The sequence below is a fragment of the Coregonus clupeaformis genome, unplaced genomic scaffold (genome assembly GCF_020615455.1).
Source record: "Coregonus clupeaformis isolate EN_2021a unplaced genomic scaffold, ASM2061545v1 scaf1958, whole genome shotgun sequence".
In the NCBI taxonomy this organism is placed as follows: domain Eukaryota; kingdom Metazoa; phylum Chordata; class Actinopteri; order Salmoniformes; family Salmonidae; genus Coregonus; species Coregonus clupeaformis.
The window spans coordinates 25,960-98,048 of NW_025535412.1; the positions used below are offsets into that span (position 1 = coordinate 25,960).

Below are 72,089 nucleotides of genomic sequence, written 5' to 3' on the forward strand. Positions count from 1 at the left end.
CAGGCTATAGGAATGAACCATCTCTAACCAATAACATCTACTGGTAAAGTGTGTATACAGGCTATAGGAATGAACCATCTCTAACCAATAACATCTACTGGTAAAGTGTGTATACAGGCTATAGGAATGAACCATCTCTCACCAATAACATCTACTGGTAAAGTGTGTATACAGGCTATAGGAATGAACCATCTCTAACCAATAACATCTACTGGTAAAGTGTGTATACAGGCTATAGGAATGAACCATCTCTAACCAATAACATCTACTGGTAAAGTGTGTATACAGGCTATAGGAATGAACCATCTCTAAACAATAACATCTACTGGTAAAGTGTGTATACAGGCTATAGGAATGAACCATCTCTAACCAATAACATCTACTGGTAAAGTGTGTATACAGGCTATAGGAATGAACCATCTCTAACCAATAACATCTACTGGTAAAGTGTGTATACAGGCTATAGGAATGAACCATCTCTAACCAATAACATCTACTGGTAAAGTGTGTATACAGGCTATAGGAATGAACCATCTCTAACCAATAACATCTACTGGTAAAGTGTGTATACAGGCTATAGGAATGAACCATCTCTAACCAATAACATCTACTGGTAAAGTGTGTATACAGGCTATAGGAATGAACCATCTCTAACCAAAAACATCTACTGGTAAAGTGTGTATACAGGCTATAGGAATGAACCATCTCTAACCAATAACATCTACTGGTAAATGTGTGTATACAGGCTATAGGAATGAACCATCTCTAACCAATAACATCTACTGGTAAAGTGTGTACTACAGGCTATAGGAATGAACCATCTCTAACCAATAACATCTACTGGTAAAGTGTGTATACAGGCTATAGGAATGAACCATCTCTAACCAATAACATCTACTGGTAAAGTGTGTATACAGGCTATAGGAATGAACCATCTCTAACCAATAACATCTCCTGGTAAAGTGTGTATACAGGCTATAGGAATGAACCATCTCTAACCAATAACATCTACTGGTAAAGTGTGTATACAGGCTATAGGAATGAACCATCTCTAACCAATAACATATACTGGTAAAGTGTGTATACAGGCTATAGGAATGAACCATCTCTAACCAATAACATCTACTGGTAAAGTGTGTATACAGGCTATAGGAATGAACCATCTCTAAACAATAACATCTACTGGTAAAGTGTGTATACAGGCTATAGGAATGAACCATCTCTAACCAATAACATCTACTGGTAAAGTGTGTATACAGGCTATAGGAATGAACCATCTCTAACCAATAACATCTACTGGTAAAGTGTGTATACAGGCTATAGGAATGAACCATCTCTCACCAAAAACATCTACTGGTAAAGTGTGTATACAGGCTATAGGAATGAACCATCTCTAACCAATAACATCTACTGGTAAAGTGTGTATACAGGCTATAGGAATGAACCATCTCTAACCAATAACATATACTGGTAAAGTGTGTATACAGGCTATAGGAATGAACCATCTCTAACCAATAACATCTACTGGTAAAGTGTGTATACAGGGCTATAGGGAATGAACCATCTCTAACCAATAACATCTACTGGTAAAGTGTGTATACAGGCTATAGGAATGAACCATCTCAACCAATAACATCTACTGGTAAAGTGTGTATACAGGCTATAGGAATGAACCATCTCTAACCAATAACATCTACTGGTAAAGTGTGTATACAGGCTATAGGAATGAACCATCTCTAACCAATAACATCTACTGGTAAAGTGTGTATACAGGCTATAGGAATGAACCATCTCTAACCAATAACATCTACTTGGTAAAGTGTGTATACAGGCTAGGAATGAACCATCTCTAACCAATAACATCTACTGGTAAAGTGTGTATACAGGCTATAGGAATGAAACCATCTCTAAACAACATCTACTGGTAAAGTGTGTATACAGGCTATAGGAATGAACCATCTCTACCAATAACATCTACTGGCAAAGTGTATACAGGCTATAGGAATGAACCATCTCTAACCAATAACATCTACTGGTAAAGTGTGTATACAGGCTATAGGAATGAACCATCTCACCAAAAACATCTACTGGTAAAGTGTGTATACAGGCTATAGGAATGAACCATCTCTAACCAATAACATCTACTGGTAAGAGTGTGTATACAGGCTATAGGAATGAACCATCTCTAACCAATAACATCTACTGGTAAAGTGTGTATACAGGCTATAGGAATGAACCATCTCTAACCAATAACATCTACTGGTAAAGTGTGCTTATACAGGCTAAGAATGAACCATCTCTAACCAATAACATCTACTGGTAAAGTGTGTATACAGGCTATAGGAATGAACCATCTCTCAAACAATAACATCTACTGGTAAAGTGTGTATACAGGGTATAGGAATGAACCATCTCTAAACAATAACATCTACTGGCAAAGTGTGTATACAGGCTAAGTAGGAATGAACCATCTCTAACCAATAACATCTACTGGTAAAGTGTATACAGGCTATAGGAATGAACCATCTCAAACCAATAACATATACTGGTAAAGTGTGCGATACAGGCTATAGGAATGAACCATCTCAATAATAACATCTACTACGGTAAAGTGTGTACTACAGGCTGATAGGGAATGAACCATCTCTAAACAATAACATCTACTGGTAAAAGTCGTGTATACAGGCTATAGGAATGAACCATCTCTAACCAATAACATCTACTAGTAAAGTGTGTATACAGGCTATAGGAATGAACCATCTCTCTAACCAATAACATCTACTGGTAAAGTGTGTATACAGGGCTATAGGAATGAAACTATCTCTAACCAATAACATCTACTGGTAAAGGTGTATACAGGCTATAGGAATGAACCATCTCTAACCAATAACATCTACTGGTAAAGTGTGTATACAGGCTATAGGAATGAACCATCTCTAACCAATAACATCTACTGGTAAAGTGTGTATACAGGCTATAGGAATGAACCATCTCTAACCAATAACATCTACTGGTAAAGTGTGTATACAGGCTAGTAGGAATGAACCATCTCTAACCAATAACATCTACTGGTAAAGTGTGTATACAGGCGATATAGGAATGAACCATCTCAACTCAATAACATCTACTGGTAAAGTGTGTATACAGGCTATAGGAATGAACCATCTCTAACCAATAACATCTACTGGTAAAGTGTATACAGGCTATAGGAATGACCACCATCTCTAACCAATAACATATACTGGTAAAGTGTGTATACAGGCTATAGAATGACATCTCTAACCAATAAACATCTACTGGTAAAGTGGTGTATACAGGCTATAAGAATGAACCATCTCTAACCAATAACATCTACTGGTAAAGTGTGTATACAGGCTATAGGAATGAACCATCTCTAACCAATAACATCTACTGGTAAAAGTGTGTATACAGGCTATAGGAATGAACCATCTCTCACCAATAACATCTACTGGTAAAGTGTGTATACAGGCTATAGGAATGAACCATCTCTAACCAATAACATCTACTGGTAAAGTGTGTATACAGGCTATAGGAATGAACCATCTCTAACCAATAACATATACTGGTAGAAGGTGTATACAGGCTATAGGAATGAACCATCTCTAACCAATAACATCTACTGTAAAGTGTGTATACAGGCTATAGGAATGAACCATCTCTAACCAATAACATCTACTGGTAAAGTGTGTATACAGGCTATAGGAATGAACCATCTCTAACCAATAACATCTACAGGTAAAGTGTGTATACAGGCTAGAGGGGAATGAACCATCTCTCAATAATATCTACTGGTAAAGTGTGTAGTACAGGCTATAGGAATGAACCATCTCTAACAATAACATCTACTGGTAAAGTGTGTATACAGGCTATAGGAATGAACCATCTCTAAACAATAACATCTACTGGTAAAGTGTGTATACAGGCTATAGGAATGAACCATCTCTAACCAATAACAGTCTCCTGGTAAAGTGTGTATACAGGCTGTAGGAATGAACCATCTCTAACCAATAACATCTACTGGTAAAGTGTGTATACAGGCTATAGGAATGAACCATCTCTAACCAATAACATCTACTGGTAAAGTGTGTATACAGGCTATAGGAATGAACCATCTCTAACCAATAACATCTACTGGTAAAGTGTGTATACAGGCTATAGGAATGAACCATCTCTAAACAATAACATCTACTGGTAAAGTGTGTATACAGGCTATAGGAATGAACCATCTCTCACAAAAAACATCTACTGGTAAAGTGTGTATACAGGCTATAGGAATGAACCATCTCTAACCAATAACATCTACTGGTAAAGTGTGTATACAGGCTATAGGAATGAACCATCTCTCACCAAAAACATCTACTGGTAAAGTGTGTATACAGGCTATAGGAATTGAACCATCTCTAACCAATAACATCTACTGGTAAAGTGTGTATACAGGCTATAGGAATGAACCATCTCTAACCAATAACATCTACTGGTAAAGTGTATACAGGCTATAGGATATGAACCATCTCTAACCAATAACATCTACTGGTAAAGTGTATACAGGCTATAGGAATGAACCATCTCTAACCAATAACATCTACTGGTAAAGTGTGTATAGAGGCTATAGGAATGAACCATCTCTAACCAATAACATCTACTGGTAAAGGTGTGTAACAGGCTATCTAGGAATGAACCATCTCTAAACAATAACATCTACTGGTAAAGTGTGTATACAGGCTATAGGAATGAACCATCTCTAACCAATAACATCTACTGGTAAAGTGTATACAGGCTAAGTAGGAATGAACCATCTCTAACCAATAACATCTACTGGTAAAGTGTGTATACAGGCTATAGGAATGAACCATCTCTAACCAATAACATCTACTGGAGTAAAGTGTGTATACAGGCTATAGGAATGAACCATCTCTAACCAATAACATCTACTGGTAAAGTGTGTATACAGGCTATAGGAATGAACCATCTCTTACCAATAACATCTTACTGGTAAAGTGTGTATACAGGCTATAGGAATGAACCATCTCTACCAACCAATAACATCTACTGGTAAAGTGTGTATACAGGCTATAGGAATGAACCATCTCTAAACAATAACATCTACTGGCAAAGTGTGTATACAGGCTATAGGAATGAACCATCTCTAACCCAATAACATCTACTGGTAAAGGTGTGTACAGGCTATAGGAATGAACCATCTCTCACCAATAACATCTACTGGTAAAGTGTGTATACAGGCTATAGGAATGAACCATCTCTAATAATAACATCTACTGGTAAAGTGTGTATACAGGCTATAGGAATGAACCATCTCTAACCAATAACATCTACTGGTAAAGTGTGTATACAGGCTATAGGAATGAACCATCTCTAACCAATAACATCTACTGGTAAAGTGTGTATACAGGCTATAGGAATGAACCATCTCTAACCAATAACATCTACTGGTAAAGTGTGTATACAGGCTATAGGAATGAACCATCTCTAAACCAATAACATCTACTGGTAAAGTGTGTATACAGGCTATAGGAATGAACCATCTCTAACCAATAACATCTACTGGTAAAGTGTGTATACAGGCTATAGGAATGAACCATCTCTAACCAATAACATCTACACTTGCTTAAAGTGTGTATACAGGCTTATAGGAATGAACCATCTCTAACCAATAACATCTACTGGTAAAGTGTGTATACAGGCTATAGGAATGAACCATCTCTAAACAATAACATCTACTGGTAAAGTGTGTATACAGGCTATAGGAATGAACCATCTCTAACCAATAACATCTACGGTAAAGTGTGTATACAGGCTATAGGAATGAACCATCTCTAACCAATAACATCTACTGGTAAAGTGTGTATACAGGCTATAGGAATGAACCATCTCTAACCAATAACATCTACTGGTAGAAGTGTGTATACAGGCTATATAGGGAATGAACCATCTCTAACCAATAACATCTACTGGTAAAGGTGTATACAGGCTATAGGAATGAACCATCTCTAACCAATAACATCTACTGGTAAAGTGTGTATACAAGGCTATGGAATGAACCATCTCTAAACCAATAACATCTAATGGAAAGTGTGTATACAGGCTAGAGGAATGAACCATCTCTAACCAATAACATCTACTGGTAAAGTGTGTATACAGGCTATAGGAATGAACCATCTCTAACCAATAACATCTACTGGTAAAGTGTGTATACAGGCTATAGGAATGAACCATCTCTAACCAATAACATCTACTGGTAAAGTGTGTATACAGGCTATAGGAATGAACCATCTCTAACCAATAACATCTACTGGTAAAGTGTGTATACAGGCTATAGGAATGAAACCATCTCTACAACCAATAACATCTCCTGGTAAAGGTGTATACAGGCTATAGGAATGAAACCATCTCAACCAATAACATCTACTGGTAAAAGTGTGTGTATACAGGCTATAGGAATGAACCATCTCTAAACAATAACATCTACTGGTAAAGTGTGTATACAGGCTATAGGAATGAACCATCTCTAACCAATAACATCTACTGGTAAAGTGTGTATACAGGCTATAGGAATGAACCATCTCTAACCAATAACATCTACTGGTAAAGTGCTGTATACAGGCTATAGGAATGAACCATCTCTAACCAATAACATCTACTGGTAAAGTGTGTATACAGGCTATAGGAATGAACCATCTCTAACCAATAACATCTACTGGTAAAGTGTGTATACAGGCTATAGGAATGAACCATCTCTCACCAATAACATCTACTGGTAAAGTGTGTATACAGGCTATAGGAATGAACCATCTCTAACCAATAACATCTACTGGTAAAGTGTGTATACAGGCTATAGGAATGAACCATCTCCAACCAATAACATCTACTGGTAAAGTGTGTATACAGGCTATAGAATGAACCATCTCTAACCAATAACATCTACTGGAAAGTGTGTATACAGGCTATAGGAATGAACCATCTCTAACCAATAACATCTACTGGTAAAGTGTGTATACAGGCTAAAGGAATGAACCATCTCTAACCAATAACATCTCCTGGTAAAGGTGTATACAGGCTATAGGAATGAACCATCTCAACCAATAACATCTACTGGTAAAGTGTGTATACAGGCTATAGGAATGAACCATCTCTAACCAATAACATATACTGGTAAAGTGTGTATACAGGCTATAGGAATGAACCATCTCTAACCAATAACATCTACTGGTAAAGTGTGTATACAGGCTATAGGAATGAACCATCTCTAAACAATAACATCTACTGGTAAAGTGTGTATAGCTATAGGAATGAACCATCTCTAACCAATAACATCTACTGGTAAAGTGTGGTATAGCAGGCTATAGGAATGAACCATCTCTAACCAATAACATCTACTGGTAAAGTGTGTATACAGGCTATAGGAATGAACCATCCTAACCAATAACATCTACTGGTAAAGTGTGTATACAGGCTATAGGAATGAACCATCTCTAAACAATAACATCTACTGGTAAAGTGTGTATACAGGCTATAGGGAATGAACCATCTCTAACCAATAACATCTCCTGGTAAAGTGTGTATACAGGCTATAGGAATGAACCATCTCTAACCAATAACATCTACTGGTAAAGTGTGTATACAGGCTATAGAGAATGAACCATCTCTAACCAATAACATCTACTGTAAAGTGTGTATACAGGCTATAGGAATGAACCATCTAACCAATAACATCTACTGGTAAAGTGTGTACAGGCTATAGGAATGAACCATCTCTAACCAATAACATCTACTGGTAAAGTGTGTATACAGGCTATAGGAATGAACCATCTCTAACCAAAAACATCTACTGGTAAAGTGTGTATACAGGCTATAGGAATGAACCATCTCTAACCAATAACATCTACTGGTAAAGGTGTGTATACAGGCTATAGGAATGAATCATCTCTAACCAATAACATCTACTGGTAAGTTGGTTGAGTGTGTATACAGGCTATAGGAATGAACCATCTCTAACCAATAACATCTACTGGTAAAGTGTGTATACAGGCTATAGGAATGAACCATCTCTAACCAATAACATCTACTGGTAAAGTGTGTATACAGGCTATAGGAATGAACCATCTCTAACCAATAACATCTACTGGTAAAGTGTGTATACAGGCTATAGGAATGAACCATCTCCTAACCAATAACATCTACTGGTAAAGTGTGTATACAGGCTATAGGAATGAACCATCTCTAACCAATAACATCTACTGGTAAAGTGTGTATACAGGCTATAGGAATGAACCATCTCTAACCAATAACATCTCCTGGTAAAGTGTGTATACAGGCTATAGGGAATGAACCATCTCTAACCAATAACATCTACTGGTAAAGTGTGTATACAGGCTATAGAATGAACCATCTCTAAACCAATAACATCTACTGGTAAAGTGTGTATACAGGCTATAGGAATGAACCATCTCTAACCAATAACATCTCCTGGTAAAGTGTGTATACAGGCGTATAGGAATGAACCATCTCTAACCAATAACATCTACTTGGTAAAGTGTGTATACAGGCTATAGGAATGAACCATCTCTAACCAATAACATATACTGGTAAAGTGTGTATACAGGCTATAGGAATGAACCATCTCTAACCAATAACATCTACTGGTAAAGTGTGTATACAGGCTATAGGAATGAACCATCTCTAACCAATAACATCTACTGGTAAAGTTGTATACAGGCTATAGGAATGAACCATCTCTAACCAATAACATCTACTGGTAAAGTGAGGTGTATACAGGCTATAGGAATGAACCATCTCTAACAATAACATCTACTGGTAAAGTGTGTAATACAGGCTATAGGAATGAACCATCTCTTAACCAATAACATCTACTGGTAAAGTGTGTATACAGGCTATAGGAATGAACCATCTCTAACCAATAACATCTACTGGTAAAGTGTGTATACAGGCTATAGGAATGAACCATCTCTAACCAATAACATCTACTGGTAAAGTGTGTATACAGGCTATAGGAATGAACCATCTCTAACCAAAACATCTACTGGTAAAGTGTGTATACAGGCTATAGGAATGAACCATCTCTAACCAATAACATCTACTGGTAAAGTGTGTATACAGGCTATAGGAATGAACCATCTCTAACCAATAACATCTACTGGTAAAGTGTGTATACAGGCTATAGGAATGAACCATCTCTAATAATAACATCTCTGGTAAAGTGTATACAGGTATAGGAATGAACCATCTCTAACCAATAACATATACTGGTAAAGTGTGTATACAGGCTATAGGAAATGAACCATCTCTAACCAATAACATCTACTGGTAAAGTGTGTATACAGGCTATAGGAATGAACCATCTCTAACCAATAACATCTACTGGTAAAGTGTGTATACAGGCTATAGGAATGAACCATCTCTAACCAATAACATCTACTGGTAAAGGTGTATACAGGCTATAGGAATGAACCATCCTCTAACCAATAACATCTACTGGTAAAGTGTGTATACAGGCTATAGGAATGAACCATCTCTAACCAATAACATCTACTGGTAAAGTGTGTATACAGGCTATAGGAATGAACCATCTCTAACCAATAACATCTACTGGTAAAGTGTGTATACAGGCTATAGGAATGAACCATCTCTAACCAATAACATCTACTGGTAAAGTGTGTATACAGGCTATAGGAATGAACCATCTCTAACCAATAACATCTACTGGTAAAGTGTGTATACAGGCTATAGGAATGAACCATCTCTCACCAATAACATCTACTGGTAAAGTGTGTATACAGGCTATAGGAATGAACCATCTCTAACCAATAACATCTACTGGTAAAGTGTGTATACAGGCTATAGGAATGAACCATCTCTAACCAATAACATCTACTGGTAAAGTGTGTATACAGGCTATAGGAATGAACCATCTCTAACCAATAACATCTACTGGTAAAGGGTGTGTATACAGGCTATAGGAATGAACCATCTCTAACCAATAACATCTACTGGTAAAGTGTGTATACAGGCTAGTAGGAATGAACCATCTCTAACCAATAACATCTACTGGTAAAGTGTGTATACAGGCTATAGGAATGAACCATCTCTAACCAAAAACATCTACTGGTAAAGTGTGTATACAGGCTATAGGAATGAACCATCTCTAACCAATAATATCTACTGGTAAAGTGTGTATACAGGCTATAAGGGAATGAACCATCTCCAACCAATAACATCTACTGGTAAAGTGTGCATACAGGCTATAGGAATGAATCCATCTCAAACCAATAACATCTCTACTGGTAAAGTGTGTATACAGGCTATAGGAATGAAACCATCTCTAACCAATAACATCTACTGGTAAAGTGTGTATACAGGCTATAGGAATGAACCATCTCTAACCAATAACATCTACTGGTAAAGTGTGTTATACAGGCTATAGGAATGAACCATCTCTAACCAATAACATCTACTGGTAAAGTGTGTATACAGGCTATAGGAATGAACCATCTCTAACCAATAACATCTACTGGTAAAGTGTGTATACAGGCTAGGAATGAACCATCTCTAACCAATAACATATACTGGTAAAGTGTGTATACAGGCTATAGGAATGAAAACCATCTCTAAACAATAACATCTACTGGTAAAGTGTGTATACAGGCTATAGGAATGAAACCATCTCTAAACAATAACATCTACTGGTAAAGTGTGTATACAGGCTATAGGAATGAACCATCTCTAACCAATAACATCTACTGGTAAAGTGTGTATAGAGGCTATAGGAATGAACCATCTCTCTAACCAATAACATCTACTGGTAAAGTGTGTATACAGGCTATAGGAATGAACCATCTCAACCAAAACATCTACTGGTAAAGTGTGTATACAGGCTATAGGAATGAACCATCTCTAACCAATAACATCTACTGGTAAAGTGTGTATACAGGCTATAGGAATGAACCATCTCTAACCAATAACATCTACTGGTAAAGTGTGTATACAGGCTATAGGAATGAACCATCTCTAACCAATAACATCTCCTGGTAAAGTGTGTATACAGGCTATAGGAATGAACCATCTCAACAATAACATCTACTGGTAAAGTGTGTATACAGGCTATAGGAATGAACCATCTCTAAACAATAACATCTACTTGGTAAAGTGTGTATACAGGCTATAGGAATGAACCATCTCTAACCAATAACATCTACTGGTAAAGTGTGTATACAGGCTATAGGAATGAACCATCTCTAACCAATAACATCTACTGGTAAAGTGTGTATACAGGCTATAGGAATGAACCATCTCTAAACAATAACATCTACTGGTAAAGTGTGTATACAGGCTATAGGAATGAACCATCTCTAAACAATAACATCTACTGGTAAAGTGTGTATACAGGCTATAGGAATGAACCATCTCTAACCAATAACATCTACTGGTAAAGTGTGTATACAGGCTATAGGAATGAACCACTCTCTAACCAATAACATATACTGGTAAAGTGTGTATACAGGCTATAGGAATGAACCATCTCTAAACAATAACATCTACTGGTAAAGTGTGTATACAGGCTATAGGAATGAACCATCTCTAACCAATAACATCTACTGGTAAAGTGTGTATACAGGCTATAGGAATGAACCATCTCTAAACAATAACATCTACTGGTAAAGTGTGTATACAGGCTATAGGAATGAACCATCTCTAACCAATAACATCTACTGGTAAAGTGTGTATACAGGCTATAGGAATGAACCATCTCTAAACCAATAACATCTACTGGTAAAGTGTGTATACAGGCTATAGGAATGAACCATCTCTAACCAATAACATCTACTGGTAAAGTGTGTATACAGGCTATAGGAATGAACCATCTCTAACCAATAACATCTACTGGTAAAGTGTGTATACAGGCTATAGGAATGAACCATCTCTAACCAATAACATCTACTGGTAAAGTGTGTATACAGGCTATAGGAATGAACCATCTCTAACCAATAACATCTACTGGTAAAGTGTGTATACAGGCTATAGGAATGAACCATCTCTAAACAATAACATCTACTGGTAAAGTGTGTATACAGGCTATAGGAATGAACCATCTCTAACCAATAACATCTACTGGTAAAGTGTGTATACAGGCTATAGGAATGAACCATCTCTAAACAATAACATCTACTGGTAAAAGTGTGTATACAGGCTATAGGAATGAACCATCTCTAAACAATAACATCTACTGGTAAAGTGTGTGATACAGGCTATAGGAATGAACCATCTCTCACCAATAACATATACTGGTAAAGTGTGTATACAGGCTATAGGAATGAACCATCTCTAAACAATAACATCTCCTGGTAAAGTGGTGTATACAGGCTATAGGAATGAACCATCTCTAAACAATAACATCTACTGGTAAAGTGTGTATACAGGCTATAGGAATGAACCATCTCTAACCAATAACATCTACTGGTAAAGTGTGTATACAGGCTATAGGAATGAACCATCTCTAACCAATAACATCTCTGGTAAAGTGTGTATACAGGCTATAGGGAATGAACCATCTCTAACCAATAACATCTACTGGTAAAAGTGTGTATACAGGCTATAGGAATGAACCATCTCTAAACAATAACATCTACTGGTAAAGTGTGTATACAGGCTATAGGAATGAACCATCTCTAACCAATAACATCTACTGGTAAAGTGTGTATACAGGCTATAGGAATGAACCATCTCTAACCAATAACATCTACTGGTAAAGTGTATACAGGCTATAGGAATGAACCATCTCTAACAATAACATCTACTGGTAAAGTGTGTATACAGGCTATAGGAATGAACCATCTCTAACCAATAACATCTACTGGTAAAGTGTGTATACAGGCTATAGGAATGAACCATCTCTAAACAATAACATCTACTGGTAAAGTGTGTATACAGGCTATAGGAATGAACCATCTCTAACCAATAACATCTCCTGGTAAAGTGTGTATACAGGCTATAGGAATGAACCATCTCTAACCAATAACATCTACTGGTAAAGTGTGTATACAGGCTATAGGAATGAACCATCTCTAACCAATAACATCTACTGGTAAAGTGTGTATACAGGCTATAGGAATGAACCATCTCTCACCAATAACATATACTGGTAAAGTGTGTATACAGGCTATAGGAATTAACCATCTCTAAACAATAACATCTACTGGTAAAGTGTGTATACAGGCTATAGGAATGAACCATCTCTAAACAATAACATCTCCTGGTTGTCACGATCGTCTTGAAAATGAGCAGACCAATGCGCAGCGTTGCGAGTGAACATGATGACTTTAATAATTAAAGCAACCACGAAAAACAACAAATGACGATAGTGAAGTCCTCTGTAACACTGACAGAAACATGGAACAAAAACCCACAAACAAACAGTGAAACACAACAGTATATATATGGCTCCCAATCAGAGATAACGAGCCGACAGCTGACACTCGTTACCTCCGATTGGGAGTCATTGACCAATCACCACTAAACACAAACAAAATGAAACTCACCAACCCCAACACCACCAAATGAAATACACCCTGGCTCTAACACACAGTCCTGGAGCCAGAGTGTGACAGCATACCCCCTAAAGGTGCGAACTCCGGGCGCACCAGCATACAGTCTAGGGGGAGGGTCTGGGTGGGCGTCTGTCCACGGTGGCGGTTCTGCCCCTGGTCGTGGTCCCCATCCCACCTTAGTCACCACCCGCTTCCCTAGCCTCCTCCACATGACCACCCCCAACTAAACCCCACTGGGTTAAGGGGCGGCACGGACTAAGGGGCAGCACCGGACTAAGGGGCAGTACCGGACTAAGGGGCAGTACCGGACTAAGGGGCAGTACCAGGCTGAATGGCGGATACTGGCTGGGACGGCTCTGGTGGCTCCCGCTGGTCGGCTCTGGCGGATCCCCGGCTGGACGGCTCTGGCGGATCCCCGCTGGACGGCTCTGGCGGATCCCGGCTGGACGGCTCTGGCGGATCCCGGCTGGACGGCTCTGGCGGATCCCGGCTGGACGGCACTGGCGGGTCCCGGCTGGACGGCACTGGCGGGTCCCGGCTGGACGGCTCTGGCGGGTCCCGGCTGGACGGCTCTGGCGGATCCCGGCTGGACGGCTCTGGCGGATCCCGGCTGGACGGCTCTGGCGGATCCCGGCTGGACGGCTCTGGCGGATCCCGGCTGGACGGCTCTGGCGGATCCCGGCTGGCTGGCTCTGGCGGATCCCGGCTGGACGGCTCTGGCGGATCCCCGCTGGACGGTCTCTGGCGGATCCTGGCTGGACGGCTCTGGCGGATCCTGGCTGGACGGCTCTGGCGGATCCTGGCTGGACGGCTCTGGCGGATCCTGGCTGGACGGCTCTGGCGGATCCTGGCTGGACGGCTCATGGCTGGCTGACGGATCCTGGCTGGGCCGGCTCTGGCAGATCCTGGCTGGACGGCTCTGGCGGATCCTGGCTGGACGGCTCTGGCGGATCCTGGCTGGGACGGCTCCGGGCGGATCCTGGCTGGACGCTCTGGCGGATCCCTTGCTGGGACGGCTCTGGCGGATCCTGGCTGGACGGCTCTGGCAGATCCTGGCTGGACGGCTCTGGCGGATCCTGGCTGGACGGCTCTGGGCGGATCCTGGCTGGACGGCTCTGGCGGATCCGGCTGCTCATGGCTGGCTGACGGATCTGGCTGCTCATGGCTGGCTGGACGGATCTGGCTGCTCATGGCTGGCTGACGGATCTGGCTGCTCATGGCTGGCTGACGGATCTGGCTGCTCATGGTTGGCTGACGGATCTGGCTGCTCGCGGCTGGCTGACGGATCTGGCTGCTCATGGCTGGCTGACGGATCTGGCTGCTCATGGCTGGCTGACGGATCTGGCTGCTCATGGCTGGCTGACGGATCTGGCTGCTCATGGCTGGCTGACGGATCTGGCTGCTCGCGGCTTCGGCTGGACGGATCTGGCTGCTCGTGGCTAGCCTGACGGATCTGGCTGCTCACGGCTGGCTGACGGATCTGGCTGCTCATGGCTGGCCGACGGGTCTGGCTGCTCATGGCTGGCCGACGGATCTGGCTGCTCGTGGCTGGCTGACGGATCTGGCTGCTCATGGCTGGCTGACGGATCTGGCTGCTCATGGCTGGCTGACGGATCTGGCTGCTCATGGCTGGCTGGACGGATCTGGCTGCTCATGGCTGGCTGACGGATCTGGCTGCTCGCGGCTGGCTGACGGATCTGGCTGCTCGTGGCTGGCTGACGGGTCTGGCTGCTCGTGGCTGGCTGACGGGTCTGGCTGCTCGTGGCTGGCTGACGGGTCTGGCTGCTCATGGCTGGCTGATGGTGCTGGCTGGGCGGCTAGCGGTGGAGGCAGACCCCAGCCTCGGATTTCAGTCATCACCTCCAGCAGGGCGGCTCCCATCCGCATGAGCCGCTCCTGCCGGTCACGAACCCGAGCCTCCAGTCCAGCATAGGCTGCGTCGGCTCCTGCTGATTCCATAGCAGGTGTATGATTCTGTCTGGCGGAAGGCTCTAGCGGCTCCCGGTCTGGCGGACGGCTCTGAAGGAACAGGCCGGGCTGGGCTGGTGACGCACCCGTAGGATACGTGCTTGGAGCAGGAACAGGCCGGTCCGTGCCCGGGAACACACACCACTGGCCTTAACTGGGGATCAGGAACGGGCCGGACCGGACTGGTAACACACTTCAGTCTCTCATGCCGTGCGACAACAACTTCCTCCCTCTACTGCGCCAATGGCTCCCGTAATCCGATAGCCTTCTCTCCACATCTCCCTGTGGCAGCCTCCTGCTGCCCAGGCGCCCAAGCCATGTGCCCCCAAAAAATTTTTGGGTAGTACTCCCGGGCTTCCAGCCTTGCCTCCGTGCTGCCTCTCATCATCGCCTCCTCTCGGCTTTAGCTGCCTCCAGCTCTTCACGAGGGAGGCGATATTCTCCGGTTGTGCCCAAGGACCCTTACCATCCAGTATCTCCTCCCATGTCCATGAATCCTTTATGGGTGGATATAAATCCTGTGTAGGTGGATCCTGTTGCCGCTTGACACGCTGCTTGGTCCTTTTTTGGTGGGTTTTTCTGTCACGATCGTCTTGAAAATGAGCAGACCAATGCGCAGCGTTGCGAGTGAACATGATGACTTTAATAATTAAAGCAACCACGAAAAACAACAAATGACGATAGTGAAGTCCTCTGTAACACTGACAGAAACATGGAACAAAAACCCACAAACAAACAGTGAAACACAACAGTATATATATGGCTCCCAATCAGAGATAACGAGCCGACAGCTGACACTCGTTACCTCCGATTGGGAGTCATTGACCAATCACCACTAAACACAAACAAAATGAAACTCACCCAACCCCAACACCACCAAATGAAATACACCCTGGCTCTAACACACAGTCCTGGAGCCAGAGTGTGACACTGGTAAAGTGTGTATACAGGCTATAGGAATGAACCATCTCTAACCAATAACATCTACTGGTAAAGTGTGTATACAGGCTATAGGAATGAACCATCTCTAACCAATAACATTTCCTGGTAAAGTGTGTATACAGGCTATAGGAATGAACCATCTCTAAACAATAACATCTACTGGTAAAGTGTGTATACAGGCTATAGGAATGAACCATCTCTAACCAATAACATCTACTGGTAAAGTGTGTATACAGGCTATAGGAATGAACCATCTCTAACCAATAACATCTACTGGTAAAGTGTGTATACAGGCTATAGGAATGAACCATCTCTAACCAATAACATCTCCTGGTAAAGTGTGTATACAGGCTATAGGAATGAACCATCTCTAACCAATAACATCTACTGGTAAAGTGTGTATACAGGCTATAGGAATGAACCATCTCTAAACAATAACATCTACTGGTAAAGTGTGTATACAGGCTATAGGAATGAACCATCTCTAACCAATAACATCTCCTGGTAAAGTGTGTATACAGGCTATAGGAATGAACCATCTCTAACCAATAACATCTACTGGTAAAGTGTGTATACAGGCTATAGGAATGAACCATCTCTAACCAATAACATCTACTGGTAAAGTGTGTATACAGGCTATAGGAATGAACCATCTCTCACCAATAACATATACTGGTAAAGTGTGTATACAGGCTATAGGAATTAACCATCTCTAAACAATAACATCTACTGGTAAAGTGTGTATACAGGCTATAGGAATGAACCATCTCTAAACAATAACATCTACTGGTAAAGTGTGTATACAGGCTATAGGAATGAACCATCTCTAAACAATAACATCTACTGGTAAAGTGTGTATACAGGCTATAGGAATGAACCATCTCTAACCAATAACATCTACTGGTAAAGTGTGTATACAGGCTATAGGAATGAACCATCTCTAACCTAACATCTACTGGTAAAGTGTGTATACAGGCTATAGGAATGAACCATCTCTAACCAATAACATCTCCTGGTAAAGTGTGTATACAGGCTATAGGAATGAACCATCTCTAACCAATAACATCTACTGGTAAAGTGTGTATACAGGCTATAGGAATGAACCATCTCTAAACAATAACATCTACTGGTAAAGTGTGTATACAGGCTATAGGAATGAACCATCTCTAACCAATAACATCTCCTGGTAAAGTGTGTATACAGGCTATAGGAATGAACCATCTCTAACCAATAACATCTACTGGTAAAGTGTGTATACAGGCTATAGGAATGAACCATCTCTAAACAATAACATCTACTGGTAATGTGTGTATACAGGCTATAGGAATGAACCATCTCTAACCAATAACATCTCCTGGTAAAGTGTGTATACAGGCTATAGGAATGAACCATCTCTAACCAATAACATCTACTGGTAAAGTGTGTATACAGGCTATAGGAATGAACCATCTCTAAACAATAACATCTACTGGTAAAGTGTGTATACAGGCTATAGGAATTAACCATCTCTAACCAATAACATCTCCTGGTAAAGTGTGTATACAGGCTATAGGAATGAACCATCTCTAACCAATAACATCTACTGGTAAAGTGTGTATACAGGCTATAGGAATGAACCATCTCTAACCAATAACATATACTGGTAAAGTGTGTATACAGGCTATAGGAATGAACCATCTCTAAACAATAACATCTCCTGGTAAAGTGTGTATACAGGCTATAGGAATGAACCATCTCTAACCAATAACATCTACTGGTAAAGGTGTATACAGGCTATAGGAATGAACCATCTCTAACCAATAACATCTCCTGGTAAAGTGTGTATACAGGCTATAGGAATGAACCATCTCTAACCAATAACATCTACTGGTAAAGTGTGTATACAGGCTATAGGAATGAACCATCTCTAACCAATAACATCTCCTGGTAAAGTGTGTATACAGGCTATAGGAATGAACCATCTCTAACCAATAACATCTACTGGTAAAGTGTGTATACAGGCTATAGGAATGAACCATCTCTAAACAATAACATCTACTGGTAAAGTGTGTATACAGGCTATAGGAATTAACCATCTCTAAACAATAACATATACTGGTAAAGTGTGTATACAGGCTATAGGAATTAACCATCTCTAAACAATAACATCTACTGGTAAAGTGTGTATACAGGCTATAGGAATGAACCATCTCTAACCAATAACATCTACTGGTAAAGTGTGTATACAGGCTATATGAATGAACCATCTCTCACCAATAACATCTACTGGTAAAGTGTGTATACAGGCTATAGGAATGAACCATCTCTAACCAATAACATCTACTGGTAAAGTGTGTATACAGGCTATAGGAATGAACCATCTCTAACCAATAACATCTACTGGTAAAGTGTGTATACAGGCTATAGGAATGAACCATCTCTAACCAATAACATCTCCTGGTAAAGTGTGTATACAGGCTATAGGAATGAACCATCTCTAACCAATAACATCTACTGGTAAAGTGTGTATACAGGCTATAGGAATGAACCATCTCTAAACAATAACATCTACTGGTAAAGGTGTGTATACAGGCTATAGGAATGAACCATCTCTAACCAATAACATATACTGGTAAAGTGTGTATACAGGCTATAGGAATGAACCATCTCTAACCAATAACATCTACTGGTAAAGTGTGTATACAGGCTATAGGAATGAACCATCTCTAAACAATAACATCTACTGGTAATGTGTGTATACAGGCTATAGGAATGAACCATCTCTCACCAATAACATCTAATGGTAAAGTGTGTATACAGGCTATAGGAATGAACCATCTCTAACCAATAACATCTACTGGTAAAGTGTGTATACAGGCTATAGGAATGAACCATCTCTCACCAATAACATCTACTGGTAAAGTGTGTATACAGGCTATAGGAATGAACCATCTCTAACCAATAACATCTACTGGTAAAGTGTGTATACAGGCTATAGGAATGAACCATCTCTAAACAATAACATCTACTGGTAAAGTGTGTATACAGGCTATAGGAATGAACCATCTCTAACCAATAACATCTACTGGTAAATGTGTGTATACAGGCTATAGGAATGAAACCATCTCTAACCAATAACATCTACTGATAAAGTGTGTATACAGGCTATAGGAATGAACCATCTCTAACCAATAACATCTACTGGTAAAGTGTGTATACAGGCTATAGGAATGAACCATCTCTAACCAATAACATCTACTGGTAAAGTGTGTATACAGGCTATAGGAATGAACCATCTCTAACCAATAACATCTACTGGTAAAGTGTGTATACAGGCTATAGGAATGAACCATCTCTCACCAATAACATCTACTGGTAAAGTGTGTATACAGGCTATAGGAATGAACCATCTCTAACCAATAACATCTCCTGGTAAAGTGTGTATACAGGCTATAGGAATGAACCATCTCTAACCAATAACATCTCCTGGTAAAGTGTGTATACAGGCTATAGGAATGAACCATCTCTAACCAATAACATCTACTGCATAACTCTCATGTATTCAGTGCAATACAGGCACTTATAAAACAACATACACATGGAGTATCTGAAAAATACAAACTGCAGCAGTACTCTACAGCTACTGATGTAATAAGGTATTTAGGCCAAAGGCAAATGCTTGGAGTCAATCACCATAATGCAGTATGAAACCTAACAAACCCCACAACTCACTAAAATGAACACTGATAACTTGGTCGGCAGCCAAACTTGCATCTTCTTCGGGAGGAAGCTTCCCTCATTAAAATGCAAATCAATTTATAACATTTTTGACATGCGTTTTTCTAGATTTGTTGTTGTTGTTATTCTGTCTCTCACTGTTCAAATATACCTACCATTACAATATAGACTGATAATTTCATTGTCAGTGGGCAAACGTACAAAATCAGCAGGGGATCAAATACTTTTTTCCCTCACTGTACTTACATTCAGTAATCTTGCTCTGATTTGTCATCCTAATGGGACCTTGAGATAAAATGTAGCATTGTTTTGTTTGATAAAATCAATTTTTATATTAAAATGTAGGAACTGGGTTCTACAGTTTGAACCCCTGCTGTCTCTGGCTCCACACCCACCCCGCCCGGCCATCTAGATGGGTGAAAGTTAGTGTATAAGCTAATGATCCAACATGTATGACATTCCTGGGAGTGTGTAAACTTACATTTTGTATTACCATATAATTTTTGTATGTTCTCTATAGTTATGTACTTGAAAATGTATCAATCGACCAATTTGGCACATTTGGGCAGACTTGAAACAAAATAGTCCAGTACTGCAATGCTTCACTTGATCAATCTGAAACGTTGCACACACACTGCTTCCATCTAGTGGCCAACATCTAGATTACGCCTAAACTGCAATATTATATTGTGGCCTTTCTCTTACATTTCAAAGATGGAAAACACATGTTTTTTTGTTTGTATTATCTTTTACCAGATCTAATGTGTTATATTCTTCTACATTAATTTCACATTTCCACAAAGTGTTTCCTTTCAAATGGTATCAAAGATATGCATATCCTTGCTCCAGGTCCTGAGCTAGAGGCAGTTAGATTTGGTTTTGTTATTTTAGGCGAAAATTGAAAAAAAAGGTCCCATCCTTAAGAGGTTAACTCTACCCACATGTACATGTTACCTCCATTACATCGACCAACCTGTGCCCCCGCACATTAACTCTACCGGTACCACCCCTGTATATAGCCTCCCTACTGTTTTTGTATTTTAAAATTTGGTGCCCACCACTACCCTAGGAAGGAATATCAATATTTAAAATTAACCCTTTAAAATAACTCTTTAAGACAACAAAATATTTTGCTACTATGGTACAACAAGTACCATCTTACACAACAAACCTTACAAGATAGGGTACATGCCAAATGGTACTCTTTTCACTATTCCCTATATAGTGCACTACTTTTGACCAGACACCTATGGACAGATTATTATGATATTTATGGTATTTTCTGTGCTTTGCACAATTCTTGCACTAGTAAAATGTGACACTAAGTATCTTCTTACACTAGAAATATTCTTCCACAACATTAGACTAGATGAGGTCAGAGGTCACTACAGCAGCCTGAATGTAGAAGATGGATGTGATAGTAGACTAGTCAGGTTATCAAGGGGGCCTGCTTTAGACTCCAATACTGTGTCCCAAATGAAACCCTTTTCCAGTGCACTACTTTTGACTTTAGTGCATTTATATACAATGCTATTTGGAGAGAAAAAAACTAGCAAAAATGAACCTACCCATACCCTCAATGTTCAGGTCCTACTCTACCCAGACCCTCAATGTTCAGGTACTACACTACCCAGACCCTCAATGTTCAGGTCCTACACTACCCAGACCCTCAATGTTCAGGTCCCAAACTACCCAGACCCTCAATGTTCAGGTCCTACACTACCCAGACCCTCCATGTTCAGGTCCTACACTACCCAGACCCTCAATGTTCAGGTCCTACTCTACCCAGACCCTCAATGTTCAGGTCCTACTCTACCCAGACCCTCAATGTTCAGGTCCTACACTACCCATACCCTCAATGTTCAGGTCCTACACTACCCATATCCTCAATGTTCAGGTCCTACTCTACCCATACCCTCAATGTTCAGGTCCTACACTACCCATACCCTCAATGTTCAGGTCCTACACTACCCAGACCCTCAATGTTCAGGTCCCACACTACCCAGACCCTCAATGTTCAGGTCCCACACTACCCAGACCCTCAATGTTCAGGTCCTACACTACCCAGACCCTCAATGTTCAGGTCCTACTCTACCCAGACCCTCAATGTTCAGGTCCTACACTACCCAGACCCTCAATGTTCAGGTCCTACACTACCCAGACCCTCAATGTTCAGGTCCTACTCTACCCATACCCTCAATGTTCAGGTCCTACTCTACCCAGACCCTCAATGTTCAGGTCCTACTCTACCCATACCCTCAATGTTCAGGTCCTAATCTACCCATACCCTCAATGTTCAGGTCCTACACTACCCAGACCCTCAATGTTCAGGTCCTACACTACCCAGACCTGATTGCTTCTTACCCAAAGTTTGGGAACCACTGTAGTAACCTCTCTCTGTTTTGGTTCCTCTCTCTCTCTCTCTCAGCTTCACCACTGAGTGCCACCTCACTGTCTCAATAGCCTACTCTCTGTAAAGCAACGTTATTATGAGAAGTTAGTAGCCTATTCTCTTGCTCTTGTTGAGGTAACATTAGCTTCTTACGTCATCCTTCTAGCTGGCTAAGTAATTCTACCCGTAGTAAACTAAAATCCACTCCATGGTGAAGGAAGTTCGTGATGAACTCCACTACTGACTTTTTGCTTGTTTCTGTTTGTCAAAGATGGCAATGTAGTGCAAAAGTGCATGTGTCAATTGAATCTCCGATGACGTGGGCCTAGGTCTCGAAAATAGTCATTGTCCAATCAAATCACACAATCTACAGAGGGTGTGTCGACCAATAACATTTCACAGATCATTTCAGGTTCAAATAAACACTAAATCTGGCATATAACATTATTGACTTGGCACATTTTCTGTCCAGAGATACTGAGCAATAACGAGACAGAGAGAAATCATTTTATAACATAGGTTTCATTTATAAACCTCATCGGCGATTAAATTGACACAGTTGCCATCTTCGTGACACTGAAATGAGCAAAAAGTCGGTGGTTGTATTTGATGAATGTTTATTGAAAAAGTATGGATGTCACACCTGCTCCAGCGCTTGACGTCGTCGGTCTACTAACCACCCTGTCCTGGCAACCATCATTACACACACCTGGCAACCATCATTACACACACCTGGCAACCATCATTCCACACACCTGGCAACCATCATTACACACACCTGGCAACCATCATTACACACACCTGGCAACCATCATTCCACACACCTGGCAACCATCATTCCACACACCTGGCAACCATCATTACACACACCTGGCAACCATCATTCCACACACCTGGCAACCATCATTACACACACCTGGCAACCATCATTACACACACCTGGCAACCATCATTCCACACACCTGGCAACCATCATTACACACACCTGGCAACCATCATTCCACACACCTGGCAACCATCATTCCACACACCTGGCAACCATCATTCCACACACCTGGCAACCATCATTCCACACACCTGGACCTCATCATCACCTTGATTACTCTCCCTTCATATAGCCCTCAGTATCCTCAGTCAACAGGCAGTGTTGGTTTTGTTCAGCTACATGATTTATATGATTAAACTCACCGTCTGCGTCCTGACTCCCGGTGTTACAATGGATTTCAGCAAACAAAGAAAGGCAAGTAACTAGAGAGGACAAACATGGATACAAGGTAGGCGTTTCATGATGAAACAGTTTTGAAGTAATGACCTTGGGTGAATCGACGTAGTCGGACCTAGATTCCACAAAGCCTGGTCTCTGCTCCACTCCGTAGGTGGAGTTCACTAGAAACTTCCTTCACCGTGGAGTTTAGTCTGCTATACTAACCAGAGCCCTTCAACGTTACGGCAATATAAGTCTCTTCCAGCAGCTAGCCACCTGACTGACACATCTATAAGTGACTACCAGTTGTCCACTCGTTCTCTGAGTCTTTTTCATGTTCTTTGCGTTATGTCTGTAGACACGGCAGGAGTCACGGGACGGTTTCAAAATTGCCTATTGTCCGGCATCTCGCAGACACACTGTCAGCAGCGTCTCTAGTTTTGCTTACCTCTCTAGTGAGCCAACTCCGAGCTGGGGTAGTTCGTTTCCAAGAGAGGGCAGAGTTAGAGTGGTGAATGGTGGTTCGAGAGAGTGGTGAGTATGCTGCTAAAAGTCACATCCGTGCAACAAATCTGGGGGACTCAAACGAACATAACGAACGAACCACTGTTATTGATAACCCCCTGTTCACAAAGAGCCAGTCATGAATACAAATCAGTCAGATCAAGAATTAAAGCATTCTGAGCTTTACATTTTGACCCATAATATTTACATGTTGACCCATAATAGATTTTCTTCATTGATGTCCGGACCTCGATGTCCTCATATGTAGTTATGGACATTAATAACACATCCATCTATTCCATTGTCGTGTTCTTCCAGAAATAAAGAAACTCCTTTCCCCTCTCTTTTCTCCCCTCTTCTCTCCCCTGTCCCCTATCCTCTCTCTCTCTTTTCTCCCCTCTCTTCTCTCCCCTCTCTATTCTCTCCTCTCTCTCTTCTATCCTCTCTCTTCAATCCTCTCTCCTCTCTCTCTTCTCTCCCCTCTCTCCTCTCTCTCCCCTCTCTACTCTCTCTTTTCTCCCCTCTCCTCTCTCTCTTCTCTTCCTCTCTCTTCTCCCCCCTCTCCTCTCTCTTCTCCCCCTCTCTCTCTCTCTTCTCTCCCCTCTCGTCTCTCTATTCTCTCCCCTCTCCTCTCTCTATTCTCTCCCCTCTCCTATCTCTCTTCTCTCCCCTCTCCTCTCTCTCTTCTCTCCCCTCTCTTCTCTCCCCTCTCTTCTCTCCTCTCTCTCTTCTCTCCCCTCTCCTCCTCTCTCTCTTATCCCCCTCTCCTCCCTCTTCTCTCCCCTCTCCTCCCTCTTCTCTCCCCTCTCCTCTCTCTTCTCCCCTCTCCTCTCCCTCTCCTCTCTCATTTTCCCCCTCTCCTCTCTCCCCTCTCTTCTCTCCCCTCTCTTCTCTCCCCTCTCCTCTCTCTCCTCTCCTCTCTCCTCTCCTCTCCCCTCTTCTCTTCTCTCCCCTCTCTTCTCTCTTCTCTCTTCTCTCTTCTCTCTTCTCTCTTCTCCCCCTATCCTCTCTCCTCTCCCATCTCTTCTCTTCTCTCCCCTCTCCCCTCCTCTCTCTTCTCTCCCTATCCTCTCTCTTCTCTCTCCTCTCTCTTCTCTTCTCTCTCCTCTCTCTTCTCCCATCTCTCCTCTCTTCTCCCCCCTCTCCTCTCTTCTCCCCCCTCTCCTCTCTCTTCTCTCTCCCCTCTCTTATCCCCTCTCTCCTCTCTCTCTTCTCTCTCTCCTCTCCTCTCCTCTCCTCTCCTCTCTTCTCTCCCCTCTCTTCTCTTCTCTCTTCTCTCTTCTCTCTTCTCCCCCTATCCTCTTTCCTCTCCCATCTCTTCTCTTCTCTCCCCTCTCCTCTCCCCTCCTCTCTCTTCTCTCCCTATCCTCTCTCTTCTCTCTCCTCTCTCTTCTCTTCTCTCTCCTCTCTCTTCTCCCATCTCTCCTCTCTTCTCCCCCCTCTCCTCTCTTCTCCCCCCTCTCCTCTCTCTTCTCTCTCCCCTCTCTTATCCCCTCTCTCCTCTCTCTCTTCTCTCTCTCCTCTCCTCTCTCATCTCCTCTCTCTTCTCTCCTCTCTCCCTATCCTCTCTCTTCTCCCCCTCTCCTCTCACTTCTTCTCTTATCCCCCCTCTCCTCTCTCTTATCCCCTCTCTCCTCTCTCTCTTATCCCCTCTCTCCTCTCTCTCTTCTCCCCCTCTCCCTCTCTCTCTTCTCCCCCCTCTCCTCTCTCTCTTCTCCCCCCTCTCCTCTCTCTCTTCTCCCCTCTCTCTTCTCCCCCCTCTCTCCTCTCCTCTCTTCTCTCTTCTCTTCTCCTCCTCACATTCGTCTCCTATTTTCTTTTCTCATCCCACCTCACACCTACTGAAAGTCATGTTGACGACTGGGTGTGGTGAGAGAGAGAGAAGCTTCACCTCCACAAAGAAACTCTCATCCCCTCATCTCCTCACAAAGGAGTGCTGCTAGTCCTACTGCATATCTCTCCTCCAATACTTCAGCCTTAAGACATTGACCCATCACCCCTCCTCCTCTCATCTCCTCCTTCCCTCTCCTCTCCTCTTCCCCCCTCTCCTAACAACACAACCCTGGTCCTACTACATATCTCCCCTCCAGCCCTTCAGCCTTAAGACATTGACCCCACCTGTAATAGAATGAAGACGTTGTAGAATTAGAATGAGACATTCCTGTTCCATTTCAACGTTCCGTGCTGGCTGGACTGGACCAGCAGCCTTACAGGGTGTGATGTTAGGAATGTCTCTTTTATTGATGAATATTAGAATCCTGGATAATGCAAGTTATGTTTTTAACAGCCATAGTGCAAAAGCAAAGTGCAAAGTGAAAAACTTACCATAAACCTTTTTTTAAGACAATTTTCTAATGAATTTACACTGTGAGATTATAATGAGGTTTACGGTACTTTTTGCACATGAAAATGCTTCCGCGCTATGAAAACGTTGCCCTTATTATGTAAACAGCTGCATAAACTTTAGCTAATATCAGCCACTGCTAGCTAAAAATGCCAAAGGCCAAATCACCTTTAATGTCAAACAAAATAATTCCTCTCCTCTCTCCCCCTCCTGTCACATATCCTCCTCTCCTCTCCTCCTCCTATCCACTCTTATTCTGCTCCTCTCCTCTGCTCCAATCCTATATTCTCCTCCTTCTCTTCTCCTCCTCCTCTCCTCTCTTCTCTTCTCAACCTCCTCTACTCTCCTCTCTTCTCCTCCTCTACTAACCTCTCTTCTCCTCCTCTTCTCTTCCTCTCCACTCTTATCCTCCTCCTCTTCTCCTCTACTCTCCTCTCTTCTCCTCCCCCTCTCTTTTCTCTTCTCTTCTCCTCTCCGCTCTCCTCTTCTCCACTCTTATCCTCCTCCTCTTCTCTTCCTCTCCTCTCCTCTTCTCTTCAACATCTTAAGGGTGCTGTCCGCTAAAAGGAAATTATTTTACTCTGACAAAGGCCAAGAGGCTAAGCTTTTTCTCTGATGGAGACCAAGAAGCCGACACTTAAGCTTTAATAAAATATATCATACGCATCATAAATAAATAAGGCATCATTCACATACACCTGCAACTAGATAAATCAGATGTACTAGTTAGTGCTTTTTGGAATATTCAAATCACTACCTGAACCTTCAACTCTAATTGACCCCAGCCCTAACAGACAGTTAGCTCTCACACAGGTCCAGTAGGAAATGGACCGGGAGGGTTAAAGGATGACAGAGAGAGAAAAAGAGAGGGAGGAGTCTTCTTCTTCTATGACATCATGGCGGTCCTCAAACAAACGTTTCAAGTGCATGTCGCCACCTACTGTGCTGGAATGTACCATCAATCATCAAAGCTCCACTGCTTTCTGTATCATGATCTCTCCTCTTCCTGTGTCTTTCTGTATCATGATCTCTCTTCTTCCTGTGTCTTCCTGTATCATGATGTCTCTTCTTCCTGTGTCTTTCTGTATCATGATCTCTCTTCTTCCTGTGTCTTCCTGTATCATGATGTCTCTTCTTCCTGTGTCTTTCTGTATCATGATCTCTCTTCTTCCTGTATCATGATCTCTCTTCTTCCTGTGTCTTTCTGTATCATGATCTCTCTTCTTCCTGTGTCTTTCTGTATCATGATCTTTCTTCTTCCTGTGTCTTTCTGTATCATGATCTTTCTTCTTCCTGTGTCTTTCTGTATCATGATCTCTCTTCTTCCTGTGTCATGATCTCTCTTCTTCCTGTGTCATGATCTCTCTTCTTCCTGTGTCATGATCTCTCTTCTTCCTGTGTCATGATCTCTCTTCTTCCTGTGTCTTTCTGTATCATGATCTCTCTTCTTCCTGTGTCATGATCTCTCTTCTTCCTGTGTCATGATCTCTCTTCTTCCTGTGTCATGATCTCTCTTCTTCCTGTGTCATGATCTCTCTTCTTCCTGTGTCTTTCTGTGTCATGATCTCTCTTCTTCCTGTGTCTTTCTGTATCATGATCTCTCTTCTTCCTGTGTCTTTCCACTACCAACCATTCAGGTCCTTGACCCTCATCCTCCCACTCCAAACCATCAGAACTGACAGCCATATTGTTCTCATTCCATCACAGCTGTTGCTTCACCAACATTTTATCCACTTCCTCCATTTTGTCATCACTACTCGCCGCCATTTCTGACCTCCAACCCTTCGGGGATCCAGAGGGAGGGGTCTGACTGGACGGGTCCTTAAAAAGGAGAGGAGGGAGAGGTAGAACTCAACTCACAGGCAGGATTTCAGAAAGTGAGATTTCAACATCTGTTCATCTAATACTGTATATGTCTGTATCCCAAATATCACTATATTCCCTATGTAGTGCGCTACTTTTGACCAGAGCCCATAGTGAATATGTGACCCTGGACAAATGAAGTGAACTAGTTTTAAAGGATCGTGCCAATTCCACAAACTCCCAATTACCCTCTGGACACGCCCCTCTCCTGCTAACTCACCACACCTGAACTCACTCTGCCAATCACCAATTCCTCTCCCATTCTTCTGGTATATAAGCAGCTTGTTTTATCTGTGTTTGTTCAGCATTTGTAGTGGCCCAGTTCCTTTATTGTTCCTGTTGTTGTGTGTCCTGGCTAAAGTAAGTGCTGTCTATAGTGTGATTCTAACTTTTGTACATGTTTAGGTTGATGTCTACACTGTCTTAGAACATTTCCTGCAGTGCAGCATAATATCCTGTTTATCCTAGCTTGTGTATTATATGGTGTAGCTAGCCCAGTATTTACACCTTTTTGATTAATTTAAGTGTAAGGGAATTGAGACAGCTTGTGAGATGAGGCATGGTCCAATGATGGTACCGGCTAGCAGAATGTGTCTTATGTCTATAATCCGGTAGACTGTTCTGATTGGTTGCCATCTGCACTGCGGAGCAGTGAACAAGAAACTATGAAATCTGGAATTTACATTCACCCCCTCCCCCAAATCAAAATCTAAAATGGTTGTGATCAGTTTGTGTGCACGTCTGTCTAGCTAATCTGCCTTGCAAAAAAGGCACCGTACTGCCCCAGACTGGAAATGGAGGAAACATGTATGAAGCCAGAGGTTGTGGCTAAACTAGATTTAATGATTTATTGATCACTGGTTAGATCAGTTTGCGTTGCTATCAGAACCATCTAGCGGATTATGGATGTAGCTTCAGAGGTGGGACATATGCTGCTAGCAGGTACCTCATTGAACCATTCGTCATCTCGCAAACTGTTGCTATGGAATGCCCTTAAACCTTGCTTCATTAGTTAATAAAAAGGTATAATGTTGGGCTGGCGTAGCCTACTTGAGATACTGCTGTTATTAGTTATGGCACTGGTCAATCATGTATGTTAATGTGGTGTATTCCCTCCAGGAACACAACAGCTATCAAGGCCTTACCTGCTGGCCGTTTGTACTGTGCCTTTATTTTTAGTTGGATAATTATAAAACAAAACCGTATTGAAGTTTGTCTTCAACCATAGTTCCTGCATTCTGACAGATGCTTCGTAGTGACAATAACATAGCTGCAGGGAATTCCTCAATTTGTGAACTAGGCCTTAATTACTTCTGTATGAGTGGAGAGAAATACCCCCCCAACCCCCCAGAAATTATCCTCACTGTATAGGGAATAGGGTGCCATTTTGGATAGCAGACATATTCCTGTGATAATCTACTGTATGTGGAGGAAGATACCTGGTATTCCTTAGCCCTTCATTAGTTGAATCTGCTCTGATTAGGTAGTACTGGAATACATCTGATAAGTGGAATGGCTGGGGTACTTGGTGAGGTTAGGGGAACACTGCACTCCCCTACACTCTGAAGGACTCACTGAATTTGTCTTCATGGCTTCTCTCTCAGGAGACTCACCATGGCCATGTTAACCATTCTGCTTCTCAGTGCTGCCTTTGCTCTGGGAGACGCAAGTAAGAGTCCACTTTACATGATTCATTCTGTATTTGTTTTGTTGTAGCAGAGGTGACTGACTGACATACTAATAATATTGTAGTTGTGATTTGTAGAGCCGTCTCGACTAGCCTTTAAAGCCGGCTGCAACTTCTCTTTACAGTTTAATCAGGAAACCGCTTGTGTCCCCGCGGTTGGACTGACTATGGATCACGCTGCTTCATGTTTGTCAAGACTGCAAGGACCTGGCCTGAAGCAGAGGTATCATGTTTACTATCTACTGTGAATTAAGCAAAATAATGTTCAATTGAAATCAACTATTTTCTTTGACATTACCTTAGAAGTTATATTTATTCTATACTGGCAACACATGCCTCATGTAAAATACTGAACTTCCCTTTTAATCATTATGAAATGCGTTTGTCCCTTTCTACTGCTTTCTCTAGCGGCATTGTATGTCCCTTGGAGCAAACCTGGCGTCTGTGCATAGCTCTGAGGAGGCGCAATTTCTACAGGATGTAGTGTCTTCCAAGACTGGCAGTTTCACTGCTACCTGGCTTGGAGGAATTGATACTATTCCGGGACTGGTGGGAAAGGTACCCAGTTATCATACTTAAGTCAGAGTGAATTAATGCCTTAATAGAAAACGCCAGGGTTGTGGGTTCGATTCCCACGGGGGGCCAGTATAAAAAAAATATGTATTCACTAACTGTAAGTCGCTCTGGATAAGAGTGTCTGCTAAATGACGTAAATGTAAAAAGCTTATGTGACATCACAGGGTAGGATTAAAAGTGACAAACTGTTTCTAGCCAGAGTATTTTTTTTGCGCCCCATGTCTCCGTATCTGTTTGAAAATCATGGCTTGAACTTTTGATGTCACCGGGTAACGTTTGACCTTTATATATATTTTTGTAAAAAACGTAGATGCGTTTTCACATGTTGCGCTGGAGATAGTTCTCATTATGTTGAAGTGGTGAATTTTAAATTGACTTAAGTAGCAAAAGATCACTTAAATAAGTGTTCCTGGACAGCCAGGGGCACACTCCATGTACCATCTATAAATGCAGTATTTGTGTTTAGTGACTCTGCCAGCATGACGGCAGCAGCTTCGGCGTCCATTCAGCTGTGACACGTTCTGAATTAGATTTGACCAACATTGCACAACTGTTAGGTCAATCCATTGTTTTGGTAAAAAGTGCTCTACTGCAGTAAGTTTGGTTGGGAGTTATTGATTGATTGATGCCACTGCAGTGTCCATTAACACATAGTGGGGTATTATTGTAGGAAAGATCAGTATTCACTAACACACTGGGTATAGTGTCTAGAACCAAAAACGGTTCTTCGGCTGTCCCCATAGGAGAACCCTTTTGAATAACACTTTTCCACCGAGGGAAAGCCTCTAAGCCGTGTTCTACCTGGATCCATAAAGGGTTCTGCTATGGGGACAGCCACGGAGCCCTTTTGGAAACCCATTTTCTAAGAGCGTAGATGGATCAGTATCCATTAACACAGTGGGATATCTTTCATTCTGAGACCTCACTACTTCCCCACAGGACAGGCTATGGTTCTGGAGTGATGGAGCTAACTTTGATTACCAGAACTGGAATCAAGGAGAGCCCAATAACAATGGTGGCAGAGAGCCATGTATTGTGATGAACTTTGGAGGTACAGTAAGCCCACTATCACGTTCAACTTTATTCATAGTCAATTTAACAAATCTCACACTATTCTGTTTACATCGGTGTTAATTTCTGTCCCGTGTTTCCTCTGAAGGTGAACATGGCTGGAACGATCTAGAATGTGGAAATGTATTGCCCTATGTGTGCTCCCGGAGAACTGATTATGATTAAATCAAATACTTTGGAGATTATTTTGTTGGTCATAAATGTTGAGTAATGATTTTGCAGTTTGTCAATAAAACTGGTGCACACGTTACTTTGTCTCATGGGTTATTAAACATGAATGTTAACAAGGAGGCACGCTCCATAGATAAGCTTCCCCTAAAGTGAATTGAACTGTATAAAGCAGATCAAAAAAGGGGAAAAAAGTAAAGAGACAAAGAGCTGGGTGTTCTTAAGATGTTTGAAAATGAGGGACAAACTGATACAAGAGACAGAGGTATAGAGAAAATGGCAAAAGAGGCGAAGGTAACAGAAAAAAGAATGGCAGAAGTCAATACACCTTTCTCACATATGGATTCAGCAAAAAGACCCTTACGAGGAAGAAGTAGAGTTTAAGGATGTCTATCCTCAGCTTCCAGGGATCAGGAGGGTCATTATTGCATCAGAGATGAAGATGAATGAATAATAGAGCGAGGACAAGCAGAAAAGACAAAGATTAATCCAAAAGTAAGAAGAAAACGACATGTCTGGAAACTAAGGGTAGAGTGAGGTTCAGGAGGATGGAATTTGAAGATGATGATCAGAGTGATTCAGAAGAGATCATGGGTGGATATGACCCTGTGATCAGACGGAGGTTGGCCAGAGCGGAAAGACGGGGTGTTGGAAGAAGGATACAAGAGATCCGAACTCTGATGAAAGTAAAGATGGAGACAGCGATGAAGATTTGGAGATTAAAGGTGCTTCACGTTCAAGAGGATTTTATCCTACAATGACTAGCACAGAAGAAATAGAAAGAGATATGGATCGATGCTTGGATAAGTCGAATAATTTAGAAGTAAGAGAATTGGAAGAACAACTCGAGAAGCTGAAGATACAGAAGGAAAAACTGCTGAAAAAAGGATCCCAAGAAAAGGGAGCACAAGTAAGAAGATGCCAGTGATAATCCGAGGACAGAACCTGGAGTATAAGCCTTTGCAGAATACCGATATGTCAGATATACTTGAGAAGCTGCCTATTCTTCAAGATGGAGCACATCCTTGGATTTCAAAGTTGGAAGAAATTACGGTGGGAACACAGTCTGCCATAGGAGACATTAAGATACTTTTGGCTAATCTCCTTGGGATTCCAGGTATGGAATACATTTTTCAGAGAGCTGGACTTAATTGATATGTGGGGACTGCGGTGAATGATCCTGAGTTGTTAGCTGCAAGTAGAAATTGGCTGTGGAGAGCACTGAAAGATACGTTTCCAACAAATATGCATCCTGACAACATTCTGATTGACCCACTAGGACAACAAGAAAATCCGAGAGCCTATGTGTCAAGAGCTCATCACGTGTGGATAAATAATACTGGAAATGATCCAGATGTGAGTCAAATAGAGCAGTCAATTTTGCGAGCCAAACTGCAGATGGGACTGCCCTCACCAGTAAGGAGCAAACTGGCAGAGGTGGTTGGACTTGGAAGCATGGCAAAAGGTATCTATACAGATCATATAGCCCATCAAGTGGATCTATACAGGAAAAAGGAACACAATCAGAAAGAACAGGACCAAGAAACTCTCAGAAAACTAAATCAAACACAGCTGGTGGAGAATAAGAAGGAGAAGAAACAAGCTTTGGTTATGCAGAATCAGTGTTCACCAAATCAACAATCACTGCCCCAGGTCCAACCGCAATTGTCCCAGACACCACTAGTAAGACCAGTTGTTTCATATCCACAGCCAGTTTCCGGACAGAAACAGAATTGGAGAGGAAGAGGACGAGAAGGCTTAGGAAGAGGAAGAGGAGGAAGATTTAATCCATACTTCCAGCAATCTTCAGAAGTGTGTTATAATTGTGGACAGTTGGTCACTTTGCCCGTGAGTGTAATGGGCCAGGAGGAAACACCAGAGTAAATTTCAGATGAAGATACAGGGGCCAGTCAAGATCATTTGGAGGACCGGTGAACCCTTATAGGGGCCCGGAGCCAGGATTCTAGAGGTGCCAAGAAGATCCGAAAGGGGGGTGTCAGCTGGTAGCATCAGGACCGGAAAAAGATCCAACAATTGAGGTGAAAGTAAACAACCGTCCATTGGAAGTGATGGCGGATAGCGGAGCTGCTTTCACCTGTGTTCGGCCTGAAGATGCTACACATCTCCCAATGTCCAATCAACTGATTCGGACAATCGGGTTTGAGGGAGTGAAACAGCTGATTCCTCTTACGGAACCAATTGAGCTCTGCTATAAAAATCAGAAAACTACAATACCCATACTGGTATCAGAACATACACCTATTGCATTGTTGGGAAGAGATGCATTGTGTAGATTGAATTGTACAATAAAATGTACGCCAGACGGCTGTCTGGTAGAAGTGCCAAAAGAAACGGTTTACCAAATGTTGATGACGACAGAGATTGACTCTTCTTCAGTATTTGGGATTGGAAATCTCAGTGCAGATTTTTTGAAGCCGGCTAAGATATGGGAGAAATTTATTGTGGCAAACGTGCCAGATGCGAGGCTTCCGGAATATCCATTTCATTGTACGCTCAAGTATTTCAAGAATGCTTCCCAATCGAACTCAGAGGAATGGTTGAGTCATCAACCAAAGAAAGTTCAACTCAGCTCATGTTGCATAATTTTAGGACCACAAGGAGCATCTATGAAGATAAACACAGACGATTATCTGGATAAAGATTTTGAGATTGAGAAGAGTGTGCCACATGTGACCATGTTGGTTTCTGAAGGCTATGAGCAAAAGCAAATAGGAGAAATGATGACAGAAGCAGAGAAAGCTGTTTTGGTACCGATGAAAGAGAATTTGGCGATTTGGAGGAGTGAAGATCAGCGATTTCTCAAAATCATGATTTCGGCTCAAGGACAAGGACAGCCACAAGCTGTACGGATGACACATGAATCTATTTGCAGTGCGAAGATGGATTCAGACCCTATGAAAGAGGAGATGTTGCAACAAGTTCCAGAATGTTTGTGGTCTCAACACAGTACCGATATTGGACTTGTGAAATCAGCCCAACCGGTGAAAGTTGAACTTCGACCAGGAGCCAGACCTCCTTGGAAGAATCAGTATCCATTGAAAGATGAAGCAATCCAAGGGATCGAACCACAAATTGAAGGACTTTCGAAAGCAGGTGTTTTGAAGACAATAAAAAATCCTCAGAGTAACACGCCTTTGTTGCCTGTGAAGAAACCCGATGAGACTTATCGTATGGTTCATGATTTGAGAGCAGTGAATGAAGTAGTAACTGATTTTCCAGCAGAAGTGCCAGACCCGCATACCTTGTTAGCCCAAATTCCTCCTGATGCGACACATTTCACGGTGTTAGACTTATGTGGTGCATTTTTTAGTGTTCCACTTACTGTAGAAAGTCAGGGTTTATTTGGGTTCACATATAATGGACAGTTCTATGAGTAGAGGAGATTGCCACAAGGGTTCAAACATAGTCCTCACATTTTCAATAAAGTACTGAAGGACGATTTGGTAGGGATAGATCAGATATTGCAAAGCACTGTCATTCAGTACATGGATGATATAATTATCTGTTCACAGAATGAGGAAACATGTCATAAAGACTCAATTAAATTGCTACAGATATTGGCAGAAAAGGGGCATAAAGTTTCACAGAAAAAGTTGCAATATTGCCAGGAGAAGGTTGTTTATTTGGGTCAGAAAAGAACGCATGGACACAGAAGCATTTCTGACAGTCAATTGGAAGCTATTCGTAAGGCTCCGAAGCTTAGAACTATCAGAGAGATGATGACATTTCTTGGTATTGCTGGTTATTCTTCAGCCTGGGTTGAGGGCTATGCTAGTTTGACGGGACCTCTGAGAGCTATGGTTAAAGATACTGGGAATGGTCAACTCCATAGCAATCTTTCCTGGACACAGGAAGGCCTTGTAGCGTTTTAAACAATCAAACAGAGGTTACAAGAGGCACCAGCACTCACACTACCAGACTACTCTAAGAATTTCTTGCTATATGTGTCTACTTCCACTGGAGGTAAATATGCATGTGCAGTTCTTTGTCAGCTGACAGGTACAGGGACGAATCCTCAACCTATTTCCTACTACTCTACTGCCTATTCAGAAGTAGAACTAGGGCTACCACTGTGCTACAGAGCAATGGTGGGAGTATATTCAATGTATGACAAAGCATCGTCTGTTACGATGGTTTACCCAGTAACAATTCTTACCCATCATAGTCTCAGAAATCTTCTGAACTATGGAAAATATACATTGACTATGCCTAGGCTCAGAGACTATCATAGGCTCTTAGAGCAGGGAAGATGTCACCCCTAGTGAGGTGTGATACGGTGAATCCAGCCGAGAATTTGCCAACTTCAGAGGATGGTGAGCCACATGATTGTGTTCAAGAAGCAGAGAAATACTCGAGGCTTAGATCAGATTTGCAAGCCCTTCCATTATGTGAGGCAGACCTGGAGTATTGGACTGATGGGTCTTGTTATCGTGTGGGAGATAAATTGTGTGCTGGCTATAAAGTAGTTAAAGCCCAAGGAACTGGATTTGTTGTTGAAAAGGCTGAAGTAATACCACAGCCTGCGTCCGCACAACTTGCTGAACTTGTGGGGCTAACAGAAGCGTGTTTGTTAGCAGAAGGAAAGCGAGTGACGATATATACTGATTCTGCATATGCACATAGTGTATGTCATTTGTTTGGAGCAGTGTGGAAAGGTCGAGGGTTTAAGAAATCGGATGGTTCTCCGTTACAACATCACGCGCAAATAATGAAACTGTTGCATGCTATGATGAAGCCTAAAGAGATAGCGATAGCTAAGTGTGCAGCTCATAAAACAGATGTGTCAAAAGTCACACAAGGGAACAAAGCTGCTGATGAAGCTGCAAAAGCCGTCACAGGAGCGGACAAATTGGGCAAGGTTTTTCTGGTCACTCATGGAGTGGACATGGAAGACAAAATTACAAAATTATTGCTTCTACTATTGACAAACAGTTATGGCTAGACCGAGGTGCCATCAAAGATGCTACGGGTCTTTGGAGAAACAACGAGGGGTTGATAGTAGCGCCTCTAGACCTCTTAGGTCTGATGATTCAGGAAGCACATGGGTTAGCTCATGTTGCAAGGGGGGAGGTTAGGAGAAAGATCACAAAGGAGTATGGTTTTTGGGCACCATATTTGCTTGAACAGGTTGACTATGTCATAGGCAGGTGCACAATCTGTCTGAAAAATGTGTGACTGTACTTCCTGGTCACATTCCAACACCGAGAGGTCCTATGCGTGAGTTGGTTATCAACTTTGTTGATATGATAAAACCAGTTGAAGGAAAAAGATACATGCTGGTGGTTGTGGATAGATTTTCACGATGTTCGGAGGCATGTCCAACCAAGCGAAAAGACGCTTAGTCGGTTGCCAAGTTCTTGTGTAAAGAAGTCATAAGCAGGTGGGGACTTCCCGATCGAATATCCTCAGATAATGGGAAAGAGTTTGTGGATAAATCAGTGAAATTGATTTAGCAAAAATTGGGAATTAAGCAACGTCTAGGAGCAGTTTATCACCCACAAAGTCAAGGGATTTGTGAAAAAAAGGAATGGTAGTTCAGATTTTAGTAGCAGCTCTTGTAGCGCTGTGTGCGATGTTTTGCTTTTGTACTTTGTTATTGACTTTTGCGAAGGCTATGATATTGAGATGGGTCGGAGTTGTGATGCCTGGAGACAACACTCAGATGCCGTTGTTAACCGTGACTGATCTAGATGGAGATGAACAAGTGGTACTGGATGGAGTATTGATGGATAGATATCAATTTTGAATATCTGATTGTGCAATAATTTTCTAATTTCTTTGCATATTGTTGTGATATTTAGTGTTTTCTTATGAGTCAAAGGGGGAAATGGAATGTGATTCATTTTTATATATCATTTATATATATTATTTTTGATATTTTTGATATTACTCTGCTTTTGCATATATTATTTTTGATATTGATGTTTTAATTTTCATGTGTTGCTTTCCAAAAGATACTGGTTGGTGTTTTCTTTTCTTCCAGAAGCATATGGGGAATGTGCAGAGTGGGATTCAAATACTCAAACATGGACAATATGAATGGACTGGAGGAAGCTGAACAAGGACGGTGTGGAAATGTTCCGATTCCATCATCGATGTTGCATTGGATCGACACTGCTGAGGAGCTGCAGTGTAGTGGACTACATTCCAGTGTCTACACTGATATGAATACATATTTGCATGTGTAATACATCATTTGTGTCATATTCTTTCTGAATAAATTTTTTGAAGAATTATGTTTTCTGTTGTTTGGTACATGTGGGGACCTCAGATGTTTTTCTTTTTTCTTTGACGCTTAGGGATATTGGGTCTAGGCAGGGACAGAGAGAATCCACGGGAAGGTCCGATGGGTTGACCAGCCTGAATGTGGATTTATTTTTTGATTTTATTTTGTTTTCTGAGGCTTTCACGTGTATTCGATTGCACCATAGCTTAAAATGCAAAGATTTATGAATTGATCTGGAGTACTTAGGTGGTCACCTGAGGCAGAGGGTCCGTGAGAGAATTTTCCTGTCTTGATTGATTGATGGATATTTGGAAAGAAAGCTGCCAGACAGGTTTTTCGCTCTTACACTCCATAAAAATTTGCTCACACTCCATAAACTTTGTTTTATTGCTAAAGTTACACAAGAAGCCTGATGTAATAAAAATGGTTATTTGTCATAATCCTATTATTTTTGTTTTCGAGACTTAATTAGTCTCGAAGGGGGGAAATATGTGGTATCTGAAACTTCTATAACTTTGGCTGAGGTTTGCGTATTGGGGGTTAGATCAACTTTACTCTACCTTGCTGAAACATCTGGAAAGTGTTACTATAGGGGCCCCCTAAAACAGAGGAGATTCGGCTATGTGGAGGCCAGGGATTGGTCTATTCAAATCACGCCACCTTATGTTACATAAAGCATAGGGTATATATACCATGTTTTAACAAAAGAATGGGAGAGTGATTATATTTGGGATTGGTTTCGTTGCTCTCCAGATTCTGCAGAGTCTGTAAATTGATGCTGAAATCTTTGATATAATAAACCTTTATAATCAAGTACAGTGTCAGCGGATTCCTTGTCAACACATCATCGCAGCATCGTTGTTCGGACACCACATGATCTAAAAAAATAATTTGGAAATCACAGAGGTCGCAACCAGAAACTCAACTACATTACCCTGACTTAAGATCGGATTTGAATGTTTATTTTCGTTAGGTTTTAGTCATAAAGCAACTGAAACTACATTGTTACTTTGTATAGCACTTCAATGAGATGTTATTGTTTAGAGATGGTTAATTCCTATAGCCTGTATACACACTTTACCAGTAGATGTTATTGTTTAGAGATGGTTCATTCCTATAGCCTGTATACACACTTTACCAGGAGATGTTATTGGTTAGAGATGGTTCATTCCTATAGCCTGTATACACACTTTACCAGTAGATGTTATTGTTTAGAGATGGTTCATTCCTATAGCCTGTATACACACTTTACCAGTAGATGTTATTGTTTAGAGATGGTTCATTCCTATAGCCTGTATACACACTTTACCAGTAGATGGTATTGTTTAGAGATGGTTCATTCCTATAGCCTGTATACACACTTTACCAGTAGATGTTATTGTTAAGAGATGGTTCATTCCTATAGCCTGTATACACACTTTACCAGTAGATGTTATTGGTTAGAGATGGTTCATTCCTATAGCCTGTATACACACTTTACCAGTAGATATTATTGTTTAGAGATGGTTAATTCTTATAGCCTGTATACACACTTTACCAGTAGATGTGAAAAAAGAGGCGAAAACCAAACACTGCATTCCACAGTAAGAACATCATACCAAAGGTCAAGTATGGTGGTGGTGGTGTGATGGTTTGGGGATGCTTTGCTGCCTCAGGACCTGGACGACTTGCCTTAATAGAAGGAGCCATGAATTCTGCTCTGTATCAGAGAATTCTACAGGAGAATGTCAGACCATCCGTCTGAGAGCTGAAGCTGAAGCGCAGCTGGGTCATACAGCAAGACAGTGATCCAAAACACACAATCAAGTCTACATGAAAATTGCTAAAAAGCAACAAATTGGAAGTTTTGGAATGGCCTAGTCAAAGTCCAGACCTAATCCCAATTGAGATGTTGTGGCAGGACGTGAAATGAGCAGTTAATGCTTGAAAACCCACACGTCACTGAGTTAAAGCAGTTCTGCATGGAAGAGTTGGCCAAAATTCCTCCACAGCGACATGAGAGACTGATCAACAACTACAGGAGGCATTTGGTTGGAGTCATTGCAGCTAAAGGTGGCATAACCTGTTATTGAGTGTAAGGGGGGAATTACACTTTTTCACACAGGGGAATTGGGTGTTGCATACATTTGTTTATGAAATAAATATGTAATTGTTGTGTTATTTGTTCACTATTGTTCCCTTTATCTAATATTAGGTTTTGGTTGAAGATCTGATAACATTAAGTATCACAAATATGCAAAAGTAGACAAAATTAGAAAGGGGGCAAATACTTTTTCATAGCACTGTACATATCCTTTAAAAATATATATACAGTGGGGAGAACAAGTATTTGATACACTGCCGATTTTGCAGGTTTTCCTACTTACAAAGCATGTAGAGGTCTGTAATTTTTATCATAGGTACTCTTCAACTGTGAGAGACGGAATCTAAAACAAAAATCCAGAAAATCACATTGTATGATTTTTAAGTAATTTAATTAGCATTTTATTGCATGACATAAGTATTTGATACATCAGAAAGACAGAACTTAATATTTGGTACAGAAACCTTTGTTTGCAATTACAGAGATCATACGTTTCCTGTAGGTCTTGACCAGGTTTGCACACACTGCAGCAGGGATTTTGGCCCACTCCTCCATACAGACCTTCTCCAGATCCTTCAGGTTTCGGGGCTGTCGCTGGTGATAAAATGACAGACCTCTACATGCTTTGTAAGTAGGAAAACCTGTAAAATCGGCAGTGTATCAAATACTTGTTCTCCCCACTGTACGTTCTTTATTACTTTCCAACCCCACCATCCCTCCCTAATTGGAGTAAACTAGTGAACAACAATGCTTAGGCTTCTACTTCATGCTTATACATACTATATACATTTTATGGACACAGTCAATAATTATATTTTGTTTGTTTTTACTCCTGAACTTCCTCAGATCATTTTCATGATGTCCAACTGGTATGCTGCATGTAAGACATAACTCCACCATTCCTACCGATAATATCAAAAACGAAGATTATTAATTTTTTAAACATTTTCTCAAAAAAGAACTTTTTTTTATCTGTTAGTATATTTGAGTTTAACCACAATATTTGTTCTGTCATTTCTGGAGGATTAAATAGAAATTGTAACCAACTTTCTATGGCTTGTTTTAGAAATATTGATATTTGGGAGATGATTTCCTTTTCAAATACCTTAAAGTGAGGGGTTGTAATCTGAATAAAGGGAAAAAGTCCCTTCCTGAAAATTGGTGAGACAATCTTACTAGTTCGGATTTAAGTATAATTTTTGTATGACTGAAGCTTTTAGTGATAGGTCTAATGCTTTAATATTTAATAATTTCTGTCCTCCGAATTCATATTCATTATATAAATAGGCCCATTTAATTTTGTCTGGCTTGCCGTTCCAAATAAAATGGAGAAAAAAAAATCTCATATAATTTAAAAAACTGTTCGCTAGGCATAGGCAAGACCATAAGCAAATAGGTAAACTGGGATAATACTAAAGAGTTAATAGACAGGTATTTACCTTTCCATGGTAACAAGATCTTATCTATTTTTGCTAACTTTCTATTAAAATGTTTTGCAGTGAGATCATTTATTTCCTTTGGGATATGTATTCCGAGGATATCCACATCACCATCAGACCATTTTATTGGTAAACTACATGGTAATGTAAAAATTGTTTTTTTTTAGTGATCCAATACGTAATATTGTACATTTGTCATAATTTGGTTGTAATCCAGAGACGTTAGAAAATTTATCTAGATCCTCTATGAGGCTGTGGAGGGATTCAAGTTGTGGATTTAAAAGAAAACATGAATCATCAGCGTACAATGACACCTTTGTTTTTAAGCCCTGGATTTCTAATCCCTTGATATTATTGTTGGATCTGATTTTAATAGCTAACATCTCGATGGCAATAATAAATATATATGCCGATAGTGGACAACCTTGTTTCACTCCTCTTGACAGTTTAAAACGTTCTGAGAAATAGCCATTATTTACTATTTTACACCTAGGGTTACTATACATGATTTTAACCCAATTCATAAGAGATTCTCCAAAATTGAAATGCTCCAGGAATTTATATATAAACCCCAGTTGTACTTTATCAAATGTCTTTTCGATGTCTGCTAAAATCATAACTTGTTGTCAGTGATTCAACCTCGTGAAATATAAGATTATTTCACAGAAAATGTTCCTTGAGTTTAGAGTGAGGAAAAGTAGCTAACACCTCACTGCTCTCTTGTGTGTCATGAGCAGAGCAGCCCAAGTGGCGAAGTTGATATGGAAACTCAGAGCCATGCAGAACGTATGCAGAGTGAGCTATGCACAGGGACCGAGTGACAGACGGAGCGGCGCAGTTAATGGACTTACTAATGGAGGAAGTTATTTGGGGTTTCAGCAAAAGCAATCGGGCCTGGGTAGTGTAGGACCGGCATGGGTAGGGCTTAAAATTCATTCACGTGCAGGGCTCTAATGTGGGGTCCTCTCTGAAAATCTGTACTAATCTTATCAATCAAGTTAGGAACTTGAACAAAATAAGACGTGTCATTTAAGCAGACGCTCTTTTCTAGAGCGACTTACAGTTAGTGAGTGCATACATTTTCATACTGGCTCCACGTGGGAATCGAACCCACAACCCTGGCGTTGGAAACGCCATGCTCTACCAACTGAGCTACACGACATCGTGTACATTTTCTAGTGTAAGAAGGTACTTAGTGTCACATTTTACTAGTGCAAGAATTGTGCAAAGCACAAAAAATACCATAATCTGGCCATAGGGCTCTGGTCAAAAGTAGTGTACTATGTAGGGAATAGAACCATTTGGCTTCCATCCTATCTTGTAAGGCTTCTTGTGTAAGATGGTACTTGTTGTACCGTTGTAGCAAAAATATGTTGTCTTATAAAGTTAATGTAAAGGGTTCATTTAAAAGACTGATATTCCTTCCTCCATTTCCCAGAAATGGACCGGTTCATATAAATTGTACAGCATATCAAACCAACAATAAATAAAGCCAATCATTAAAAGTTTAAATTCTCTCAGGATTTCTTCATTTATTTATTTGTATGGAATGGGAAGCAGTTCCTGTAGGACAGTAAAGAAACTGTCAAAGTATTTTTAACGTCTTCATTCCAACGCCTTTCATCTACGAGCAAATCTACAATTACAGACAAAAAAACAACAACATAAACATTAAAAACATGCAGAACCACCAGCAAATAATTAACATTTAGTGAATGAGAGAGAATGTGTGTGTTTACCAGGGTGGCACAGATGGTGTGAGCAGTGCCTGGTGGAGTCTCAGTACCCCTGATCTTCTGTCCATTACAGGTCACACACCAACAGGAACCTACCAGAAATGGATGTTAAAAACCTGTTGCATATACAATATTGACATAATTACAAATGTTACTGTAACACAAAATGAATTGTCACCTTTAAATGACTTGGAGAATTTAGTGTGTGTGTGTGTGTTTGTGTGTGTGTGTTTGTATGTCTGAGAGAGTGGTAACCTGTAGATGCCCAACATTGCTCAGGGGTGTATTGTCCCTGGTAGTCACAAGTTGGGAGGTAGGCTCCAGGCAGGCTGTTTTTATTGGAATCTCTTAAACGCTCACAGCGGGTCTTGGGTCGTATCGTACAATCTGGATACACAGGTAACACACATTGTAATGTGGACATTACATAACATTGCTGGACAATGTATGGACATAATATACATTGTTGGACATGCATTCTGAAAGCTTGGGTTGAGTCTGGAAGCTTGGGGTGCGTCCCAAATTGCACCCTATTCCCCTATGGGGCCTGGTCAAAAGCAGCTTACTATATGGAATAGATGTAACCTAGGTTTCCCTCCAAAAACAGATACCAGTCTCAAGGAACTTCCTGGCTAAATATTGAAATTCTGCTACTTGTTTAAAGTCCCAGTGCAGTCAAAATTCAGTTTTGCATCATATTGTACAACAGCTGATGAAACTAAGACTGTAAAAGTGGGGTAAATTATATCAGTGTTATTTCCTCATAGTTGGTTGACAATCCAATCATGCATCCATCCAGTTGAAGGACCAAACCTTTCATATCACAATACCTCAACACTCCAGCATCTAGACACCAATATACATCTCTGGAACTAGAAGAGTGGCATTTGGCCAGTAACCGAAAGGTTGCTAGTTCGAATCCCTGAGCTGACAAGTTGAAATATCTGTCTATGTGCCCTTGAGCAAGGCACATAACCCTAATTGCTCCAGGGTTGCCATTGATAATGGCTGACCATAGCCGTGAACCCACTCTCAGGGAGAGTGGGATATGCCAAAACATACTAATACACATGTGCGAAACAAGACAGATAAGCTCGCAGCAATGTTTAATTTCTTTATAAATGTTTGTAAGTCTGAGTGTGAAGTATGTCTCTCTTACCTCCCAAAGCAAAAGCCGTGCTGACAAGCAGAATGATGGTCAATATCGCCATGGTGATAGTCTCCTGAGAGAGAGAGAGAGAGAGAGAGAGAGACACATGTTACCTTATTCCCTATGTAGTGCACTACCTTTGACCAGGGTCCCCAGTACACTACATAGGGAATAGCCCACGGCCACAAAGGTAATATGGTCCCTGGTCAAAAGAAGCACACTACAAAAGGAAAAGGGTGCTATTTGGGATGCAGACAGATACAGTTTTAAATGCACAGATGTTAAGATCTCACCTTCACAAATCTTCAGTTGTAGCTTCACTTCTTCAGAGATCTTCAAAGGTCTTCACTGGGTCTCTCTCTCTCTCTCTCTCTCTCTCTGTCCTGCCTGTGAGTTGAGTTCTACCTCTCCCTCCTCTCCCTTTTAAGGACCAGTCCAGTCAGACCCCTCCCTCTCTCTCTTTCTGTCCAGCCCAACACCTGCTGGATTCTGTCCGATAGCTACCTGTTTGACAGGGTTGGGTTCAATTCAAAGTGAAGGTAGTCATTTATATTTAAAATAAAAAAATTGAACAACTTGTTTATCAAATTCATGTGTTGCATGTTGGGTCAAAATATGGTTATGGAGATTATCTTGAGCACTGGTTTCTAACTGAATGTTGTACTTAATTCTACCTAATTGGTGCTGATGAAGACTTAGTCTAAAGTGCATTATAGTGGCTTGGAAACACAATGACATTTCAGAAGGAGTCAAATAATGAGTAGGAAAACGTTTCGTCATCTTTGTGATGTCACCAGATAGACTTTAGATTCAGTATAACTTTAGCTAGCTAGCGCTGGAATTTTAAACTTTCATTTGAATTAACTGTCTTCAATTTGAATTAACTGCCAACCCTGCTGTCTGTTTATTAGTTCATTCTGAACTGTATTCACCCCAAACCACTGCATCAGAGATGGGCCACTTTACCCCTTAGGGGCCTACCAAGGCTATGTCCCAAATGGCTCCCTATCCCCTATGATATAGTGCACTACTTTTGAACAGGGCCCATATGACTCTGGTCAAAAGTAGTGCACTATAAAGAGAGGAGGGTGTGATTTGGAACGCTAACCATGTAATTGAGCACATACATTACACTGTCTTCTGTTGCTGTTTGTAACCTCATTTTACAATCAATTTAAAGAATCTACTTGGTTTTTTTCCCAGCGTGTCGTGGTCTTTGCATTTACAAGACAATAATTTCCAGCACCCTTAAGACCGTTGAAAATGCAAAAATAGGAGAGGAGAGGAGAGGGGGAGAGGGTGATTTAGCCTTCTTTTTTTTCATCAGACACAGCATGTCCCACCACTCCCAATGATTCTTAGCTAGCGGTGGCTAATGTTAGCGGAGGTTTGTAGTAGGTTTTTACATAATCGTAGTGCAAAAGGATTGTGCAAAGTGCCAAAAATACCATAAACCTCATAATCTCACAGTGTGATTTAATTTGAAACTTTATAAGGAGGTAATTACTTAACTAGAGTTTAGTAAACTGAGCAACACATAAACAGTCACCTCTAAAGGCGTTATACTGTTTGTCTAATTTAGCTCTGCCATTTCCTGGTGTCACGGTTTCGGCTGAGGCTGCTCCTCCTCCTGGTTCGGGCAGGCTTCGGCGATCGCCGTCCCCGGAGTACTAGCTGCCACCGCTCAATGTTTCGTCATGTATCACCTGTGTCCATTTGTGTGTTGATTGCGTGTGTTATAAGTTCCTTGTTTTGTTCTAGTATGATTGTGTGTTGTTATTTACTGCCACAGTGTCGGAGCTACGTCTTTGCTTCCTGTTTTGTTTTGTGTGTTAGTGTTTACGCGTGTGCGTAATTTTCCCTCGCCTCTTTGTGTTTTGAGGTCGGAGGTTTTCCATTTTTTCTTTGGACTATTAAAATACTGTTGGACTTAACCTCAGTGTCCTGCGCCTGACTCCTCCACCACATCCACATCGGTTTAGTGACACCTGGTTCCATTTCCATGGTTTTTAAGATTCTAAAATATCCTCCTGATTTCAGTTAATGTGACAAAACAAGCAATGTAGAGTGTAGAGAATTGTTGTACCATCTAAACCTCTGTAAAATATATTCTCAATAACCAAAAATTCTCAGGTGTTTGAAGCTTAAGTTAAAAATAAACCATATTGCACATAGAGCAGGTCAACTACTTATCAGACTCACTTTCCATGGGAATGACAGATCTATAACTTGACTATCTATCTGAAATGAGACCAGTCGTGACAGCAAACTACATAATGGACCTATAAAATAAAACGTAATATAACTTGCATTATCCAGGTTTCTAATAAGCATCAATAAAAGAGACATTCCTAGCATCACACCCTGTAAGGCTGCTGGTCCAGTCCAGCCAGCACGGAACGTTGAAATGGAACAGGAATGTCTGTCATTCTAATTCTACAACGTCTCCATTCTATTCATTCTATTACAGGTGGGGTGAAAGGTCAATGTCTGAAGGCTGAAGGGGGAGATATGTAGTAGGGATCCAGGGTTGTGTTGTTAGGAGAGGGGGAGGGGAGAAGAGGAGAGGAGAGGAGGAGAGGAGGAGAGGTGATGGGTCAATGTCTTAAGGCTGAAGTATTGGAGGAGAGATATGCAGTAGAACCAGCAGCACTCCTTTGTGAGGAGATGAGGGGATGAGAGGAGGAGCGAAGGGGAGAGGGTGAATAGCTAGCATGCCATTCTTTGTGAGGGTGAAGCCTCTCTCTCTCACCACACCCAGACGTAAACATGACTTTCAGTATTTCTGGAAGAACAGGACAATGGAATAGATGGATGGAATCTAAAGTGAGGTGGGATGTGAAAGAAAATAGGAGATGAATGTGAGGAGGAGAAGAGGAGAGGGAGAGAGAGAAGAAGAGAGGGAGAGGAGAGAGAGAGAGAGAGGGAGAGGAGAGAGGAGAGGGGGGATAAGAGAGGGAGGAGAGGGGAGAGAAAAGAGAGAGTGGAGAGGGGAGAGAGAGAGCGAAGAGAGGGAGGAGAGAGAGGAGAGTGGAGAGAAAAGAGAGAGAGGAGAGGGGAGAGGAGAAGGGAGAAAAGAGACCCTTCCCTAATTGGAGTAAACTAGTGAACAACAATGCTTAGGCCTCTACTTCCAGCTTATACGTACTATATACATTTTATGGACAGTCAATTTTACAATAATTCAATTTTGTTTGTTTTTACTCCTGAACTTCCTCTATCCTCAACCTCTCCGATCATTTTCATGATGTCAATCCGGTTTGCTTCTATATTTCATATCTTTCACAAAAGCTCTCAAACTATAACCTATATATACAGTGGGGGAAAAAAGTATTTAGTCAGCCACCAATTGTGCAAGTTCTCCCACTTAAAAAGATGAGAGAGGCCTGTAATTTTCATCATAGGAACACGTCAACTATGACAGACAAAATGAGAAAAGAAATATCCAGAAAATCACATTGTAGGATTTGTAATGAATTTATTTGCAAATTATGGTGGAAAATAAGTATTTGGTCAATAACAAGTTTCTCAATACTTTGTTACATTTACATTTACGTCATTTAGCAGACGCTCTAATCCAGAGCGATTTACAAATTGGTGCATTCACCTTATAGCCAATGGGTTAACCACTTTACAATGTTTTTTTTTATGGGGTAAGGGGTGTGGGGGGGGTAGAAGGATTGCTTTATCCTATCCCAGGTATTCCTTAAAGAGGTGGGGTTTCAAATGTCTACGGAAGGTGGTGAGTCACTCCGCTGTCCTGGCGTCGTGAGGGAGCTTGTTCCACCATTGGGGTGCCAGAGCAGCGAACTTTTTTGACTGGGGTGAGCGGGAACTGTGCTTCAGCAGAGGTAGGGGAGCCAGCAGGCCAGAGGTGGATGAACGCAATGCCCTCGTTTGGGTGTAGGGACTGATCAGAGCCTGAAGGTACGGAGGTGCCGTTCCCCTCACAGCTCCGTAGGCAAGCACCATGGTCTTGTAGTAGATGCGAGCTTCAACTGGAAGCCAGTGGAGTGTGCGGAGGAGCGGGGTGACGTGAGAGAGCTTGGGAAGGTTGAACACCAGACGGGCTGCGGCATTCTGGATGAGTTGAAGGGTTTTAATGGCACAGGCAGGGAGCCCAGCCAACAGCGAGTTGCAGTAATCCAGACGGGAGATGACAAGTGCCTGGATTAGGACCTGTGCACGCTTCCTGTGTAAGGCAGGGTCGTACTCACCGAATGTTGTAGAGCATGAACCTACAGGATCGGGTCACCGCCTTGATGTTAGCGGAGAATGACAGGGTGTTTTCCATACCCTTTGTTGGCAATGACACAGGTCAAACGTTTTCTGTAAGTCTTCACAACGTTTTCACACACTGTTGCTGGTATTTTGGCCCATTCCTCCATGCAGATCTCCAGTGATGTTTTGGGGCTGTCGCTGGGCAACACGGACTTTCAACTCCCTCCAAAGATTCTCTATGGGGTTGAGATCTGGGGACTGGCTAGGCCACTCCAGGACCTTGAAATGCTTCTTACGAAGCCACTCCTTCGATGCCCAGGCGGCGTGTTTGGGATCATTGTCAGGCTGAATGACCCAGCCACGTTTCATCTTCAATGCCCTTGCTGATGGAAGGAGGTTTTACATTTACATTTACATTTCGTCATTTAGCAGACGCTCTTATCCAGAGCGACTTACAAGTTGGTGCATTCACCCTTCACTCAAAATCTCACGGTACATGGCCCCATTCATTCTTTCCTTTACATGGATCAGTCGTCCTGGTCCCTTTGCAGAAAAACAGCCCCAAAGCATGATGTTTCCACCCCCATGCTTCACAGTAGGTATGGTGTTCTTTGAATGCAACTCAGCATTCTTTGTCCTCCAAACACGACGAGTTGAGTTTTTACCAAAAAGTTCTATTTTGGATTAATCTGACCATATGACATTCTCCCAATCCTCTTCTGGATCATCCAAATGCAAATGCAGGATTTGAGTCCCTGGCGGCGTAGTGTGTAACTGACGGTAGGCTTTGTTACTTTGGTCCCAGCTCTCTGCAGGTCATTCACTAGGTCCCCCCGTGTGGTTTTTTTGCTCACCATTCTTGTGATCATTTTGACCCCACGGGGTGAGATCTTGCGTGGAGCCCCAGATCGAGGGAGATTATCAGTGGTCTTGTATGTCTTCCATTTCCTAATAATTGCTCCCACAGTTGATTTCTTCAAACCAAGCTGCTTACCAATTGCAGATTCAGTCTTCCCAGCCTGGTGCAGGTCTACAATTTTGTTTCTGGTGTCCTTTGACAGCTCTTTGGTCTTGGCCATAGTGGAGTTTGGAGTGTGACTGTTTGAGGTTGTGGACAGGTGTATTTTATACTGATAACAAGTTCAAACAGGTGCCATTAGTACAGGTAACGAGTGGAGGACAGAGGAGCCTCTTAAAGAATAAGTTACACGTCTGTGAGAGCCAGAAATCTTGCTTGTTTGTAGGTGACCAAATACTTATTTTCCACCATAATTTGCAAATAAATTCATAAAAAATTTTACAATGTAATTTTCTGGATTTTTTTTTCTCAATGTGTCAGTCATAGTTGACGTGTACCTATGATGAAAATTACAGGCCTCTCTCATCTTTTTAAGTGGGAGAACATGCACAATTGGTGTCTGACTAAATACTTTTTTCCCCCACTGTACTTATTATGGAGAGAGTATGCTTACATTATTAGTTATCTTGTTGTTGTTAGTTGTTGTTAGTCCCATCCTTCAGCTCCTGTCAACACCTCCCATCTATCTCTTAACACCATCCATATAGGATTTCTATTCACCATATATATGTACTGTGATGTTTTACAAAAGTTCTGAACCTTTCTATTCTCATTTGTTTCTACAGACTGTTCATTTAAAATAAACATTTTTTCTAAAAAGTAATATATTATTGATCGATTGACTATGACTTTTCAGATCACCCAGTAGTGCTATCTGCAGGGTTAGCTCCAGGTAAATATTGCAAATCTTTAGCCATTCCTGGACGGGTAACCAAAAACAAGCTACAAATGGACAGTACCAAAATAAATGATCTAATGATTGTCTCTTCACAGGCAAAATCTGCAGAGCTGGGAAGATTGTATCCCCATATAAATAACATTCTATTGGTACTAGTTTAATTTTGTCTGGCTTGCCGTTCCAAATAAAATGGAATATTTTTTTCTCATAAAAAAAAAAAAAAACTGTTCGCTAGGCGTAGGCAAGACCAGAAGCAAATAGGTAAACTGGGATAATAAAGAGTTAATCAGGGTGAGTTTTTCCACAAATTGACACGTATTTACCTTTCCATGGTAGCAGGATCGTATATACTTTTGTTAACTTTCTATTACAATGTATTGGAGTGAGATCATTTATTTCATTTGGGATATGTATTCAGAGTAGAGCCACATCACCATCAGACCATTTATTGGTAAACTATATATTTTTTAGTGATCCAATACATAATATGGTACATTTATCATAATTTGGTTGTAATCCAGAGAGGTTTGAAAATGTATCTAGATCCTCTATGAGGCTGTGGAGGGATTCAAGTTGTGGATTTAAAAGAATACATGAATCATCAGCGTACAATTTTACATTTAAGTCATTTAGCAGACACTCTTATCCAGAGCAACTTACAAATTGGTCTCTTCATGAGCAGAGGAGCCCAAGTTATGTAAACTCAGAGCCATGCAGAACGCATGCAGAGTGAGCTATGCACAGGGACCGAGTGACAGACGGAGCGGCACAGTTAATGGACTTACTAATGGAGGAAGTTATTTGGGGTTTCAGCAAAAGCAATCGGGCCTGGGTAGTGCTGGACCTGAACATCGAGGGCCTGGGTAGTGCTGGACCTGAACATCGACGGCATGGGTAGGGCTAAAAATTCATTAACGTGCAGGGCTCTAATGTGGGGTCTTCTCTGAAAATCTGTACTAATCTTATCAATCAAGTTAGGAACTTAAACAAAATAAGACGTTTCATTTTAGCAGATGCTCTTTTCTAGAGCGACTTATAGTTAGTGAGTGCATACATTTTCATACTGGCTCCCCGTGGGAATCGAACCCACAACCCTGGCGTTGGAAACGCCATGCTCTACCAACTAAGCTGCAAGACATCGTGTACGTTTTCTAGTGTAAGAAGGTACTTAGTGTCACATTTTACTAGTGCAAGAATTGTGCAAAGCACAAAAAATACCATAATCTGGCCATAGGCTCTGGTCAAAAGTAGTGTACTATGTAGGGAATAGTGAATAGAACCATTTGGCGTCCATCCTATCTTGTAAGGCTTCTGGTGTAAGATGGTACTTGTTGTAGCAAAATATGTTGTCTTATAAAGTTAATGTAAAGGGTTCATTTAAAAGACTGATACTCCTTACTCCATTTCCCAGAAATGGACCGGTTCATATAAATTGTACAGCATATCAAACCAACAATAAATCAAGTCAATCATTAAAAGTTTAAATTCTCTCAGGATTTCTTCATTTATTGATTTGTATGGAATGTGAAGCAGTTCCTGTAGGACAGTAAAGAAACTGTCAAAGTATTTTTAACGTCTTCATTCCAACGCCTTTCATCTACCAGCAAATCTACAATTAGACAAAACAAACATTAACAACATTCAGAACCAGCTGCAAAGAATTAACATTTAGTGAATGAGTGAGAATGTGTGTGTGTGTGTGTTTACCAGGGTGGCACAGTTGATAATAGCAGAGCCTATTGGAAACTCAGTACTCTTGATCTTCTGTCCATTACAGGTCACACACCAACAGGAACCTACCAGAAATGGACATGTTAAAAACCTGTTGTGTATACAATATTGACATAATTACAAACGTTACTGTAACACAAAATGAATTGTCACATTCAACTAAATTGGATAATTTAGTGTGTGTGTTTGTGCATGTGTGTGTGTGTGTGTTTGTGTATGAGTGTGGTAACCTGTAGATCCATTGCTCAGGGGTGTATTGTCCATCGTCGTCACAAGTTGGGATGTAGGTTCCAGGCGGGCTGTTTTTCTTGGAATCTCTTAAATGCTCACAGCGGGTCTTGGGTCGCATACCACCTGCATACATTGTAATGTGGACATAACATAGTTGGAGAATGTATGGACATATACAATTCCGCTACTTGTTTAAAAGCCCAGTGCAGTCAAAATTCAGTTTTGACTGTGTTTTGTATCATATTGTACAACAGCTGATGAAACTAAGACTGTAAAAGAGGGGTAAATTATATCAGTGTTATTTCCTGATAGTTGGTTGACAATCCAATCATGCATCCATCCAGTTGAAGGACCAAACCTTTCATATCAGAATACCTCAACACTCCGGCATCTAGACACCAATATACATCTTTGGAACTAGAGGAGTGGAAGGTAACCGAAAGGTTTGGACGGTAACCGAAAGGTTGCTAGTTTGAATCCCTCAGCTGACAAGTTTAAATATCTGTCTATTTGCCCTTGAGCAAGGCACAACCTTAATTTCTCCAGTGTCACGGTTTGATAATGGCTTGTGTCCCAGGGAGAATGGGATATGCAAAGACATTTTTTTTTCAATTCACACCTACGTATTAATACACACTTGTACTTGCGTGAAATAGGACAGATAAACACCCACTAATGTTTATGGTTTTTAAATAAAAATGTTGGTTAGTAAGTGTGAGGTATGTCACTCTTACCTATCGGAATAAAGGCATCTCCCAGAGCCAAAGCCATGCTGACAAGCAGAATGATGGTCAATATCGCCATGCTGATAGTCTTCTGAGAGAGAGAGAGAGAGAGAGAGAGAGAGAGAGAGAGAGAGAGAGAGAGAGAGAGAGAGAGAGAGATTAGTTGACCATTAGAATCAGCTGTGATTGTACTGTAATACTTCAAATCAGTGGAATGGCTGTGTTAGGTACATAACCTACTGTATGCCTGGAGGTACCAGAGGAGAGGTTAAGGAAACCCTGTGTTAGGTACATAACCTACTGTATGGCTGGAGGTACCAGAGGAGAGGTTAAGGAAACCATGCGTTTTCTGGATTTTTGTTGTTGTTATTCTGTCTCTCACTGTTCAAATATACCTACCATTAAAATATAGACTGATCATTTCTTTGTCAGTGGGCAAACGTACAAAATCAGCAGGGGATCAAATACTTTTTTCCCTCACTGTACTTACATTCAGTAATCTTGCTCTGATTTGTCATCCTAATGGGACCTTGAGATAAAATGTAGCATTGTTTTGTTTGATAAAATCAATTTTTATATTAAAATGTAGGAACTGGGTTCTACAGTTTGAACCCCTGCTGTCTCTGGCTCCACACCCACCCCGCCCGGCCATCTAGATGGGTGAAAGTTAGTGTATAAGCTAATGATCCAACATGTATGACATTCCTGGGAGTGTGTAAACTTACATTTTGTATTACCATATCATTTTTGTATGTTCTCTATAGTTATGTACTTGAAAATGTATCAATCGACCAATTTGGCACATTTGGGCAGACTTAAAACAAAATAGTCCAGTACTGCAATGCTTCACTGTCTCAATCTGAAACGTTGCACACACACTGCTTCCATCTAGTGGCCAACATCTAAATTACGCCTAAACTGCAATATTATATTGTGGCCTTTCTCTTACATTTCAAAGATGGAAAACACATGTTTTTTTGTTTGTATTATCTTTTACCAGATCTAATGTGTTATATTCTCCTACATTCATTTCACATTTCCACAAAGTGTTTCCTTTCAAATGGTATCAAAGATATGCATATCCTTGCTCCAGGTCCTGAGCTAGAGGCAGTTAGATTTGGTTATGTTATTTTAGGCGAAAATTGAAAAAAAAGGTCCCATCCTTAAAAGGTTAACTCTACCCACATGTACATGTTACCTCCATTACATCGACCAACCTGTGCCCCCGCACATTAACTCTACCGGTACCACCCCTGTATATAGCCTCCCTACTGTTTTTGTATTTTAAAATTTGGTGCCCACCACTACCCTAGGAAGGAATATCAATATTTAAAATTAACCCTTTAAAATAACTCTTTAAGACAACAAAATATTTTGCTACTATGGTACAACAAGTATCATCTTACACAACAAACCTTACAAGATAGGGTACATGCCAAATGGTACTCTTTTCACTATTCCCTATATAGTGCACTACTTTTGACCAGACACCTATGGACAGATTATTATGATATTTATGGTATTTTCTGTGCTTTGCACAATTCTTGCACTAGTAAAATGTGACACTAAGTATCTTCTTACACTAGAAATCTTCTTCCACAACATTAGACTAGATGAGGTCAGAGGTCACTACAGCAGCCTGAATGTAGAAGATGGATGTGATAATAGACTGGTTATCAAGGGGGCCTGCTTTAGACTCCAATACTGTGTCCCAAATGAAACCCTTTTCCAGTGCACTACTTTTGACTTTAGTGCATTTATATACAATGCTATTTGGAGAAAAAAAACTAGCAAAAATGAACCTACCCATACCCTCAATGTTCAGGTCCTACTCTACCCAGACCCTCAATGTTCAGGTCCTACTCTACCCAGACCCTCAATGTTCAGGTCCTACTCTACCCAGACCCTCAATGTTCAGGTCCTACTCTACCCAGACCCTCAATGTTCAGGTCCTACACTACCCAGACCCTCAATGTTCAGGTCCTACTCTACCCAGACCCTCAATGTTCAGGTCCTACTCTACCCATACCCTCAATGTTCAGGTCCTACTCTACCCAGACCCTCAATGTTCAGGTCCTACACTACCCACACCCTCAATGTTCAGGTCCTACTCTACCCAGACCCTCAATGTTCAGGTCCTACTCTACCCAGACCCTCAATGTTCAGGTCCTACTCTACCCATACCCTCAATGTTCAGGTCCTACTCTACCCAGACCCTCAATGTTCAGGTCCTACACTACCCACACCCTCAATGTTCAGGTCCTACTCTACCCAGGCCCTCAATGTTCAGGTCCTACTACTACCCATACCCTCAATGTTCAGGTCCCTACAGCTCTACCCAGACCCTCAATGTTCAGGTCCTACTCTACCCAGACCCTCAATGTTCAGGTCCTACTCTACCCAGACCCTCAATGTTCAGGTCCTACTCTACCCATACCCTCAATGTTCAGGTCCTACTCTACCCAGACCCTCAATGTTCAGGTCCTACACTACCCACACCCTCAATGTTCAGGTCCTACTCTACCCAGACCCTCAATGTTCAGGTCCTACACTACCCAGACCCTCAATGTTCAGGTCCTACACTACCCATACCCTCAATGTTCAGGTCCTACACTACCCAGACCCGATTGCTTCTGACCCAAAGTTTGGGAACCACTGTAGTAACCTCTCTCTGTTTTGGTTCCTCTCTCTCTCTCCCTCAGCTTCACCACTGAGTGCCACCTCACTGTCTCAATAGCCTACTCTCTGTAAAGCAACGTTATTATGAGAAGTTAGTAGCCTATTCTCTTGCTCCTGTTGAGGTAACATTAGCTTCTTACTTCATCCTTCTAGCTGGCTAAGTAATTCTACCCGTAGTAAACTAAAATCCACTCCATGGTGAAGGAAGTTCATGATGAACTCCACTACCGACTTTTTGCTTGTTTCTGTTTGTCAAAGATGGCAACGTAGTGCAAAAGCGCATGTGTCAATTGAATCTCCGATGACGTGGGCCTAGGTCTCGAAAACACTCATTGTCCAATCAAATCACACAATCTACAGAGGGTGTGTCGACCAATAACATTTCACAGATCATTTCAGGGTTCAAATAAACACTAAATCTGGCATATAACGTTATTGACTTGGCACATTTTCTGTCCAGAGATACTGAGCAATAACGAGACAGAGAGAAATCATTTTATAACCTAGGTTTCATTTATAAACCTCATCGGAGATTAAATTGACACAGTTGCCATCTTCGTGACACTGAAATGAGCAAAAAGTTGGTGGTTGTATTTGATGAATGTTTATTGAAAAAGTATGGATGTCACACCTGCTCCAGCGCTTGATGTCGTCGGTCTACTAACCACCCTGTCCTGGCAACCATCATTACACACACCTGGCAACATATTCACACACTGGAACATCATTAACACCTGGCAACCATCATTCCACACACCTGGCAACCATCATTACACACACCTGGACCTCATCATCACCTTGATTACTCTCCCTTCATATAGCCCTCAGTATCCTCAGTCAACAGGCAGTGTTGGTTTTGTTCAGCTACATGATTTATATGATTAAACTCACCGTCTGCGTCCTGACTCCCGGTGTTACAATGGATTTCAGCAAACAAAGAAAGGCAAGTAACTAGAGAGGACAAACATGGATACAAGGTAGGCGTTTCATGATGAAACAGTTTTGAAGTATTGACCTTGGCTGGTCTCTGCTCCACTCCGTAGGTGGAGTTCACTAGAAACTTCCTTCACCGTGGAGTTTAGTCCAATATACTAACCAGAGCCCTTCAACGTTACGGCAATAGAAGTCTCTTCCAGCAGCTAGCCACCTGACTGACACATCTATAAGTGACTACCAGCTGTCCACTCGTTCTCTGAGTGTTTTTCATGTTCTTTGCGTTATGTCTGTAGACACGGCAGGAGTCACGGGACGGTTTCAAAATTGCCTATTGTCCGGCATCTTGCAGACACACTGTCAGCAGCGTCTCTAGTTTTGCTTACCTCTCTAGTGAGCCAACTCCGAGCTGGGGTAGTTCGTTTCCACGAGAGGGCAGAGTTAGAGTGGTGAATGGTGGTTCGAGAGAGTGTTGAGTATGCTGCTAAAAGTCACATCCGTGCAACAAATCTGGGGGACTCAAACGAACATGACGAACAAACCACTGTTCATGATTCAACTTGTCAGTCAGATCAAAGCTCAGAATGCTTAAATTCTTGATCAACGATGGGAGCAATATTTAGATGTTGACCCATAATAGATTTTCTTTATTTTGGTCCGGACCTCTGTGTCCTCAGATGTAGCTATGGCCATGAACCCATTAATCTACTCCATTGTCCTGTTCTTCCAGAAATACAGAAGCTCCTCTCCTCTCCTAGCAACACAACCTCCCCTTCAGCCTTAAGACATTGACCTTTCACCCCACCTTCAATAGAATGAAGACCCTAACACAGGGTTTCCTTAACCTCTCCTCTGGTACCCCCAGCCATTCCACTAATTTGAAGTATTACTGTACAATCACAGCTGATTCTAATGGTTAACTAATCTCTCTCTCAGGAGAATATCACCATGGCGACATTGACCATCATTCTGCTTGTCAGCACGGCTTTTGCGTTGGGAGGTAAGCGAGGCATACCTCAGACTTACTCACCACAACATTTTATAAATTGTTTAAACATTGCTGGGAGCTTATCTGTCTTGTTGTTGCATATCCCACTCTCCCTGAGAGTCAGGTCACAGCTATGGTCAGCCATTATCAACGGCAACCCTGGAGCAATTAGGGTTAAGTGCCTTGCTCAAGGGCACATAGACAGATATTTCAACTTGTCAGCTCAGGGATTTGAACTAGCAACCTTTCGTTTACTGGCCAAATGCCACTCCTCTAGTTCCAGAGATGTATATTGGTGTCTAGATGCTGGAGTGTTGAGGTATTCTGATATGAAAGGTTTGGTCCTTCAACTGGATGGATGCATGATTGGATTGTCAACCAACTATTAGGAAATAACACTGATATAATTTACCCCACTTTTACAGTCTTAGTATCATCAGCTGTTGTACAATATGATGCAAAACTGAATTTTGACTGCACTGGGACTTTAAACAAGTAGCAGAATTTCAATATTTAGCCAGGAAGTCCCTTGAGACTGGTATCTGTTTTTGGAGGGAAACCTAGGTTACATCTATTCCGTATAGTAAGCTGCTTTTGACCAGGCCCCTTAGGGGAATAGGGTGCAATTTGGGACGCACCCCAAGCTTCCAGACTCAACCCAAGCTTTCAGAATGCATGTCCAGCAATGTATATTATGTCCATACATTGTCCAGCAATGTTATGTAATGTCCACATTACAATGTGTGTTACCTGTGTATCCAGATTGTACGATACGACCCAAGACCCCCTGTGAGCGTGCTAGAGATGCCATGAAAAACAGGCCGCCTACAGCCTACATCCCAACTTGTGACTGCAAGGGACAATACACCCCTGAGCAATGTTGGGGATCTACAGGTTACCACTCTCTCACACACAAACACACACACTAAATTATCCAAGTCATTTAAAGGTGACAATTCATTTTGTGTTACAGTAACGTTTGTAATTATGTCAATATTGTATACGCAACAGGTTTTTAACATGTCCATTTCTGGTAGGTTCCTGTTGGTGTGTGACCTGTAATGGACAGAAGATCAAGGGTACTGAGACTCCACCAGGCACTGCTCCCATCAAATGTGCCACCCTGGTAAACACACACATTCTCACTCATTCACTAAATGTTAATTATTTGCTGGTGGTTCTGCATGTTTTTAATGTTTGTTTTGTCTGTAATTGTAGATTTGCTCGTAGATGAAAGGTGTTGGAATGAAGAGTCCTACAGGAACTGTCCTACTTTACTGTCCTACAGGAAGTGCTTCCCCTTCCATACAAATAAATAAATGAAGAAATCCTGAGAGAATTTAAACTTTTAATGATTGGCTTTATTTATTGTTGGTTTGATATGCTGTACAATTTATATGAACCGGTCCATTTCTGGGAAATGGAGGAAGGAATATCAGTCTTTTAAATGAACCCTTTACATTAACTTTATAAGACAACATATTTTTGCTACAACGGTACAACAAGTACCATCTTACACAAGAAGCCTTACAAGATAGGATGGTTCTATTCCCTACATAGTACACTACTTTTGACCAGAGCCCTATGGCCAGATTATGGTATTTTTTGTGCTTTGCACAATTCTTGCACTAGTAAAATGTGACACTAAGTACCTTCTTACACTAGAAAACGTACACGATGTCGTGTAGCTCAGTTGGTAGAGCATGGCGTTTCCAACGCCAGGATTGTGGGTTCGATTCCCACGGGGAGCCAGTATGAAAATGTATGCACTCACTAAGTCGCTCTAGAAAAGAGCATCTGCTAAAATGAAACGTCTTATTTTGTTTAAGTTCCTAACTTGATTGATAAGATTAGTACAGATTTTCAGAGGACCCCACATTAGAGCCCTGCACGTGAATGAATTTTTAGCCCTACCCATGCCGGTCCTACACTACCCAGGCCCGCTTGCTTTTGCTGAAACCCCAAATAACTTCCTCCATTAGTAAGTCCATTAACTGCGCCGCGCCGTCTGTCACTCGGTCCCTGTGCATAGCTCACTCTGCATGCGTTCTGCATGGCTCTGAGTTTCCATATCAACTTCGCCACTTGGGCTGCTCTGCTCATGACACACAAGAGAGCAGTGAGGTGTTAGCTACTTTTCCTCACTCTAAACTCAAACTCAAGGAACATTTTCTGTGAAATAATCTTATATTTCACGAGGTTGAATCACTGACACCAAGTTATGATTTTAGCAGACTTTGAAAAGGCATTTGATAAAGTACAACTGGGGTTTATATATAAATTCCTGGAGCATTTCAATTTTGGAGAATCTCTTATTAATTGGGTTAAAATCATGTATAGTAACCCTAGGTGTAAAATAGTAAATTATAGCTATTTCTCCGAAAGTTTTAAACTGTCAAGAGGAGTGAAACAAGGTTGTCCACTATCGGCATATATATTTATTATTGCCATCGAGATGTTAGCTATTAAAATCAGATCCAACAATAACATCAAGGGATTAGAAATCCAGGGCTTAAAAACAAAGGTGTCATTGTACGCTGATTCATGTTTTCTTTTAAATCCACAACTTGAATCCCTCCACAGCCTCATAGAGGATATAGATACATTTTCTAACGTCTCTGGATTACAACCAAATTATGATAAGTGTACTATATTACGTATTGGATCACAAAAAAAAAAATGTACATTACCATGTAGTTTACCAATAAAATGGTCTGATGGTGATGTGGATATCCTCGGAATACATATCCCAAAGGAAATAAATGATCTCACTGCAATACATTTTAATAGAAAGTTAGCAAAAATAGATAAGATCTTGTTACCATGGAAAGGTAAATACCTGTCTATTAACTCTTTAGTATTATCCCAGTTTACCTATTTGCTTATGGTCTTGCCTACGCCGAGCGAACAGTTTAAATTATATGAGAAAAAAAGATTCCATTTTATTTGGAACGGCAAGCCAGACAAAATTAAATGGGCCTATTTATATAATGAATATGAATTCGGAGGACAGAAATTATTAAATATTAAAGCATTAGACCTATCACTAAAAGCTTCAGTCATACAAAAATTATACTTAAATCCGAACTAGTAAGATTGTCTCACCCAATGTTCAGGAAGGGACTTTTTCCCTTTATTCAGATTTCAACCCCTCACTTTAAGGTATTTGAAAAGGAAATCATCTCCCAAATATCATTATTTCTAAAACAAGCCATAGAAAGTTGGTTACAATTTCTATTTAATCCTCCAGAAATGACAGAACAAATATTGCAACAAATATTGTGGTTAAACTCAAATATACTAAAAGATAAAAAAAAAAAATCTTTTTTGAGAGAATGTTTAAAAAAGGTATAATCTTCGTAAATGATATTATCGGTAGGAATGGTGGAGTTATGTCACACATGCAGCTAACAAAAACATATGGGAATGTCTGCTCTACCCAAAAGTACAACCAAATAATTGCAGTATTACCGCAAAATTGGAAGAGGAAAGTGGAAGGGTGAGAAAGTAAGGAACTTGTCTGACTGCATCAAAGAACATCATTGGTTAAAGAAAATTGTGATAAATAAAAAACTTTTTTAAGGTCCAAAAGATTGACAGTCATCCCATATAGATTGCAAAATAGTTGGGAAGAGATTTTTGACGTACCGATTCCATGGCATAGTGTTTATGAACTGATACGCAAAACGACGCCGGATTCAAAACATATAATTTTTTCAATTTAAATTATTATATAAAATTCTTGTCAATCAATCAATAATATAATAATACTTTTAGCAAAAATGTTTATTTTCAAATCACAAACTGTAGAAACAATGAGAATAGAAAGGTAAAAAAACATCACAAAAGTTGGTGTTAAGAGATAGATGGGAGGTGTTGAATGGAGCTGAAGGATGGGACTAATAACAACAACTAATAACAACAAGATAACTAATAATGTAAGACATGCTGTGTCCATAATAAGTATATAGGTTATAGGTTGAGAGCTTTTGTGAAAGAGCACAGTTAGAAAGATATGGCATATAGAAGCATACCAGTTGGACATCATGAAAATGATCCGAGGAAGTTCAGGAGTAAACAAACAAAATATAATTATTGACTGTGTCCATAAAATGTATATAGTATGTATAAGCTGGAAGTAGAAGCCTAAGCATTGTTGTTCACTAGTTTACTCCAATTAGGGAGGGATGGTGGGGTTGGAAAGTAATAAAGAACGTACAGTGGGGAGAACAAGTATTTGATACACTGCCGATTTTGCAGGTTTTCCTACTTACAAAGCATGTAGAGGTCTGTCATTTTTATCACCAGCGACAGCCCCGAAACCTGAAGGATCTGGAGAAGGTCTGTATGGAGGAGTGGGCCAAAATCCCTGCTGCAGTGTGTGCAAACCTGTGTCGTGTATTGGGATTATGCTTTGGGTAAATGTTTTATGATCTTAGTTCAAATGTGGCGTTTGGAGGGTGACGCCCCAGGGGAGACTGGTGATTGGCCAGAAGAGGGAGCCCCCATCTCCTTGCATTGTTTATAAGTAGGACCTAAACGAAGAAGAAGTCAGAAGCATTCAGATTAAGTTGGGACGATGCTTCTCCAGACCTCGCGAGTCTGTAAACTTATGCTGTAACCTTGTGATATTAATAAAAGCCTCTAATCATGGTGCAGCCTAAGCGGACTCTTTGTTGACGGCAATAATTGCCAGCATTCTCCCGATACGACAAATGGCGCCCAACGTGGGGCTGGTCTGCATCTCTCCTTTGCTCATTCGTAGCCGCCAGGCTAACTCGGTCTGAAGTCATGACCGGACAGGGGTGAGTGTTCCTCACAGCTTGGTGTGGGTACTGCGTGTGTACACTGGAGGGGTGTACCATACGACCGAAATGTGCCTCATGTGGCGTTATTGCTGTCGACTAGGAGGAGTCTGTAATAATATTCTAAAATGTTATTCCATTGGTAAGCGGCAGGTAATTGGAATTTTAGAGCATAAAACGGTAGGAATTAAGTATTGGCAGGTGTACAATTAAGGCAGATATGCGCATTCATTAGGGCACTGTACCGATTAAAGACCCCAGGGGGGCCATTTTAGATAATGGGCCGACAAATCCGCGTGCACGATAGAATGTGCATTCGGTGGGTTTTTAAAGAGAACTCGGTTTGATGGGATTTATCTGATTGTGATTATGACTCGACTCTCGTCCGACGGGGGGTTTGATTGGGTTTGATTTCTCGGTGTAATGGTCATTAATCCACGGTAGCACAAAATGGTAGCAAAATATGTCAAAATAAAAAGGGCAGTGCAGGATGGTTATTTGTGTGTGGTAGGCCGCAGTTAGCTAAAGGCTAAGGCTAATGTTAATGCTAAATGCTGGAGTGTGGGTCATGCCACCTTGGACATAGCGGCTAAATGCTAAATGCTAAGGCTAAATGCTAATTGTGTTGCGTGCTACATGCTAACGTATATCCTTAGAGACCCCATTGCGATGGATTAAAGTCTCTTAAACTTGTCTCTGTGTGTGTAAGTCAGGTTATATGTTTTGTGAGCGCTGTTAAATGTTGTTTGACTATGAGGGGAAAACGGAGGTACAGCAGGATTGTTAACCGTCTATTTGGGGTTGGGGAGAGATCTAAAATCTCCCTTCCACGGTGAAAAAGTATTTTTGAATGGATGTGCGCATGCGCATGATTTTCCGGCGCTAAAACTACGACATGAGGTTATTTGCTAAAACTACAAACACGGCATTCTGGGTAAGGGTCATAGGTCTGTGGGGTTACCCTGCAGGGGGAGAAATAGACAGACAGAGGTGAGATTTTAACACTAATCTTCTAGTTGTTACATCGGCGGATGGTTAAAGATGAAACTTGTTTTGTGACCTATTGAATTTATAAATTAGATATATGGTAACGGATTATAATAAATTGAATTAAATAATTAAAAGACGATTAAAATTAAATAAAATGTTTTTGAGCGATCGATAATTATTCCTGAGTTAATTCTTAGAGCGAATGTAGAACGAACGAATATTGAATGGTTGGAAATACTCAGTGATTGCATTAACTACCAAAATCTTTTTCTGTGTATGTTCTTTTGTCATATGAGAGGAGCAATAGGACATACGACAGGAGAGAGGAGAGAGAGGAGATACAGGAAGTGCTGACGTGACATCACGTGACGCGACAGAGGATTGGATCAGATATCAGGCTAGTTAAAAAAATCTTCCCCATACAGGATATGTGATGTAATGACAATTTCACATAGGCTTGGCAAATACTCATTTGAATAAAATTTGCATTTGGAGTCTGTGCATCACTGGGCTGGATTACAGTTAGGTTGGAAATCAGGTACTGACATTATTCTGGAATTAAGATACTTGGGTGCATATTAAACAATGGAATTTATAAAAATCAAAGGGTTGTAAGGTTAGAAGGCTTTGTTTTTGGGATTGCTTTGAAGGTGACTAACTTACAGTTACTTTCCTGATGGGTTGTGGTAAGATAGCCACTAATTGATAAATGGTTAGTATATAGAAATAAAAAATTGATTTTAAATTATTCATAATTTCTAATTGATTTTTTAAATGATTTTTTATTTTAATTAGAAATGGTTTTTGAATAAAAAATGTAATTGAATTTTTTCATATTCATATTTTGGTTGATAGATTAAAAAAAATAAAAAATAAAAAAAATGTTTTTGGGGTTGTTTAGGTTTATATTAATAATTAAAGGGGGGAAGCCATAGGCTATATAGGCTATATAGTCTAAAATAGGCTAATTCACAATAAAGGAATATAAAAGGGTTGTTACAATGGGGAAAAAGATATCAGGACTATAAAAGTGATTACACCGGTTGATATAGTGCAAAATGGTAATCCTTTAACTAAAGTATTGCGAGGTTATCCGGCAAGTGAAACAAAAGTTGCCCTTCATTCTCAAACAAAAACTGATAAAAGATTCCAGCGATAAGATAAACAACGGTATAGAGAAGTCGACAGAAAAACTAATGGCAGAAGTTAGTACACCTTTCTCACATACGGATTCAGCAAAAAGACCCCCACCTTATGAGAAGGAAGGAGAGCTTAGGGATGTTTATCCTCAGCTTTCAGTGATCATCCAGCAGGGTGATTATTGCATCAGAGATGAAGATGAACAAATAATAGATAGAGGACAAGCAGAAACGACGATGAAGATGAATCAAAACTCCAGAAGGAAGAAATTAGATGTCTGAAAGAGAAGAGTGAGGTTAAAGAAGATGAGAGTGATTGAGAAGAGGTCATGGGTGGATATGACTCTGTGATCAGAAGGAAGTTGGCAAGAGAGGAAAGAAGAAGGATACTAGAGATTTGATCTCTGATGGAAGTTGAAGGAAGAAGGATACACGAGATTCGATTTCTGATGAAAGCAAAGATGAAGAAAGCGATGAAGATTTGGAGATTAAAGGTGCTTTATGTTCAAGAGGATTTTATCCTACAATGACTAGCAAAGAAGAAATAGAGATATAGACCGATGTTTATCATGCCTGGATAAAGCAAATAGTTTAGAAGAAGTAACACAGCTGAAGATACAGAAGAGGAGAAACTGCTGGGAAAAGGATCCCAAGAATTGGAGAAGAAGAAGGAGAAGAGAAGCTTTGGTTATGAATAATCAGAGTGAACCAAATCAACAATCACTACTACAGCTTCAACTGAACAATATCAAATGCAATTGTACCAGCCAAGGGGTACCAGGTGTTCCATATCCACAGCCAGTTTCTGGACAGACACAGAATTGGAGAGGAAGAGGACGAGAAGGCTTAGAAGGAGGAGGAAGATTTCAGCTACACTTCCAGCAACTTTCAGAAGAGTGTTATAATTATGGACAGGTTGGTCACTTTACCTGTGAGTGCAATGGGCCAGGAGGAAACAACAGAGAACATTTTTAAGGAAGATACAGGGGCCAGTCAAGTTCACCTGTTTTCCAGGTGAACCTTAAATGATTCTAGAGTGTCTAGAAGATACGAAGGGGGGTGTCGGCTGATAGCACCGATTAGAGAAGAAGACAAAAATATCCAACAATTGAAGTAAAAACAGAGGACCATTAGAAATAATGGGGAATAGTGGAAAAACGTATCTGTGTTCAGTTTAAAGAGGTTAAACATATCACTATGTAACATTAACTAATTAGGATAGGGATTTGAGGTAGTAAAACAGTTAATTACTCTTAGGGAACCAATTGAGCTATGCTATAAAAATCAAAGAGAAATTAAAATAGACATACTAATATTAGGACATAAACCTATTGCATTTTTGGGAAGAGATGCATGGTGTAAATTGAACTGTACAATAAGATGTACACTAGACGGCTGTCTGGTAGAAGATTTTAAAAAGTAGGGTTTTTGGGAATCATTTGCTTAAAAAGATAATATCATAGGAAGGATGATAATCTATTAGACTGCCCATTAGACAATCTGTCTGAAAAATAAACTTAAAAGGGGTGACTGTTATTCTGGGTTACATTCTTACACCAAGAGATTTCAGGCTAGGCTAAAAGGTGTTTAGTCATTTGCCAAGTCTGTGTGTGAAGAAGTCAGAAAAAGGTGGGGACTTTCCCAATCACGTATTCTAAAAATTGGTGGTAAAGGGATTTTGTGAATAAATCAGTGGAAGTAGAGGTTTTTAAAGGTTATGAGAAAAGATTAGATTAAAATAAGTTAGGAGAACTAGGTTGAAGGAACTCTAAGACAGTAAGCTAAGTTTCAAAGTTAGTAGTAAGACAGAGAGAGAACAGTGATGAAGGACATTCTATAGTTTAGTGGGAAGAAATGGTAGGAGTTTAGATCTGTTAGGAGCAGATGCATTGAGAAAGTATGCGTTGCTGAATGATAAGAGAAGATTGAGGGTGATTGAGTATCTATATTTACAGTTCCCAGCAGGGAGATCAAGGTAATTATGGGTGTATTTTGTTATAATCAAAAGTTTGAAAGTTAGGGTTTAGAGTAGGAAGAGAGAGAGAGAATGTAAGTTACATTTACGTCATTTGACACTAGTGGTGATAGATGGAAGTACAAGTAAAGAGTTCAAAGCTTTGGGGAAACTAGAAGTAACAACAATGACATGAACACTTCAGTCTAGTAAAACAACAGTGAGAAGCAATTTAACTCTTTCAACATTGATAGGTATTAAAGTCATAAATATCGCATTTGATTATAAGGGAACCGATAGTTCCAGCACCAATTCTAGGGGGAAAAAGACTGTTATTAGGGTTAGGATGGTGACGTTCCACCCACATAGAGAGATAATTAGGGAGAAGAAGTATTGTTATCAGGACCAGAAGTAGAAGCTGTTGCACCTAGTCAAAGGAGGTATTATTTTGCGTAATGTCACAGAGAAAGATCAGGAGAATATATGTGTACTTATCTAGTGCAAGCATTAAAATTTGTTCCGGTTAAGAATTATTGGTTAAAGGGCTATGTAATTCGTAAAGTGACGCTTATAATGGAAGATTTGAAGTCTGTTGAAGTTTCCACAGTCACCGAGGGAGTTCAGGAGGAGTAGATTACAGTAGTCACTCCAACAGTAAATAATACACATAGGATATTGGTAGCTTTCCCACTAGAAGTAATTAAGGGTGTTAATTCATCAACTAAGTCAACTACTTTAATGGTAACTTTGGAAGGGATTAATGATACGATGGCAATAGCAAATGTAGGAAGTATGACACCGACAATAACGTTTCTGAAATTAAAGGGGGTAGCAAGAAGGACTCAGGGGTTTATGTTACGGATGGAGAGTGCTGTCAATGATAGTACGAATAGGGTTAAAATAGGAGAACAGATAGTAGTAGAGAGAATATAGATTCATCATGGAGGTACAGGATGAGGTCTTTGATTTTAATGACAGACAAGGAGAGGTATCTGATCAGTACCGCTCGTTAGGGAAGAGAGAAACTAAATGGAGTGGTTTGATTCTTCTGTTGTGAAAGTTAGAGATAGATGGGCAGGTTCCAGCAGCTCATTCTGTAAGATCAGTGAGGAATCTTGAGGGTCCATGTCTGTTGAGAATTCCAGACAAACATGTTAGAGACGGTCGTTCGACCTCTATCAAGTATGTGTCAATCTTATGCTTTGTCATGACTGTGGTATCAGCAACAGTCAGTAACAGATAAAATAATGTCGTTGTCAGAACATTTGTTTAAGCCTAGGTTTAGGTATTCTTGGTTAAATGAATTACCCTATGGGAATTTGTAGACGGTAAGGAAAATCAGGTAACAGCGAATCCTGAATCATTGGAGGTGAAACCAGTGAGGGCTAAAAGTTGTTTTTGTTCTAATAAAACATATGATGTAAAGGGTATGTTTATGGGAATATCAGATTGTGATGATTATATGATAACTTTGGGTATGCTTGACCTTAAGGGTAGTAATGAGAAATATAATGTTACTTTTTAGGTTCCAGGTAGTAAGAAAAGCAGGACTTTGATGGTTAAAAGATTAGCTTTTGACTGACAATGTAACTATTGGGAATTTTAGAGATATTTGGTGGGTTTGTGATGATAAAGTATATATATTCTTACCCTATGGAGGGATAGGATTTTGTTACATGTCAACGTTGAAGCTTCCATATGAGGCTTTTACTATTAAAAGAGACATGGCTACATGTCATAGTCTTCAAGCCTATCATTGAAGTATAAATCTAAGGGAAAAGGGGGGACTTTTTCCATGGTAGGGTGTAACATTTGGGAAGAACATATTGATAAGATTAGTTATACTTTGATTCCAGATAGTTGAGATATTATCACTAGGGTTATATATGCATTGAAGAATATAAGGGATGCATTTGGTAGATCTGAATGAGCGGAAGTCAGCGAAGACTTGGTTGCAAGATCAGGTAGGCCAGTAGGGGCAGTGATGGGTTACATTTTAATGGCAGCTTTGATAGCACTGTGTGTGATGTTTGTAATTTGTTACTGACCTTTGAGAAAGCTATGAGATTGAAATAGGTTGGAGTAGTGATGCCTGGAGACAACACTCAGATGCCGTTGTTGACTGTTCCTGATCTGGATGAAGATGGACAAGTGGAACTGAATGGATAAATATCATTTTTGATTATTTGATCATTTTTCAAATTTTTTTTTTTTTCAATATTAGGGTGATTTTGGTATGATTTTATGAATCAAAGGGGGGAATAGGTTAATGTGATTCATACATCATTTATATATCATTTTTATATTCTTAGTGGATATTGATGTTTAATTTGAAAGGGTTGTTTTGCAAAAGATACTGTTTGGTTTTTTCTTTTCTTCCAGAAGCATTTGGGGGAACATGTGACTCAAACAAGGACAATATGAAACGACAATGATTGGAGGAGATGAAACAAGGAGGGTGTGGAAAGATTCCGATTCCATCATCAACGATGCATTGGAAGAGGAGACTACGGAGGAGATGAAGTGTAGTGGACTACATTCCAGTGTCTGCAATGAAATATAGACATATTTGCATGTGTAAATACATAATTTGTGTCATATTCTTAGGGATTAATTTTTGTAGAATGATATTTGATGTTATTGGATACATGTGGGGATCTTAGATGTTTTTGTTTATTTCGTGAATGCTTAGGGACAGGGAAGTCTAGGCAGGGAGAGGTCCACGATAGGGTCCAATGGGTTGACCAGCCTTAGAGTGGATGTTTTTTGGATAGGATTTTGTTTGCAGGGGCTTACATGTGTATTTAATTGCATCAAAGTTTCAAATGCATTTACATGGTTTATGAGTTTATCTGGAGTACCGAAGGTGGTTGCCTGGGGCAGAGGGACTGTGAGAGGATTTTACTGTCTTGATTGATGGATGGATTTGGAAAGATGGCTGCCGGACAGTTTTTCGCTCTTACACTCCATAAAGATTTGTTCATAATTCATAGTAATGTATTCACACTTCATAAACAGTTATTCATATTTCATAGAAAGGTATTTACACTCTAGAGGAGAATGTTTTTGGTTTAAGGTTAAAGATACTCAATAAGATAAATTGTTACTGGTCATAATCCTATTCTGTTTGTTTTCGAGACTGTTTAGTCTCGAAGGGGGGAAATGTCGTGTATTGGGATTATGCTCTGGGTAAATGTTTTATGATCTTAGTTCAAATGTGGCGTTTGGAGGGTGACGCCCCAGGGGAGACTGGTGATTGGCCGGAAGAGGGAGCCCCCGTCTCATTGCATTGTTTATAAGTAGGACCTAAACGAAGAAGAAGTCAGAAGCATTCAGATTAAGTTGGGACGATGCTTCACCAGACCTCGCGAGTCTGTAAACTTATGCTGTAACCTTGTGATATTAATAAAAGCCTCTAATCATGGTGCAGCCTAAGCGGACTCTTTGTTGACAGCAATAATTGCCAGCATTCTCCCGATACGACACCTGGTCAAGACCTACAGGAAACGTATGATTATCATTATTTCTAAAACAAGCCATAGAAAGTTGGTTACAATTTCTATTTAATCCTCCAGAAATGACAGAACAAATATTGCAACAAATATTGTGGTTAAACTCAAATATACTAACAGATAAAAAAAAAAAATCTTTTTTGAGAGAATGTTTAAAAAAGGTATAATCTTCGTAAATGATATTATCCGTAGGAATGGTGGAGTTATGTCACACATGCAGCTAACAAAAACATATGGGAATGTCTGCTCTACCCAAAAGTACAACCAAATAATTGCAGTATTACCGCAAAATTGGAAGAGGAAAGTGGAAGGGGGAGAAAGTAAGGAACTTGTCTCACTGCATCAAAGAACATCATTGGTTAAAGAAAATTGTGATAAATAAAAAACTTTACCAGTTTAATTTAAGGTCCAAAAGATTGACAGCCATCCCATATAGATTGCAAAATAGTTGGGAAGAGATTTTTGACGTACCTATTCCATGGCATAGTGTTTATGAACTGATACGCAAAACAACGCCGGATTCAAAACGTATAATTTTTTCAATTTAAATTATTATATACAATTCTTGTCAATCAATCAATAATATAATAATACTTTTAGCAAAAATGTTTATTTTCAAATCACAAACTGTAGAAACAATGAGAATATAAAGGTTCAAAAACATCACAAAAGTTGGTGTTAAGAGATAGATGGGAGGTGTTGAATGGAGCTGAAGGATGGGACTAATAACAACAACTAATAACAACAAGATAACTATTAATGTAAGACATGCTGTGTCCATAATAAGTATATAGGTTATAGGTTGAGAGCTTTTGTGAAAGAGCACAGTTAGAAAGATATGGCATATAGAAGCATACCAGTTGGACATCATGAAAATGATCCGAGGAAGTTCAGGAGTAAAAACAAACAAAATATAATTATTGACTGTGTCCATAAAATGTATATAGTATGTATAAGCTGGAAGTAGAAGCCTAAGCATTGTTGTTCACTCGTTTACTCCAATTAGGGAGGGATGGTGGGGTTGGAAAGTAATAAAGAACGTACAGTGGGGAGAACAAGTATTTTATACACTGCCGATTTTGCAGGTTTTCCTACTTACAAAGCATGTAGAGGTCTGTCATTTTTATCACCAGTGACAGCCCCGAAACCTGAAGGATCTGGAGAAGGTCTGTATGGAGGAGTGGGCCAAAATCCCTGCTGCAGTGTGTGCAAACCTGGTCAAGACCTACAGGAAACGTATGATCTCTGTAATTGCAAACAAAGGTTTCTGTACCAAATATTAAAAGTTCTGCTTTTCTGATGTATCAAATACTTATGTCATGCAATAAAATGCTAATTAAATTACTTTAAAATCATACAATTTGATTTTCTGGATTTTTGTTTTAGATTCCGTCTCTCACAGTTGAAGTGTACCTATGATAAAAATTACAGACCTCTACATGCTTTGTAAGTAGGAAAACCTGCAAAATCGGCAGTGTATCAAGTACTTGTTCTCCCCACTGTATATATATTTTTAAAGGATATTAAAAAGTATTTGCCCCCTTTCTAATTTTGTCTACTTTTGCATATTTGTGATACTTAATGTTATCAGATCTTCAACCAAACCTAATATTAGATAAAGGAACAATAGTGTGAACAAATAACAACAATTACATATTTATTTCATTTATTTCATAAACAAATTTATGCAACACCCAATTCCCCCTGTGTGAAAAAAAGTAATTCCCCCCTT

At 40.7% G+C, this 72,089-nt stretch overlaps 3 protein-coding genes, 1 long non-coding RNA gene and 3 other non-coding genes across 7 annotated transcripts; 3 read left to right on the forward strand and 4 right to left on the reverse strand.

Annotated features, from left to right (window-relative positions):
* Positions 1 to 30,165: 30,165 nt before the first annotated feature.
* Positions 30,166 to 32,034, forward strand: LOC123487984 (ladderlectin-like). The gene is made up of 5 exons (XM_045218990.1): positions 30,166 to 30,204; positions 30,348 to 30,445; positions 30,631 to 30,780; positions 31,738 to 31,849; positions 31,958 to 32,034. The coding sequence occupies exons 2-5, from the start codon at positions 30,407 to 30,409 to the stop codon at positions 32,032 to 32,034; spliced, it is 378 nt and encodes a 125-aa protein (XP_045074925.1). The 5' UTR covers positions 30,166 to 30,204; positions 30,348 to 30,406.
* Positions 32,035 to 42,895: 10,861 nt separating this feature from the next.
* Positions 42,896 to 42,964, reverse strand: trnag-ucc. The gene has a single exon. It is a non-coding gene; the product is annotated as a tRNA-Gly (tRNA).
* A 341-nt stretch (positions 42,965 to 43,305) lies between these two features.
* Positions 43,306 to 45,101, reverse strand: LOC121562024 (equistatin-like). Its single transcript, XM_041874428.2, has 5 exons — positions 44,986 to 45,101; positions 44,702 to 44,765; positions 43,798 to 43,929; positions 43,546 to 43,634; positions 43,306 to 43,442 (listed from the first exon to the last, which is right to left on the reverse strand). The coding sequence occupies exons 2-5, from the start codon at positions 44,751 to 44,753 to the stop codon at positions 43,431 to 43,433; spliced, it is 285 nt and encodes a 94-aa protein (XP_041730362.1). The 5' UTR covers positions 44,754 to 44,765; positions 44,986 to 45,101; the 3' UTR covers positions 43,306 to 43,430.
* A 6,634-nt stretch (positions 45,102 to 51,735) lies between these two features.
* trnag-ucc lies at positions 51,736 to 51,802 on the reverse strand. Its single transcript has one exon. It is a non-coding gene; the product is annotated as a tRNA-Gly (tRNA).
* Positions 51,803 to 52,648: 846 nt separating this feature from the next.
* On the reverse strand, positions 52,649 to 53,449 carry LOC121562030. Its single transcript, XR_005999381.1, has 2 exons — positions 53,367 to 53,449; positions 52,649 to 52,755 (listed from the first exon to the last, which is right to left on the reverse strand). It is a non-coding gene; the product is annotated as an uncharacterized LOC121562030 (long non-coding RNA).
* A 3,442-nt stretch (positions 53,450 to 56,891) lies between these two features.
* LOC121562027 (equistatin-like) lies at positions 56,892 to 59,210 on the forward strand. Its single transcript, XM_045218991.1, has 5 exons — positions 56,892 to 56,979; positions 57,906 to 57,969; positions 58,720 to 58,851; positions 58,995 to 59,083; positions 59,176 to 59,210. The coding sequence occupies exons 1-5, from the start codon at positions 56,905 to 56,907 to the stop codon at positions 59,185 to 59,187; spliced, it is 372 nt and encodes a 123-aa protein (XP_045074926.1). The 5' UTR covers positions 56,892 to 56,904; the 3' UTR covers positions 59,188 to 59,210.
* Positions 59,211 to 59,639: 429 nt separating this feature from the next.
* trnag-ucc lies at positions 59,640 to 59,709 on the forward strand. The gene has a single exon. It is a non-coding gene; the product is annotated as a tRNA-Gly (tRNA).
* Positions 59,710 to 72,089: the final 12,380 nt, after the last annotated feature.

What these genes read in the sequence shown, in the direction of transcription:
- LOC123487984 (XM_045218990.1), top strand. Translation starts at nt 30,407, where the DNA reads ATGTTTGTCAAGACTGCAAGGACCTGGCCTGAAGCAGAG. An exon ending in GGACCTGGCCTGAAGCAGAG is followed by an intron (nt 30,446 to 30,630) that starts GTATCATGTTTA and finishes TGCTTTCTCTAG; the next exon opens with CGGCATTGTATGTCCCTTGG. An exon ending in TATTGTGATGAACTTTGGAG is followed by an intron (nt 31,850 to 31,957) that starts GTACAGTAAGCC and finishes TTTCCTCTGAAG; the next exon opens with GTGAACATGGCTGGAACGAT.
- LOC121562024 (XM_041874428.2), bottom strand. Translation starts at nt 44,753, where the DNA reads ATGGCGATATTGACCATCATTCTGCTTGTCAGCACGGCTTTTGCTTTG. An exon ending in CACGGCTTTTGCTTTGGGAG is followed by an intron (nt 43,930 to 44,701) that starts GTAAGAGAGACA and finishes CTGTGTATCCAG; the next exon opens with ATTGTACGATACGACCCAAG. An exon ending in GCAATGTTGGGCATCTACAG is followed by an intron (nt 43,635 to 43,797) that starts GTTACCACTCTC and finishes CATTTCTGGTAG; the next exon opens with GTTCCTGTTGGTGTGTGACC.
- LOC121562027 (XM_045218991.1), top strand. Translation starts at nt 56,905, where the DNA reads ATGATTTATATGATTAAACTCACCGTCTGCGTCCTGACTCCCGGTGTT. An exon ending in ATTTCAGCAAACAAAGAAAG is followed by an intron (nt 56,980 to 57,905) that starts GCAAGTAACTAG and finishes TCTCTCTCTCAG; the next exon opens with GAGAATATCACCATGGCGAC. An exon ending in GCAATGTTGGGGATCTACAG is followed by an intron (nt 58,852 to 58,994) that starts GTTACCACTCTC and finishes CATTTCTGGTAG; the next exon opens with GTTCCTGTTGGTGTGTGACC.